We start from the raw sequence: 57,675 nt of genomic DNA on the forward strand, positions 1-57,675 counted from the left end.
CTAAAAGGGTTGGAATTAAATCCATTTGTGGTGGAGGACGACCACAAGCTGCTCAAAGCCACTATGGCTAAGGGCAAGGGAATTTTATTGCAAATTGTCACCCAAAAAGAGAAGGGGTAGAGTCTGAAAGATGTGGATGATGATGTTGCAAAACTGTTGGGTGAATTTGAAGAAGTGTCTAATGAGCCTAAGGGGTTACCCCCACCCGTGCACATGACCACAAAATTTTATTCAAGAAGGGCACTCTACCAATTGCAAATAAGCCATACCAATACCCCTATAACCAAAAAATAGAGATAGAGAAAATTGTGGTAAAGTTACTTAGATCAAGGGTAGTAAGGCCAAGTACTAGTGCTTTTTCCTCACCTGTTTTTCTGTTCATAAGGCTAATGGAAGTTGGAGGCTTTGGGTCAATAACCGAGCACTAAATAAAGAAACAGTTAAGGCAAAATTTCCTATTCCAGTAACCAATGAATTGTTTGGTTTGGTTATTTTCTCTAAGCTTGACCTAAGGTCAGGATATCACCAAGTCAGGGTAGTAGCTGATGACATACCCAAAACGGCTTTCTAAACACATGAAGGGCATTACAAGTTCTTGGTAATGTCCTTTGTCCTAACTAATGCCCCGACCATTTTCCAAGGGTTGATGAATGATGTATGCAAACCATATCAATGGAAATTTGTGCTCATATTTTTTGATGGCATATTAGTGTATAGTAAGTCTCGGGGTGAACATTTGGAGCACCTGAATAGGTTTTAACTATGCTGCAACAGTACTATTTGTTTGCCAAAAGGTCAAAATGCCGGTTTGCAGTTGAAGAAATTGACTATTTAGGCCATATCATTAATGTTGAAGGTGTAATGGCTGATACTCTAAGATTAAGACGATGTTGGAGTTGCTTGAGCCTAAGAATATGAAGTCTTTAAGGGGATTTCTAGGGCTAACTGGGTACTACTGGAAGTTTATAAAGGGCTATGGAATTATGGCAGCCCCGTTAACAGGCTTGTTGAAAAAGAATTTTTTTTTTTTTTTTTGTGTGGAGTTTGGACACAAAGAAGGCATTTGGGGCACTTAAACAAGCTGTATTACAGCCCCCGATGTTAAGACTCCTAGATTTCAACAGCCCTTTCACCATTGAGCTAGCCACTCTTGTTATCTACTTATGAGAATGAGCTTTAAACTCCTGTGACAGCTGTACAAAAGTGGAGAACATATTTACTTGGCCTATCCTTTGTAGCGAAGATAGACCAAAACACACTTACGCTCCTTCTAGAGCAACAGGTAGGCACCGAGGCTCAACAAAAATGGGTGGTCAAGTTAATGGGCTATGATTTTTCTATCAAATACAAAAGGGGGAAGGAGAAGTGGATGATGCACTCTCCCGAAAAGATGAAAGGTTACAAGGGGCTGCATATTCTGCTATGATCTCATTTCCTACTCCTTTATGGGTTGAGGAGTTGAAACAGAGTTATCAAAATTCGAGTAAGCTAACTGAGCCGTTAGACCAACTCCAGCCCAACCAAGACAGTTCAAGGGGTTTCTCACTGAAACAAAGGTTGATTTAAAAACAAATGGCAGATTGTGTTGGCTGAAGATTTTGACTTTAAGGGAAAAGTGTTGTTGTATGTTCATAATAACCCTCAAGCTGGTCATTCTGGTTGCTTGAAGACATATTAGAGAGGTAAACATGATTTTTAATGGAGGGGAATGAAGAGGGACATCAAACAACTGGTGAAGGAACGTGATACGCGTCAGGCCATGAAATATGAAACTACACATCCACCAGGGCTGCTTCAGCCCTTACCTATTCCCAATCAACCCTGGACTAACATATTACTTGACTTTGTGGAATGGTTACCAGTTTCAAAGGGATTTAGAGTAATTTTTGTGGTAATCAATCTTCTTACCAAGTATGGTTATTTCATAAGCTTGGCCCATCCTTATACTGCCTAGGTTATAGCTGAGGAGTTCATGAAAAATGTGCTTAAGCTATACGGGTTTCCTAGGTTTGTGTTGTCAGATAGGGACCCAATTTTCTGAGTACATTTTGGAAGGCCATATTCCACTCTCAAGGATCCTCCCTTGACTTTAGTTAAGCTTATCATCCCCAATCGAATGGCAAAACTGAAGCCCTAAGTAAGTGTGTGGAAGGTTATTTAAGATGCTACATAGGGTCTAAGCCCAAGGTCTAGACTCAATGGCTCCCTATGGCTGAGTGGTGGTATAAAACTACCTATCACACGACCACTAAGATGACCCCCTTTGAAGCTATCTATGGCTACCCACCACCCACCCTCCTATCATATATTCTTGGTACAGTTTCTAATGAGGCAGTAGACCAAGTTCTATGCAACAGGGATCAAATAATTTACTTACTGAACATAATTTGATAAGGGGTCAACATAGAATGAAACATTATGCAGATAGTAGAGAACAGAGAGAGTTTGAGAAAGGAGACTAGGTTTACTTGAAGCTCTAGTCTTATAGACAAAAATCCCTAGCTCTGAATGCAATATGAAGCTATCCCCAGGTACCACAGACCTTTCCAAGTTGAAGAGAGAATTAGATCAGTTGCTTATCGCTGGAAATTACTCAAAGGCTCCAAGATACACCTGATGTTTCACGTTTTATGCCTTAAGAGGAAATTGGGTTGACAGATTTGTTCTTCCTGATCTTCCTCCCACAAACCCCATGGGAGAGATCCAACTTGAGCTTGAACAAATTTTGGAACGATGAATGAAGAAGTAAGGAGATAGGGCACTAACTAATGTGCTCGTGAAATGGTGTGGATTTCCTAAGGAAGAGAGTAGCTGGGAGATACTATGGAGGCTTCAAGCCCTTTACCCTCATTTTGTGGGCAATATGCTCTGAAGAGAGGGTGTTTGTTAGGGATTTAGCAGAGGAAGTAAAACCTAAGGGGGAGATGAAGAACAGAGGCAAACTGAATTGGAGATAGGGATAGTGCAAAGTGAAGTGAAGTAAAGAACGGTTGAAGAGGAAACGACGTCATATGATTCAATGAAGGGCAACTGAGGAAGTGTGAATAAAACGTACCGTTTAGGCATCTAGTGGAGTCTTTCGTTTAGTACTAAGTGGTGCTACGCAGCGTTTTATTAAGCTGTCATATGTTGTTTTGGGTAAGTGTTGTAATACGCAACGTTTGATATTGAATATACCAAACGATGCGTTCTGGGTCAGTCATTTACTTTCAGTGTTCTGTAGGTCAGTTTATCGTTTCTACGTTGTCTGTTATAGAGGGTGTGCGTCAACCTTAAGGGGAGGAAAATGTATAAAGGAGAATCTCTGGAATTTTTCAAGGTTTCGAATCTGTAAGGCAGTTGGGAATCTCTCCTTTCTCTTCTTCTCCTCCTCCTCTAAGCCAACTTGTGAGTTCTCTTTATTGTCGTGGGTCACCATTCATGGCCAAGGCATGGTCTATGATGGTAAGATTTGGGCATGGGTGTCTTCGACCCAAGACCACGGTTGTTGCCATGGATCTGTAAGTTAGAGACTGTGCACATGGGCCATAAAGATCTACCCACAGATGTTTGAAGATCTGTGCACACTCTTTATAACCCATGACCGCGTCCGTGGCCCATGAGTCTATGCATAGATTGGTCTGCGAAGATCTTCACAAATCTACGCAATTGTTATTTGGTTTTGTTTATATGTTTGGTTTGATCTGTAATTTTGTAAGTTCGTCTTGTTTTTTGTTGGATTTGTGACATTTTCCTGATTTGTTTTTTGTTTGGATTTGTAAGATCTAACTTTGCTTTGTATGATTTTGTTAGACCTTATTTTTAAATGTAGTGTTCGACAGGACCGTTGGATGGTGGTAGCGCCAATCCACTTCCCAACATATGGAATTAGGGGTGGCATTGGGGCCCAAGGGCCCATCTCACCAACTCCGGCCCTCCCCGGTACATGTGGGGATGGTAGTCAGGGCTGAATTTCACCTATTTGGGTGGTGCGAGTAGCACCGTAATGGAGAGTGGATGCTTTTGTAAAATGATAGTAAAAGCCTCCATGCCTATTTCTCTCTCTAATTTTTATGCAAGAAAATAAAAACAAACATAATTGTATTGTTGTTAGGATGCAAATGATTCTTAAGTTACATTTATAAGGGAATAATTAACACTGCAATGTCTAAGTGTTCTCCTATTAATAAAAGGATAAAAAAACTTAATGAAATTGATGAAACTAATGAGGAAGGCCTCCATGATAATCATATGAGAAGATGATGATATTATAAAAAGACAATCCGATGATAATGATTATGGTTGATAATGTAATGAAATGGATAGTGATAATTATGAAGATGATGTGATGAGATCATGCTTATATGAAGAGATGATAAGATGATGGTGATATGAAAAGATGAGCTAAGCTGGGCAAAGTGATATAGGTGACCCGATACCATGGCCTACTATGCGGTCAAGAGTAGGGTTGTTAGGGGGCCTGCATTTGACCCGCCCGACCCTAAATATCTTTGTATATATATAAATAAATATAGTATCATATACATATATAATATATATATATATGTAAATATATAAAAATATATATAATATATAATATAAATCATAGTATCATATATATTAATAAAGCAAATATGTTTAGCTCATTATGAAAGTTGGGCCCAAAATTTAAATACATATATGTTTAAATATATAATAATATAAATCATAATATCATCATATATACTAAAAACAATATCACAACTATAAAAACCATTTTCTCTCTCTCTTCTCATTTCTATCATTCCCAGCTGCCATCCTCCCTTCATTTTCTTCTATTCTCTCCATCTTCAGTCTGCCCAACCTTCCAAGCTTTCCACACCTCAGTTGCCACCATCCTCTCTTCTCTCTCATTTCTCATCTCCTATTCTCCTCCTCCTCTAAGTCGACTTCTTAGTTCTCTCCGTTGTCGAAAGTCTCTACGACCCAAGACCTTTGCTGTTGCTTTGGATTTGTGAGTTAAAGACCAACAACTACGATCATGGGTGACAGGTCTACAAGTTTAATGTCCAATTGATGCAACCAAGGGCCATAAAGATCTACTATTGATCTCTTTATGACCCAAGTCAGTGTCCGTGGTCTATGGGTCTGTGCGGAGATGGTATGAGCTATTCACAGGTCAGTGAAATTATTATTTGATTTTGTTTGTTTGTTTAGTTTGATATGTTACTTTGTTTTAGGCTTTGTTTTCATTTATAAAATCTATAACTTTTCTTTGTACAATTTGTTAGACTTTTTTTTTTTATGTAAAAAACATTGGGTTGGACAGGGTGGTGGGATGGTGGTGGCGCCAATATGCCACCCGGTAAACCACCGGTATAAGGTTTTCATAATTTGTTAAGAATGTAAGTGCTTACAATGCAAAAAGTGAGAATGCAAGTATTTAGCCTCTCATATGCACAAGAATGTAAAAGGCAACATTGCCCATATATACTTGTGGCTTGCTAACCACTAATAATTATAATAATAAAGAAAGTGAATAACAATACAAATATTTTACAATACTTATTTTAATTTTTTAAAAATAGATCTATTAGATTGAAGCAATAAATAGTAAATCGAACCTGTAATTTTATAACTTCGAGATAACTTCATCTCACAACCTGTTAGGCTGTCATCACAAAATCTTTTGCAAACACACATTAAGAATAAATTAACAAAATAATAATATACAACACCAACAACAAAAAAGATCATTTGTGCATTAATCCAGCTTCCTTCTAAATACTCAAGTTTTTTTTATAGGCGCATTATAATGATAATGATGAAACTAAAGAGGATGGTCTCGATAATAATGATATGAGATGATAATGATTATGGATAATGACGGAATGAGATTGATCATGATGGTTATGAAGATGGGGATGTGATCAGATCATGATAATATGAAAAGATGATGAGATGAGAAATGATGAGTAAAGTTCAGCAAACTGGTAGGGATGACACGACACCTTGACCAAGTAGGGCCTTGAGTCGACTCAGATGAAAGTTGGGCCCTAAATATAAATAAATATATATATGTAAATTTATAATAATAATAATAATAATAATATAAATCATAGTATCATCATATATACTAAAAAACGATATCCTAACTATAGAAACCATTTTCCCTCTCTCTTCTCATTTCTATCCTTTCGAGGTGCCATCCTACCTTCATTTTCTCCTTTTCTCCCCCATCTTCACTTTCCCCTACCTTCCAAGCTTTCCACACCTTAGTTGCCACCATCCTTTTTTCTCTCTCCTTTCCCATCTCCTATTATCCTCCTCCTCTAAGTCGACTTCTTACTTCTCTCTGTTATCGTGGGTCTTTACGACCCAAGACATTTGCTGTTGTTTTGCATTTGTAAGTTAGAGACCAGAAACCGCAATATGGGTGACGGGTCTACAAGTTTAATGTCCAATAGATGTGACCATGGGCCATAAAGATCTACCGCATATCTCTTTATGAACCAAGTCGGCGTCCATGGCCTGCAGGTCTGTGCTATTCACATATCATTGTGATTATTACTTGATTTTGTTTGTTTATTTAGTTTGATCAGTAATTTTGTATGTTTGTTTTGGCTTTTCTTGGATTTGCGATATTTTTAAGATCTGTAAGTTTGTTTAGCTTGATCTGTTACATTGTTTTAGCTTTTGTTTGCATTTTATAAAATCTATAACTTTACATTGTGTGATTTGTTAGATTTTTCTTTCTTATTCTCCTTCTTCTTCTTCTTCTTCTTCTTCTTTTCTTTTCCATTTTTTTTTTTTTTTTTTGTAAAAAATGTTGTGTTGGGAAGGGTGGTCAGACGGTGATATATACTTGTGGTTAGTAGGGTAAACCACAATAATTATAATAATAGAGAATGGGAGAATAACAATACAAATATTTTACAACACTTATTTTATTTTTTAAAAAATAGATCTAGTAGATCGAACTGGTAATTTTATAACAACTTCGACATAACTTCATCTTACAACCTGTCATTACAAAATCTATTGCAACCACACATTAAGAATAAATTAACAAATACAATAATATAAAACACCAACAACAAAAAATTTCACTGACTATATCGAGATAGATTATGATGGTTATGAAGATGGGAGTGGGATGAGATCATAATGATATAAAAGGATGATGAGATGATAAATGATGAGCTAATCCGAGCAAACCAATAGGTATGACAAGACACCTTGACCGATGGAGAGTAGTGCCATGGGTCGGCTTGGGTGAAAGTCGGGACCTAAATATAAATAAATAAATATATGTAAATATATAATAAAAATAACAGTAATATAAATCATAGTATCATCATATATACCAAAAAATGATATGCTAACTATAAAAACCATTTTCACTCCCTCGTCAACACAAAATCTTTTGCGACCACACAATAAAAATAAATTATTAAAAACAATAAAATAAAACACCAACAACAAAAAATTTCACTGACAATATCGAGATAGATCATGATGGTTATGAAGATGAGGATGTGACAAGATCACGATGATATGAAAAGATGATGAGATGATAAATTATGAGATAACCCGAGCAAACCAGTAGGTATGACACGACACCTTGATCAATGGAGAGTAGGGCCATGGGTCGGCTCGGGTGAAAGTCGGGACCTGAATATAAATAAATATATATATATATATATATATATATATATACGTAAATATATAATAATAATAACAACAATATAAATCACAGTATCATCATATGTACTAAAAAACGATATCCTAACTATAAAAACCATTTTCACTCCCTCGTCACATTTATATCATTACGAGCCGCCATCCTCCCTTCATTTTCTCCTTTTCTCCCGTGTCTTTAGTTTCCCCGACCTTCCAAGCTTTCCATGCCTCAGTTGCCATGGTCCTCTCTTCTCTCTCCTTTCTCATCTCCTATTCTCCTCCTCCTCTAAGTCGGCTTCTCAATTCTCTCCATTGTCATGGGTCTCTACGACCTAAGACCTTTGTTGTTGCTTTGGATCTGTAAGTTAGAGACCAACAACGGCGATCATGGGTGACAGGACTACAAGTTTAATGTCCAATTGATGCAACCAAGGGCCATAAATTTGTTACTTTGTTTTAGCTTTCTACTGCATTTCTAAAATCTATAACTTTACTTTGTGTGATTTGTTGGACATTTGTTTTTTGTAAAAAATGTTGGGATGGAAAAGGTGGTTGGACGGTGGTGGCGCCAATCCGCCGTCGGTAAACCACCAGTATCAAGTTTTCATACTTTGTTATGAAAGTGAGTGCTTCAATTGCAAAAAGTTAGATATTTAGCCTCTCAACAGTACAAGAATGTGAAAGGCAACATTGCCCATATACTTGTGGATAGCAGGATAAACCACTAATAAATATAATAACAGAGAAAGTGAATAACAATACAAATATTTTACAATACTTATTTTAATTTTTTTAAAATAGATCTATAAGATTGAAGCACTAAATAGTCGATCGAACCTGTAATTTTATACCCACTTTGAGATAACTTCATCTCACAACCTGTCATCACAAAATCTTTTGTAGCCACACAATAAGAATAGATTAACAAAAACAATAATATAAAACAAAAAGAACAAAAAATTTCACTGACAATATCGAGATAAATCATGATGGTTATGAAGATGGGGATGTGATGAGATCATGATGATATGAAAAGATGATGAGATGCAAAATGATGAGCTAACCTAAGCAAACCAATAGGTATGACATGACACCTTGACCGATGGAGAGTAGGGCCATGTGTTGGCTCAGGTGAAAGTCGGGACCTAAATATAAATAAATATATGTAAATATATAATAAAAATATAAATATAAATCATAGTATCATTATAAATACTAAAAAACAATATCCTAACTATAAAAACCATTTTCACTCCCTCAACTCATTTCTATCCTTCCGAGCCGCCATCCTCCCTTCATTTTCTCCCCTATCTTCACTTTCCCCCTCCTTCCAAGCTTTACACACCTCAATTGACACCGTCCTCGCTTCTCTCTACTTTCTCATCTCCTATTCTCCTCCTCCATTAAGTCGGCTTCATTGTTCTCGCCAATGTCGTCGGTCTCTACGACCCAAACCTTTGATGTTGCTTTGAATGTGTAAGTTAGAGACCAACAACTACGATCATGGGTGACGGGTCTACAAGTTTAATATCCAATAGACGAGACCATGGGCCATAAAGATCTACCGCTCATCTCTTTTTGACCTAGGTCCGCATCCGTGGCCCGTTGGTCTATGCAGAGATGGTCTGTGCTATTCACAGATCGGTGTGATTATTACTTGATTTTATTTGTTGTCTAGTTTGATCAGTAATTTTGTATATTTATTTTGGCTTTTGTTGGATTTGTGACATTTTTTTTATCTGTAAGTTTGTTTAGTTTGATCTGTTACTTTGTTTTAGCTTTTTCTTGCATATATAAAATCAATAACTTTACTTTGTGTGATTTGTTGAAAATTTATTTATTTTTTTGTAAAAAATGTTGGGTTGGACAAGATGGTCAGACTATGGAGGCGCCAATCTGCCGTCTGTAAACCACCAGTACAAGGTTTTCATACTTTGTTAAGAAAATGAGTGCTTCCATTGCAAAAAGCTAGATATTTAGCCTCTCATCTACACAAGAATGTAAAAGGCAAGATTGCCCATATATACTTGTGGATAGCCAGATAAGCAACTAATAATTAAAATAATAGAGAAAGTGAATAACAATATAAATCTTTTCCAATACATATTTTAATTTTTTAAAAATAGATCTATAAGATTGAAGCACTAAATAGTAGATCGAACATGTAATTTTATAACGACTTCGACATAACTTCCTCTCACAACCTGTCATCACAAAATCTTTTGCAACCACACAATAAAAATAAATTAACAAAAACAATAATAAAAAACAACACCACTAACAAAAAATTTCACTAGCAATAACGAGATAGATCATGATGGTTATGAAGATGGGGATGTGAAGAGATCATGATGATATGAAAAGATGATGAGATGATAAATGATGAGCTAACCCGAGCAAACTAGTAGGTATGACACGACACGTTGACTGATGGAGACTAAGGCCACGGGTCAGCTTGGGTGAATGTTGGGACCCAAATAAATATACATGTAAATATATAATAATAATAATAACAACAATATAAATCATAGTATCATCATATATACTAAAAAACGATATCCTAACTATAAAAACCATTTTCACTTCCTCATTTCATTTCTATCCTTCCTTGCTGCCATGATCCCCTCATTTTCTCCTTTTCTCCCCAATCTTCACTTTCCCCTACCTTCCAAGCTTTCCACTCCTCAGTTGCCACCATCCTCTATTCTCTCTCCTTTCTCCTTTCTCATCTCCTATTCTCCTGCTCCTCTAAGTCGGCTTCCTAGTTCTTTCCATTGTCGTGGGTCTCTAAGACCCAAGACCTTTGTTGTCGCTTTGGATCTGTAAGTTAGAGACCAACAACTACGATCATGGGTCACGGGTCTACAAGTTTAATGTCCAATAGATTCGACCATGGGCCATAAAGATCTGCCACTCATCTCTTTTTGATCCAGGCTCGCATCCGTAGCCCGTGGGTCTATGCAGAGATGGTCTGTGTTATTCACAGATTGGTGCGATTATTACTTTATTTTGTTTGTTGTCGAATTTGATCAGTAATTTTGTATGTTTGTTTTGGCATTTATTGGATTTGTGACATTCTTTTTTATCTCTAAGTTTGTTTAGTTAGATCTGTTACTTTGCTTTAGCTTTTTACTGCATTTCTAAAATCTATAACTTTACTTTGTGTGATTTGTTGGACATTTTTTTTTCTGTAAAAAAGGTTGGGTTGGACAAGGTGGTCGGACGGTGGGGGCGCCAATCCACAGTCGGTAAACCGCCAGTATAAGCTTTTCATAGTATCATCATATAGACTCTCATTTGCACAAGAATGTAAAATGCAACATTGCTCGTATATACTTGTGGATAGCAGAATAAACAACTAATAATTATAATAACAGAGCAAGTGAATAACAATACAAATATTTTACAATACTTGTTTTTGTTTTTTTAAAATAGATCTATAAGATTGAAGCACTAAATAGTAGATCGAACCTGTAACTTTATAACGACTTCGAGATAACTTCATCTCACAACCTATCATCACAAAATCTTTTGCAACCACACATTAAGAATAAATTAGCAAAACAAATAATATAAAACACCAACAACAAAAAATTTCACTAATAATATTGAGATAGATCATGTGTAACGCCCCCTTCCCGTAGGCTAGGTGTGTCACGTATTTTTCATGAAAATAAACCCAGCAAGAGATTCTCTAATTTCATAATTGAAAAATAAACTAAAGTAATTTATTATGAAATAAAAGGTCTAATAAAATTGTCTTCCAAAAATATTAAATGAATAAACTGAATAAATTCATGTCATAAAAGACATGTTTTATTTTAGAAAGTCTGAACTCAAAATAAAATGCTCCTTCTACTCCTGGCCTGCCTGCTCGTAATCATCATATTCACCTGGGTGGTTAAAAACATGAAAATAAAGTAAAATGAGTCGATGACTCAGTAAGAAATCTATCACAACGAAAACGTAATAAACATAAGATTTTCATAAAAACTTTCAAGCTGAGCTTAAAATTCATGACTATTCATGCTGATGCTTATGCTATGTATGACCGGTTTATCTGAACTAACTGACTGATTTATCTAACTGGCCAACACACTTAACCCTGTGTTCAAGGTTGTGCACCGGCCCCACATCCCGCTGCAGCAAGGGGAACCGCTGATAGTATTCTAGCATACTATGGTGGACCACGGCTGAGTTCGTAGCTTGCACACTACCCTGAACTGAACTGCATTGGTACCATGCATCTGAATGTTCATCTTATTAACTGATCTGAACTTATCTTACACTTGAAATTAAGATGGCTTACGTGTCTTATACACATGAGATGCATGACATATTACAAACATAAATCATAATTTTTGAATTTTAAACATGATGCGGAATGACATGATCGTATGCTATGCTGGATGACATGCTTGCACATGAACGGTTCATAAATAATGGTTGTTAATGAACTGGCTTGAATAATACATACATATAAGCTAACTGTGATGACCTAATTTATGATCAAATTTACTTACCTCGATGCGATTCTTCTTGAATAATACTTCGTAACTTGAGACCTATATACAATAAATAACTATCACTAAATTGTTTGGAAATACATAAATAAATACTAATATCCTACTTAACTAAATTTGGAATTCTAAAAGATAGTCAAACAAATATTTTGTTTAACACTAAAATCAATAAATCCTACTATTTAGATTACTTAAAATACTAATTTATAATTTAGTAGAAATACTCGAGCTATTTTAAATAATTCACAAAACTTAAATTCTTAAACTAAGTTTCATTTCTCAACATAATTATTAAATCTTATAAGAAACTTAATAAATTCCATTAAATTCTTAACATAGAATTATTAAAATCTTACAAAATTGACAAAGGAAATATTAACTAAAATATTAGACTTAAAATTATACTTTAAAACATATTTCCAATTCTTTAAACACTTACTTATAAAATAAGTCTATGACTAATATGTTTATTTAAGTAAAATTCATCTTTAAAAATTATCGAGTCCAACATCAGAGTGCAGCTCATAAAACTACTAAACTTTAGGATAAAATTATCACAAAGGTAAAGCCCATGTAATAACACAACTCAAGCCCATTTCACAAAACTTTTTGTCAACTAAAAACATGTGTTTAAAACTTTAAGGGCTGAAATGGGAATTTCACCTAATCAAGGCTTCTAGAGATTTCATTGAAGGGCAGTTTTGTAAGTTCAATGAAAACAAACGTGCAAAGCTTTAATGAAAAGCAAATATCTGATAACCCAGAAATGAGAATTTTCATTGTAGAAGAGAAGTATTACGCGACAGGGAGAAACCAACTCACCGTGAGAGGAAAATTGATGCAACAGATCTGTGAATATCAACGACGGTGAAGCTGAAAAATGGACTCTGAATAATGTGGAGTTCAGAAAGAGAGAGGAATTATTCTTCGTAATACTAACTGAAAATCAAAAGAATATAGAGAGAGAGAGGGGTTTCTGCAATAAGAGGAACTCACCAAGAGAGGGTTGAGGGCGATAGCAGCGCTGGGTGATTGGGATGGAAGCTACGGTGATTGTTGGACAGAGAAGAAACTTAAGCATAAGTGAGTTTCTTCGTATTTTCATGTGTTTAAAACATATATTCTTTGTGGGATTTTAAAGACGATGGGTAGGATTTTTCTGATGAGAGTTGGTCTCCTATTAGGACTCGGATTTACCAAAAATAGGGATGAGGATGAGGTTAGGATTTCAAATTTGAAACAATAAGGATGAAGTTTACGGGTTTGGAGATTTAAAGTGAGTAACAGATGCTAATATCGAGATGAGGTTCGGTGGGCTAGAGGGAAAAATAAAACTTTAAATTTCAAACAAAACTCTAGTAAATGTAATCTGATATGCTTTAGAAATCCTTATTAAAACGAAATTCTAACAAATCTTAAATAACAACTATAATAGAAAATATAAAGATAAAGTAAATATAAATACTAATAAAACTATAATCATAATAATATAAATTCTAAAATAAAAAATTACTAGGAAAAATTACTTATATACCCTAAAACCAAAACTGGTATGTTACATCATGATGGTTACGAAGATGCGGATGTGATCAGATCATGAAGATATGAAAAGATGATGAGATGAAATACGATAACCTAACCCGAGTAAACCAATAGGTATGGCACGACAAGTTGACCGATGGAGAGTAAGGCCATGGGTCGGCACGGGTGAACGTCGGGACCTAAATATAAATATATATATATATATATAAATATATAATAACAATAATAACAATATAATACATAGTATCATCATATATACTAAAACACGATACCCTAACTATAAAAACCATTTTCACTCCCTCGTCTCATCTCAATCCTTCTGAGCCGCCATCCTCCCATCATTTTCTCCTTTCTACCCTATCTTCATTATCCCCTACCATACGAGCTTTTTGCACTTCAGTTGTTACCGTCCACTGTTCTCTCTCCTCTCAATTCTCCTATTTTCCTCCTCCATTAAGTCGGCTTCTTCGTTCTTTCCGTTGTCCTGGGTCTCCACAACCCAAGACCTTTTGCTGCGGCTTTGGATCTGTAAGTTAGAGACCAACTATAGCGATCATGGGTGACGACTCTGCAAGTTTAATGTCCAATAGATGCGACAATGGGCCATAAAGATCTACCGCTCATCTCTTTTTGAACCAAGTTCGCATCTGTGGCCTATGGGTCTAGGCAGAGACGGTCTGTCCCATTCACAGATCGGTGCAATTATTATTTGATTTTGTTTGTTGTCTAGTTTGCTCAGTAATTTTGTATGTTTGATTTGGCTTTTATAGGATTTGTGACATTTTTTTCGATAAGTAAGTTTGTTTAGTTTGATCTGTTACTTTGCTTTAGCTTTTGTTTGCATTTCTTAAATCTATAAGTTTATTTTGTGTGATTTGTTGGACATTTTTTTTTTTTTGTAATAATTGTAGGGTTGGACAAGGTGGTCGGACGGTGGTGGCGCCAATCCACCGTCGGTAAACCACCAGTATAAGGTTTTCATACTTTGTTACGAAAGTGACTGCTTCCATTGCAAAACGTGAGATATTTAGCTCTCATCTGCACAAGAATGTAAAACGCAACATTGCCCATATATACTTGTGGATAGCAGGAGAAACCATTAATAATTATAATAATAGAGAAAGTGAATAACAATACAAATATTTTACAATACTTATTTTAATTTTTTAAAAATAGATCTATAAGATTAAACCAGTAAATAGTAGATGGAACCTGTAACTTTATAACGACTTCGAGAAAACATCATCTCACAACTTGTCATCACAAAATCTTTTGCAACCATACAATATGAATAAATTAACAAAAACAATAATATAAAACACCAATGACAAAAAATTTCACTAATAATACTGAGATAGATCATGATGGTTACGAAGATGGGGGTGTGATCAGATCATGATGAGATGAAAAGATGATGAGATGAATAATGATGAGCTAACCTGAGCATACAAGTAGGTATGACACGACACCTTGACCGAAGGAGAGTAGGCCCATGTGTTGGCTACCTTGAAAGTCGGGACCAAAATATAAATATATATATATATATGTAAAATTATAATAATAATAAAACAATATAAATCATAGTATCATCATATACACAAAAAAACGATATCCTAACTAAAGAAACCACTTTCACTCCCTCGTCTCATTTCTATCCTTCCGAACCGCCGTCCTCCCTTCATTTTCTCATGTTCTCCGCATTCTTCATTATCCCCAACCTTCCGAGCTTTCCACACATCAGTTGCTACCGTCCGCTCTTCTCTCTCCTTTCTCATCTCCTATTTTCCTCCTCCTCTAAGTTAGCTTCTTCGTTCTTTCCGTTGTCGTGGGTCTCTACGACCCAAGACCTTTTGCTACTGCTTTGGATCTGTAAGTTAGAGACCTACAATTGCGATTATGGGTAACACCTCTGCAAGTTTAATGTCCAATAGATGCGACAATGGGCCCAAAAGATCTACCACTCATCTCTTTTTGACCCAGGTCCTCATCTGTGGCTCTTGGGTCTAGGTAGAGATGGTCTGTGCAATTCACAGATAGTTCGATTAATACTTTTTTTTGTTTGTTGTCTAGTTTGCTCAGTAATTTTGTATGTTTGTTTTGGTTTTTATTGGATTTGTGACATTTTTTTCGATATGTAAGTTTGTTTAGTTTGATCTGTTACTGTGCTTTAGCTTTTGCTTGCAATTCTTAAATCTATAACTTTACCTTGTGTGATTTGTTGGACATTTTTTTTTTTGTTAAAATTGTTGGGTTGGACTACGTGGTAGGATGGTGGTGGCGCCAATACACCGTTGGTAAACCACTAGTCCACCGTCGATAAACCACCAGTATAAGGTTTTTATACTTTGCTATGAAAGTGAGTGCTTCCATTGCAAAAAGTGAGATATTTAGCTCTCATCTACACAAGAATGTAAAACATAGCAGGATAAACCATTAATAATAATAATAATAGAGAAAGTGAATAACAATACAAATATTTTACAATACATATTTTAATTTTTTAAAAATAGATCAATAAGATTGAAGCACTAAATTGTAGATCGAACCTGTAGCTTTATAACGACTTTGAGAAATCTTCACCTCACAACCTGTCATCATAAAATCCTTTGCAAGCACACAATATGAATAAATCAACAAAAACAATAATATAAAAAACCAACAGCAAAAAATTTCACTTATAATACCGAGGTAGATCATGATGGTTACGAAGATGGGGATGTGATCAGATCATGATGATATGCAAAGATGATGAGATGAAAAATGATGATCTAACCCGAGCATACCAGTAGGTATGACACGACGCCTTGACCGATGGAGCGTATGCCCATGTGTTGGCTTGCGTCAAAGTCAGGACCTAAATATAAATAAATATATATATGTAAATTTATAATAACAATAAAAACAATATAAATCATAATATCATCATATATACTAAAAAACGATCTCCTAACTATAAAAACCAATTTCACGCCCTCGTCTCATTTCTATCCTTCCGAGCCGCCGTCCTCCCTTCATTTTGCTCCTGTTCTCGCCAATCTTCACTATCCCCTACCTTCCGAGCTTTCCACACTTTAGTCGCTATCGTCCTCTCCTCTCTCTTCTCTCTCCTTTCTCATCTCCTATTTTCCACCTCCTCTAAGTTGGCTTCCTCGTTCTTTCCGTTGTCATGGGTCTCTACGACTCAAGACCTTTAGCTGCTGCTTTGGATCTGTAAGTTAAAGACCAACAATTGCGATCATGGGTGACAGATCAGCAAGTTTAATGTCCAATAGATGCGACCATGGGCCTTAAAGATCTACCGCTCATCTCTTCTTGACCCAGGTTCACATCTCTGCCCGTGGGTCTAGACAAAGATGGTCCGTGCAATTCACAAATGGTGCGATTATTACTTGATTTTGTTTGTTGTCTAGTTTGCTCAGTAATTTTGTATGTTTGTTTTGACTTTTATTGGATTTGTGACTTTTTTTTCAATATGTAAGTTTGTTTACTTTGATCTGTTTGTTTGTTGACTTTTTGTTTGATGAGCTAACCCGAGCAGACCAGTAGGTTTGACACAATGCCTTGACCGATGGAGAGTAGGCCCATGTGTTGGTTTGCGTCAAAGTCGGGACCTAAATATAAATATATATATATATATATGTAAATTTATAATAATAATAAAAACAATATAAATCATAGTATCATCATATATACTAAAAAACGATATCCCAACTATAAAAACCAATTTCACTCCCTCGTCATATTTCGATCCTTCCGAGCCGCCGCCCTCCATTCATTTTCTCCTATTCTCCCCAATCTTCACTATCCCCTACCTTCCGAGCTTTCCACACATCAGTTGCTATCGTCCTCTCCTCTCTTTTCTCTCTCCTCTCTCATCCCCTAATATCGACCTCCACTAAGTTAGCTTCTTCGTTCTTTCCGTTGTCATGGGTCTCTACGACCCAAGACCTTTAGCTACTGCTTTGCATCTATAAGTTAGCGACCAACAATTGCGATCATGGGTGACGGCATCGAAAGTTTAATGTTCAATAGATGCGACCATGGGCCTTAAACATCTACCGCTCATCTCTTCTTGACCCAAGTACGCATCTCTGGCCCGTGGGTCTAGACAAAGATGGTCCGTGCAATTTACAGATGGTGTGATTATTACTTGATTTTGTTTGTTGTCTAGTTTGGTCAATAATTTTGTATGTATGTTTTGGCTTTTATTGGATTTGTGACATTTTTTTCGATATGTAAGTTTGTTTAGTTTGATCTGTTACTCTGCTTTAGCTTTTGTTTGCATTTCTTAAATCTATAAATTTACCTTGTGTGAATTGTTGCATATTTTTTTTTTTTTGGCAAAAATTGTTGGGTTGGACAAGGTGGTCGGATGGTGGTGGCAACAATCCACCGTCGGTAAACCACTAGTCCACTGTCGATAAACCACCAGTATAAGGTTTTCATACTTTGTTACGAAAGTGAGTGCTTCCATTGCAAAAAGTGAGATATTTAGCTCTCATCTACACAAGAATGTAAAACATAGCAGGATAAACCATTAATAATTATAATAATAGAGAAAGTGAATAACAATACAAATATTTTACAATATATATTTTAATTTTTTAAAAACAGATCTATAAGATTGAAGCACTAAATTGTAGATTGAACCTGTAACCTTATAATGACTTCGAGAAATCTTCATCTCACAACCTGTCATCTCAAAATCTTTTGCAACCACACAATATGAATAAATTAACAAAAACAAGAATATAAAACGACAACAAAAAATTTCACTAATCATACCGAGATAGATCATGACGGTTACGAAGATGGGGATGTGATCAGATCATGATGATATGAAAAGATGTTTAGATGAAAAATGAGGAGCTAACCTGAGCATATCAGTAGGTATGACATGACACCTTGACCGATGGAGAGTAGGCCCATGTGTTGGCTCGATTGAAAGTCGGGACCTAAATGTAAATAAATATATATGTAAAATTATAATAATAATATAAATAATATAAATCGTAGTATAATCATATATACTAAAAAACGATATCCAAACTATAAAAACCATTTTCACTCTCTCGTCTCATTTCTATCCTTCCGAGCCGCCGTCCTCCCTTCATTTTCTCCTGTTCTCCCCGATCCTTACTATCCCCAACCTTCCGAGCTTTCCACACTTCAGTTGCTACTGTCATCTCTTCTCTCTCCTTTCTCATCTCCTATTTTCCATCTCCTCAAAGTTAGCTTCTTCGTTCTTTCCGTTGTCGTGGGTCTCTAAAACCCAAGACCTTTTGCTGCTACTTTGGATCTGTAAGTTAGAGACCAATGATTGCGATCATGGGTGACGGCTCTGCAAGTTTAATGTCCAATAGATGCGACGATGCGCCATAAAGATCTACCGCTCATCACTTTTTGACCCAGGTCCATCTATGCCCATGGGTCTAGGCAGAGATGGTCTGTGCAATTAACAGTTGGTGCGATTATTACTTGATTTTGTTTGTTGTCTAGTTTGCTCAGTAGTTTTATATGTTTGTTTTGGCATTTATTTGATTTGTGACATTTTTTTCAATTTGTAAGTTTGTTTTTTTTTATCTGTTACTTTGGTTTAGCTTTTGTTTGCATTTCTTAAATCTATAACTTTACCTTGTGTGATTTGCTAGATACTTTTTTTTTTTTTGTAAAAATTGTTGGGTTGGACAAAGTGGTCGGACGGTGGTGGCGCCAATCCACCGTCAATAAATCACTAGTCCACCGTCGATAAACCACCAGTATAAGGTTTTCATACGATGTTACAAAAGTGAGTGCTTCCATTGCAAAAAGTGAGATATTTAGCTCTCATCTACACAAGAATGTAAAACATAGCAGGATAAACTATTAATAATTATAATAATAGAGAAAGTGAATAACAATACAAATATTTTACAATACATATTTTAATTTTTTTAAAATAGATCTATAAGATTGAAGCACTAAATTGTAGATCGAACCTGTAACTTTATAACAACTTCGAGAAATCTTCATCTCACAACCTGTCATCTCAAAATCTTTTGCAACCACACAATATGAATAAATCAACAAAAAGAATAATATAAAACACCAACAAAAAAAATTTCACTAATAATACCGAGATAGAACAAGACGGTTACGAAGATGGGGAAGTGATCAGATCATGATAATATGAAAACATGACTAGATAAAAAATGAGGAGCTAACCTGAGCATACCAGTAGGTATGACACGACACCTTAATCGATGGAGAGTAGGCCCATGTGTTGGCTCGATTGAAAGTCGGGACCTAAATATAAATAAATATATATATGTAAATTTATAATAATAATAAAAACAATATAAATCGTAGTATCACCATATATACTAAAAAACGATATCCTAACTATAAAAACCATTTTCACTCCGAGCTTTCCACACTTCAGTTGCTACAGTCATCTCTTCTCTCTCCTTTCTCATCTCCTATTTTCCATCTCCTTAAAGTTAGCTTCTTCGTTCTTTCCATTGTCGTCGGGCTCTAAAACCAAAGACCTTTTGCTGCTACTTTGGATCTGTAAGTTAGAGACCAACGATTGCGATCCTGATTGACGGCTCTGCAAGTTTAATGTCCAATAGATGCGACGATGGGCCATAAAGATCTACCGCTCATCACTTTTTGACCCAGGTCCCCATCTGTGGCCCGTGGGTCTAGGCAGAGATGGTCTGTGCAATTAACAGTTGGTGCGACTATTACTTGATTTTGTTTGTTATCTAGTTTGCTCAGTAATTTTGCATGTTTGTTTTGGCTTTTATTGGATTTGGGACATTTTTTTCGATTTGTAAGTTTCTTTTGTTTGATCCATTACTTTGGTTTAGCTTTTGTTTGCATTTCTTAAATCTATAACTTTAACTTGTGTGATTTGCTGGATCTTTTTTTTTTTTTGTAAAAATTGTTGGGCTGGACAAGGTGGTCGGACGGTGGTGGCGCCTATCCACTGTCAGTAAACCACTAGTCCACCGTCGATAAACCACCAATATAAGGTTTTCATACTGAGTTACGAAAGTGAGTGCTTACATTGCAAAAAGTGAGATATTTAGCTCCCATCTACACAAAAATGTAAAACATAGCAGGATAAACCATTAATAATTATAGTAATAAAGAAAGTGAATAACAATACAAATATTTTAAAATATATATTTTAATTTTTTAAAAATAGATCTATAAGATAGAAGCACTAAATTGTAGATCGAACCTGTAACTTTATAACGACTTCGAGAAATCTTCATCTCACAACCTGTCATCTCAAAATCTTTTTAGATCACACAATATGAAGAAATTAACAAAAACAATAATATAAAACTCCAACAACAAAAAGTTTCACTAATAATACCGAGATAGATCATGAGGGTTACGAAGATGGGGATGTGATCAGATCATGATAATATGAAAAGATGATTAGATGAAAAATGAGGAGCTAACCTGAGCATACCAGTAGGTATGACACGACACCTTGACCGATGGAGAGTAGGCCCGTGTGTTGGCTCGCGTGAAAGTCGAGACCTAATTATCAATAAATTCATATATGTAATTTTATAATAATAATAAAAACAATATAAATCCTAATATTATCATATATACTAAAAAACGATATCCTAACTATAAATACCATTTTCACTCCTTCGTCTCATTTCTATCCTTCCGAGCCGCCGTCCTCCCTTCATTTTCTCCTGATCTCCCCGATCTTTACTATCCCCGACCTTCCGAGCTTTCCACACTTCAGTTGCTACTGTCATCTCTTCTCTCTCCTTTCTCATCTCCGATTTTCCATCTCCTCAAAGTTAGCTTCTTCGTTCTTTCCGTTGTCGTGGGTCTCTAAAACCCAAGACCTTTTGCTACTACTTTGGATCTGTAAGTTAGAGACCAACGATTGCGATCGTGATTGACGGCTCTGCAAGTTTAATGTCCAATAGATGCGACGAAGGGCCATAAAGATCTACCGCTCATCACTTTTAGACCCAGGTCCCCATCTGTGGCCCGTGGGTCTAGGCAGAGATGGTCTGTGCAATTAATAGTTGGTGCGACTATTACTTGATTTTGTTTGTTATCTAGTTTGCTCAGTAATTTTGCATGTTTGTTTTGGCTTTTATTGGATTTGTGACATTTTTTTCGATTTGTGAGTCTCTTTTTGTTTGATCTCTTACTTTGGTTTAGCTTTTGTTTGCATTTCTTAAATCTATAACTTTAACTTGTGTGATTTGCTGGATCTATTTTTTTTTTTTGTAAAAATTGTTGGGCTGGACAAGGTGGTCGGACGGTGGTGGCGCCTATCCACCGTCAGTAAACCACTAGTCCACCGTCGATAAACCACCAGTATAAGGTTTTCATACTGAGTTACGAAAGTGAGTGCTTCCATTGCAAAAAGTGAGATATTTAGCTCTCATCTACACAAGAATGTAAAACATAGCAGGATAAACCATTAATAATTATAATAATAGAGAAATTGAATAACAATACAAATATTTTACAATACTTATTTTAATTTTTTAAAAAAAGTTATATAATATTAAAGCACTAAATTGTAGATCGAACCTGTAACTTTATAAGGACTTCGAGAAAACTTCATCTCACAACCTGTCATCAAAAAATCTTTTGCAACCACACAATATGAAGAAATTAACAAAATCAATAATATAAAACACCAATAATAAAAAATTTAATACCGATATAGATCATGAGGGTTACGATGATGGGGATGTGATCAGATCATGATGATAAGAAAAGATGATTAGAAGAAATTTGATGAGCTAACCTGAGCATACCAGTAGGTATGACACGACACCTTGACCGATGGAGAGTTGGCCCAAGTGTTGGCTCGCGTGCAAGTCGGGACCTAATTATCAATAAATTCATATATGTAATTTTATAATAATAATAAAAACAATATAAATCCTAATATTATCATATATACTAAAAAACGATGTCCTAACTATAAAAACCATTTTCACTCCCTCGTCTCATTTCTATCCTTCCGAGCCGCCGTCCTCCCTTCATTTTCTACTGTTCTCCCCAATCTTTACTATCCCCGACCTTCCGAGCTTTCCACACTTCAGTTGCTACTGTCATCTCTTCTCTCTCCTTTCTCATCTCCTATTTTCCATCTCCACAAAGTTAGCTTCTCCGTTCTTTCCGTTTTCGTGGGTCTCTAAAACCAAAGACCTTTTTCTGCTACTTTGGATCCGTAAGTTAGAGACCAACGATTGCGATCCTGGGTGACGGATCTGCAAGTTTAATGTCCAATAGATGCGACGATGGGCCATAAAGATCTACCGCTCATCACTTTTTGACCCAGGTCCCCATCTATGGCCCGTGGGTCTAGGCAGAGATGGTCTGTGCAATTAACAGTTGGTGCGACTATTACTTGATTTTGTTTGTTATCTAGTTTGCTCAGTAATTTTGCATGTTTGTTTTGGCTTTTATTGGATTTGTGACATTTTTTTTGATTTGTAAGTTTCTTTTTGTTTGATCTCTTGCTTTGGTTTAGCTTTTGTTTGCATTTCATAAATCTATAACTTTAACTTGTGCGATTTGCTGGATCTATTTTTTTTTTTTTGTAAAAATTGTTGGGCTGGACAAGGTGGTCGGACGGTGGTGGCGCCTATCCACCGTCAGTAAACCACTAGTCCACCGTCGATAAACCACCAGTATAAGGTTTTCATACTGAGTTACGAAAGTGAGTGCTTCCATTGCAAAAAGTGAGATATTTAGCTCTCATCTACACAAGAATGTAAAACATAGCAGGATAAACCATTAATAATTATAATAATAGAGAAAGTGAATAACAATACAAATATTTTACAATACTTATTTTAATTTTTTAAAAATAGTTCTATAATATTAAAGCACTAAATTGTAGATCGAACCTGTAACTTTATAAGGACTTCGAGAAAACTTCATCTCACAACCTGTCATCAAAAAATCTTTTGCAACCACACAATATGAATAAATTAACAAAATCAATAATATAAAACACCAATAATAAATAATTTAATACCGAGATAGATCATGAGGGTTACGAAGATGGGGGATGTGATCAGATCATGATGATAAGAAAAGATGATTAGAAGAAATTTGATGAGCTAACCTGAGCATACCAGTAGGTATGACACGACACCTTGACCGATGGAGAGTAGGCCAATGTGTTGGCTCGCGTGCAAGTCGGGACCTAATTATCAATAAATTCATATATGTAATTTTATAATAATAATAAAAACAATATAAATCCTAATATTATCATATATACTAAAAAACGATATCCTAACTATAAAAACCATTTTCACTCCCTCGTCTCATTTCTATCCTTCCGAGCCGCCGTCCTCCCTTCATTTTCTCCTATTCTCCCCGATCTTTACTATCCCCGACCTTCCGAGCTTTCCACACTTCAGTTGCTACTGTCATCTCTTCTCTCTCCTTTCTCATCTCCTATTTTCCATCTCCTCAAAGTTAGCTTCTCCGTTCTTTCAGTTGTCGTGGGTCTCTAAAACCCAAGACCTTTTTCTTCTACTTTGGATCCGTAAGTTAGAGACCAACGATTGCGATCCTGGGTGACGGATCTCCAATAGATGCGACGATGGGCCATAAAGATCTACCGCTCATCACTTTTTGACCCAGGTCCCCATCTGTGGCCCGTGGGTCTAGGCAGAGATGGTCTGTGCAATTAACAGTTGGTGCGACTATTACTTGATTTTGTTTGTTATCTAGTTTGCTCAGTAATTTTGCATGTTTGTTTTGGCTTTTATTGGATTTGTGACATTTTTTTCGATTTGTATGTTTCTTTTGTTTGATCTGTTACTTTGGTTTAGCTTTTGTTTGCATTTCTTAAATCTCTATAACTTTACCTTGTGTGATTTGCTGGATCTTTTTTTCTTTTTGGTAAAAATTGTTGGGCTGGAGAAGGTGGTCGGACGGTGGTGGCGCCTATCCACCAACAGTAAACCACTAGTCCACCGTCGATAAACCACCAGTATAAGGTTTTCATACTGTGTTACGAAAGTGAGTGCTTCCATTGCAAAAAGTGAGATATTTAGCTCTCATCTACCCAAGAATGTAAAACATAGCAGGATAAGCCATTAATAATTATAGTAATAAAGAAAGTGACTAACAATACAAATATTTTAAAATATATATTTTAATTTTTTAAAAATAGATCTATAAGATAGAAGCACTAAATTGTAGATCGAACCTGTAACTTTATAACGACTTCGAGAAATCTTCATCTCACAACCTGTCATCTCAAAATCTTTTTCAACCACATAATATGAAGAAATTAACAAAAACAATAATATAAAACTCCAACAACAAAAAGTTTCACTAATAAAACCGAGATAGATCATGAGGGTTACGAAGATGGGGATGTGATCAGATCATGATAATATGAAACGATGATTAGATGAAAAATGAGGAGCTAAACTGAGCATACCAGTAGGTATGACACGACACCTTGACCGATGGAGAGTAGGCCCATGTGTTGGCTCGCGTGAAAGTCGGGACCTAATTATCAATAAATTCTTATATGTAATTTTATAATAATAATAAAAACAATATAAATCCTAATATCATGATATATACTAAAAAACGATATCCTAACTATAAAAATCATTTTCACTCCCTCGTCTCATTTCTATCCTTCCGAGCCGCTATCCTCCCTTCATTTTCTCCTGTTCACCCCGATCTTTACTATCCCCGACCTTCCGAGCTTTCCACACTTCAGTTGCTACTGTCATCTCTTCTCTCTCCTTTCTCATCTCCTATGTTCCATCTCCTCAAAGTTAGCTTCTCCGTTCTTTCCGTTGTCGTGGGTCTCTAAAACCCAAGACCTTTTGCTGCTACTTTGGATCAGTAAGTTAGAGACCAACGATTGCGATCATGGGTGACGGATCTGCAAGTTTAATGTCCAATAGATGCGACGATGGGCCATAAAGATCTACCGCTCATCACTTTTTGGCCCAAGTCCCCATCTGTGGCCCGTGGGTCTCAGCAGAGATGGTCTGTGCAATTAACAGTTGGTGCAACTATTACTTGATTTTGTTTGTTATCTAGTTTGCTCAGTAATTTTGCATGTTTGTTTTGGCTTTTATTGGATTTGTGTCATTTTTTTCGATTTGTATGTTTCTTTTGTTTGATCTGTTACTTTGGTTTAGCTTTTGTTTGCATTTCTTAAATCTATAACTTTAACTTGAGTGATTTGCTGGATCTTTTTTTTTGTAAAAATTGCTGGGCTGGACAAGGTGGTCGGACGGTGGTGGCGCCTATCCACCGTCAGTAAACCACTAGTCCACCGTCGATAAACCACCAGTATAAGGTTTTCATACTGTGTTACGAAAGTGAGTGCTTCCATTGCAAAAAGTGAGATATTTAGCTCTCATCTACCCAAGAATGTAAAACATAGCAGGATAAACCATTAGTAATTATAGTAATAAAGAAACTGAATAACAATACAAATATTTTAAAATATATATTTTAATTTTTTAAAAATAGATCTATAAGATTGAAGCACTAAATTGAAGATCGAACCTGTAACTTTATAACGACTTCGAGAAATCTTCATCTCACAACCTGTCATCTCAAAATCTTTTTCGACCACACAATATGAAGAAATTAACAAAAACAATAATATAAAACTCCAACAACAAAAAGTTTCGCTAATAATACCGAGATAGATCATGAGAGTTACGAAGATGGGGATGTGATCAGATCAAGATAATACGAAAAGATGATTAGATGAAAAATGAGGAGCTAACCTGAGCATACCAGTAGGTATGACACGACACCTTGACCAATGGAGAGTAGGCCCATGTGTTGGCTCGCGAGAAAGTCGGGACCTAATTATCAATAAATTCATATATGTAATTTTATAATAATAATAAAAACAATATAAATCCTAATATCATCATATATACTAAAAAACGATATCCTAACTATAAAAACCATTTTCACTCCCTCGTCTCATTTCTATCCTTCCGAGCCGCCGTCCTCCCTTCATTTTCTCTTGTTCTCCCCGATCTTTCCTATCCCCGACCTTCCGAGCTTTCCACACTTCAGTTGCTACTGTCATCTCTTCTCTCTCCTTTCTCATCTCCTATTTTCCATCTCCTCAAAGTTAGCTTCTTCGTTCTTTCCGTTGTCGTGGGTCTCTAAAACCCAAGACCTTTTGCTGCTACTTTGGATCTGTAAGTTAGAGACCAACGATTGCGATCGTGATTGACGGCTCTGCAAGTTTAATGTCCAATCGATGCGACGATGGGCCATAAAGATCTACCGCTCATCACTTTTTGGCCCAAGTCCCCCATCTGTGGCCCGTGGGTCTCGGCAGAGATGGTCTGTGCAATTAACAGTTGGTGCGATTATTACTTGATTTTGTTTGTTGTCTAGTTTGCTCAGTAATTTTGGATGTTTGTTTTGGCTTTTATTGGATTTGTGACATTTTTTTCGATTTGTATGTTTCTTTTGTTTGATCTGTTACTTTGGTTTAGCTTTTGTTTGCATTTCTTAAATCTCTATAACTTTACCTTGTGTGATTTGCTGGATCTTTTTTTCTTTTTGGTAAAAATTGTTGGGCTGGAGAAGGTGGTCGGACGGTGGTGGCGCCTATCCACCAACAGTAAACCACTAGTCCACCGTCGATAAACCACCAGTATAAGGTTTTCATACTGTGTTACGAAAGTGAGTGCTTCCATTGCAAAAAGTGAGATATTTAGCTCTCATCTATACAAGAATGTAAAACATAGCAGGATAAACCATTAATAATTATAATAATAGAGAAAGTGAATAACAATACAAATATTTTACAATACTTATTTTAATTTTTTAAAAATAGTTCTATAATATTAAAGCACTAAATTGTAGATCGAACCTGTAACTTTATAAGGACATAGAGAAAACTTCATCTCACAACCTGTCATCAAAAAATCTTTTGCAACCACACAATATGAATAAATTAACAAAATCAAAAATATAAGACACCAATAATAAAAAACTTAATACCGAGATAGATCATGAGGGTTACGAAGATGGGGGATGTGATCAGATCATGATGATAAGAAAAGATGATTAGAAGAAAATTGATGAGCTAACCTGAGCATACCAGTAGGTATGACACGACACCTTGACGGATGGAGAGTAGGCCCATGTGTTGGCTCGCGTACAAGTCGGGACCTAATTATCAATAAATTCATATATGTAATTTTATAATAATAATAAAAACAATATAAATCCTAATATCATCATATATACTAAAAAACGATATCCTAACTATAAAAACCATTTTCACTCCCTCATCTCATTTCTATCCTTCCGAGCCGCCGTCCTCCCTTCATTTTCTCTTGTTCTCCCCGATCTTTACTATCCCCGACCTTCCGAGCTTTCCACACTTCAGTTGCTACTGTCATCTCTTCTCTCTCCTTTCTCATCTCCTATTTTCCATCTCCTCAAAGTTAGCTTCTTCGTTCTTTCCGTTGTCGTGGGTCTCTAAAATCCAAGACCTTTTGCTGCTACTTTGGATCTGTAAGTTAGAGACCAACGATTGCGATCGTGATTGACGGCTCTGCAAGTTTAATGTCCAATCAATGCGACGATGGGCCATAAAGATCTACCGCTCATCACTTTTTGACCCAGGTCCCCATCTGTGGCCCGTGGGTCTAGGCAGAGATGGTCTGTGCAATTAACAGTTGGTGCGACTATTACTTGATTTTGTTTGTTATCTAGTTTGCTCAGTAATTTTGCATGTTTGTTTTGGCTTTTATTGGATTTGTGACATTTTTTTCGATTTGTATGTTTCTTTTGTTTGCATTTCTTAAATCTCTATAACTTTACCTTGTGTGATTTGCTGGATTTTTTTTTCTTTTTGGTAAAAATTGTTGGGCTGGACAAGGTGGTCGGACGGTGGTGGCGCCTATCCACCGTCAGTAAACCACTAGTCCACCGTCGATAAACCACCAGTATAAGGTTTTCATACTGTGTTACGAAAGTGAGTGCTTCCATTGCAAAAAGTGAGATATTTAGCTCTCATCTACACAAGAATGTAAAACATAGCAGGATAAACCATTAATAATTATAATAATAGAGAAAGTGAATAACAATACAAATATTTTACAATACTTATTTTAATTTTTTAAAAATAGTTCTATAATATTAAAGCACTAAATTGTAGATCGAACCTGTAACTTTATAAGGACTTCGAGAAAACTTCATCTCACAAGCTGTCATCAAAAAATCTTTTGCAACCACACAATATGAATAAATTAACAAAATCAAAAATATAAGACACCAATAATAAAAAATTTAATACCGAGATAGATCATGAGGGTTACGAAGATGGGGATGTGATCAGATCATGATGATAAGAAAAGATGATTAGAAGAAATTTGATGAGCTAACCTGAGCATACCAGTAGGTATGACACGACACCTTGACGGATGGAGAGTAGGCCCATGTGTTGGCTCGCGTGCAAGTCGGGACCTAATTATCAATAAATTCATATATGTAATTTTATAATAATAATAAAAACAATATAAATCCTAATATCATCATATATACTAAAAAACGATATCCTAACTATAAAAACCATTTTCACTCCCTCGTCTCATTTCTATCCTTCCGAGCCGCCGTCCTCCCTTCATTTTCTCCTGTTCTCCCCGATCTTTACTATCCCCGACCTTCCGAGCTTTCCACACTTCAGTTGCTACTGTCATCTCTTCTCTCTCCTTTCTCATCTCTTATTTTCCATCTCCTCAAAGTTAGCTTCTTCGTTCTTTCCGTTGTCGTGGGTCTCTAAAACCCAAGACCTTTTGCTGCTGCTTTGGATCTGTAAGTTAGAGACCAACGATTGCGATCGTGATTGATGGCTCTGCAAGTTTAATGTCCAATCAATGCGACGATGGGCCATAAAGATCTACCGCTCATCACTTTTTGACCCAGGTCCCCATCTGTGGCCCGTGGGTCTAGGCAGAGATGGTCTGTGCAATTAACAGTTGGTGCGACTATTACTTGATTTTGTTTGTTATCTAGTTTGCTCAGTAATTTTGCATGTTTGTTTTGGCTTTTATTGGATTTGTGACATTTTTTTCGATTTGTATGTTTCTTTTGTTTGCATTTCTTAAATCTCTATAACTTTACCTTGTGTGATTTGCTGGATCTTTTTTTCTTTTTGGTAAAAATTGTTGGGCTGGACAAGGTGGTCGGACGGTGGTGGCGCCTACCCATAGCATTGTATGGGCGCCCCCGCCCCATAGCGCCCCCGCCCCATACAATGCAGTTCCCGCCCTGTACCATACGGGTAGCACCCCTACCTTAGTTTACTCACAAGAGGATAGAAGAAGGCCCCTATGCCCTTTTCATCTCACTACTTTTTGTGCAAGGAATAAAAGGCAAACAAATTTGTACCATGCTTATGATGTATATAAAGGGGAAGGTACTCACACCTTGTCACATTCTTCCATTCCGGAAAGGAAGAGAGAACACAATCAATGTATACTCGTGGTTAGTAGAGTAAACCACCAACAATGACTATAATAAAGAGAAAGCTAATAATATATAAGTAATATACAATGAAGCAACTTTAATCCTAAAGGTTAACCAAATTCTGATGAAGTAATAAAAGCCATTTTTCAAGACAACTCAAATGTAATAGAAGAAACATGAACAAAGTAATTTTGCAATATCTCTCACATTGAGAAAGAATATAATGTGCATTCAAGTCTCCCACTAACTTCACATGCAATTAGAAGACATATATCACATAAGAAACAGAGAGAAAATGAATAGGAGCATTCAATTAGTACAGACCTAATCTAAAGATAAGCGTACTTTTATTTTGGTATGCTAAGAAAGGCATCATTATAAATTTGGCTCCAGGAAGATTTTATTGGAATTTTCGTTGTTTCAGTATCATTTTGGCAGAGAGAGTGTGAGAGTTTTTATGTCCAGTGAACTCGCTAAGATTATATTTAAGAAAAGAAATTATAAAGCTTAGCAGCAATAACATATAAGTGGATTTTAATAAACATAATCTTGTTAAAGCATATATAATTGAGTTTTTACCACAAAAAGATTAGTCATATAAAGCACATAGGGAACCATCAAATAACAGAGCAAAAACAAATTAATTAAAATGCTATTACCCCCATATTTAGCTAACGCTCTGCCAAAAGCACTGTTTCTTCTTCATCTTGCTTTCCAAAATCAAGTGTAGCGGCAAATAGGTTCTGGAAGAAGGATGTAGAAATCCCTGATATTGCATGAAAAAAATATATGTAAATAGAGTTAATCTCATATATCATTGTAAAACAGAACACCAACACCCACAAAGGCACACATGCACAGGGTTTTAAAACCCACCTTCTATCTCCTAAAGAAATAATTAATATACTTATATACCCACACTCTCCACTCTCAATGATGACAAAAAGTTCTCTTTGATCTTTATTTGCCTTACAATGATGGCAACGGACATAGTCCAAAACACAACACCTAGTTGCATCTTAATGTGGCTGCAAGCAATCTAAAGTTCCTTAAGAAATGGATTAACATAGTCGGATCCAAGAGACATTAGTGATAGTTATCAAGGAAGACGTTAGGCAATTATGATGATAAAATGCGGCCAACTAAAGTGTGCTTTGGACTAATTCAAACGATCTTCCCCTAAAGAATATTAGCTTGGCAATACAATATAATTTGTACTTCTAAATCATATGATAGTTACAACTTTATGTGTTGAATTGAATACAAGAAAATAAAGTCAAGGACAATTGAACTTTAGGAAACATTACTGAAAGAAGATGAACTAAAATAATGTGAACAGATGAACAATATTACTAGTAACTCTATAAAGCATTAGGAACGATGATTGAAAAAATCACATACACACACGCATCATAACAAAGCCTTTATTCTCAGTAATCTAACATAAGTCTTGGTTTAATTTGAAGTTTTCCAAGCTTTGGTTCATGCAAATTCCAAGTAACATGAGTTGGAATAATATTCAAACCCATAGTCATTGCTCCAGTAATCTAACTCCCTAGTACTGCAGGGACAGGCCTCTAACAATGTATATGTCAGATAGAAACAAATATAAAGTTCATTGGCAGAGTTCATCATAAATCCACGTGTAAAAAAATTGGAAAACAGATTAAATACAACAGTTAAACAAAGCATTCAGCTTTTGATAGTGATAAAGTTCGTTTCTCCAGCATACCAAACCATTCACAGTGATTTAGTACAGCTATAATTAACTTTTGACTCAATTAACTTTGTTGTCCATTCAAACATTCATCCAAATTCAGCATTTAACCGATACCCATAAATTCATAGCAAACATGGATCTTAGAATTGAACGGGTTCATCCAAGTTACATCATAGACTAGAAATACGAAGCAGACAAAAAAAATAAAGATATATACTTCAATTTTCCTTTCTTCACACCCTAAAAGATTATATAACTCAAGGTAGAAAGATAAACTGATGAATAATGTAACTAGTAGCTCTACATATCATTAGGAAGGTTCATTGCCAAAGTCACAACGCACTCACACATCATAACAAAGCCTTTGCTCTCAGTAATCTGACATAATTTTTGGTTACATTTATAGATTTCCAAGTTTTGGTAAACAAAGTCTGAGGAATATAAGTTTGAATAGTATTCAAACTCAAAGCCTTTGCTCTCAGTAATTTAATTCCCAAGTACTGCAGGTATAATGGCAAACTATTCATCTTAACAAAAAAGACTTATATTGAATAGATAAGAACATATTGTGTTCAATGAGACAAAAATAACAACAAAGCTTAATCATTCAGGAGAAAATTAAGTTCCAGCTATGTGAAAACTAGGGTCCAGCTATTTAATCTTCTACAAATATATAGTCTTGTTTTTTAACAAATACCTTAATATTGGAAGACTGGATTTCCTTTCTTGGTTTAGAAGTCCTAGACTTACGACCTAACTCATCTCTGTTCAGTATCTAGTAGGGCTTCGTCAATTAAGGATCTTAGCCTTTGCAACATGTACAGAAAACTTAAAAATAAAAGAGTCAGATGAAAAGGGAAAAAAAAAAAGTAGCTGAATCAAAATGAATATAAACAAAAAAAATCATAGAAGCATTGATTATACAATTCTTTGTTTATATCTAGGTACCACTCAAGACTGCAATTTGCAGTTTTTGAAGGTGATTCTCTAAAGAACAAAAGAAAATTTTAATTTTTAACTAATAAAAAAATAAAGAGAGAGAGAGAGACCCAAACAAGAAATTGGTTGAAAAAATCCTTAATAGCGTCCTCTCCATGTAAATGAAACATGAAAACTTTCTTGTTTAAACAAGAAAAGCAATAAAGAAACAACCCTTGTACCTCAACAACAAACAAAAAGGAACTAGCTAGAGATATTCCATAAATAGAGAATCACCAAACATGAAACAAATTCTGATAATTGGTTCTTAAGATTTTTTTAAAACCCCTATAAAAAGTCATAGCAGTACAATCAGGAATGACATCATCTACAACATTCTAGTGCATAAAGGCCCAATACGTAAAATGATAATCCCATCAATACGAGGCAAACAGGTGGCACAACATAGCTTAAGGATTGCTGAACTCTGCAGGCAATATATTGGTTTAACTACCACATTTTCAACATCAACTTTTCTATTAATCCAGAACAAAGCAAATATTCTGATAAAATAGCTTGAGTTGAACGAATAAGAAAGTCTTACGTAATTGAAATATGCAGTCCCCATAAAAACACTACTACCATATGGAAAATAACTTACCAAATGAGAGGCAAAAATGACTTTGTTGCAAAGAAGCTTACCAAACTGATCGGGGGAAAAGAAAAAATTAAAACAATGGTTGCTTTCATTTCACATAAGAACACAAAGGTTGCGGGGGTGGCTGAGGAAAGGAACTATGGCAAATCACTGATGCCAAAATAACCCTCCTATTACTTTCACTCACAACGTTGTACGCAATTTCAGTAACAAGCATGATGGAAGCCACTGAAGCATGGTTGTTTCACACTCTTAACCGGATAACCAACAGTGGCCAAATCACGCACATGATGTTCAATAATCTTGATGTGCGTACCACTGCATGATAGCTGAGGACCTGGTAGGATCACAAAGAAACATTCAAAATCGTATGGACTTAACGGAATACGTGCACATTGAAGGGCGCGGTTGGGCTGAACATTCCTAGCCAAGAGGATGAGCCAAACCAGAAAAGAATTAGAAGTGGATTTGCATTAGAACCTAAAATCAAAATTACCCCGTGGAGAATTACAAACATATATGAATCGATTTTCACTAGAAAGATCGGGGGAAAAGAAAAAGTAAAACAATGCAGTCATTGTTTCAGATACGAATTTATTTGAAGATATAGAGAAAAAAACTAAACTAAAGAAACATTGCAAATCGTTAATGGTAAAAATTCCCACCTATCGCCTTCACTTACATATAACCCGCAGAGGCCTTGGAGACCAACGATCGCGGTGGGTCTGCCTTGTCGTGAGAAATCTTTGAGGTGCTCCTCTGTGCCTGATGGCTGAGGACCTGGTGAGATCACAAAGAAACATTAAAATCGGGTAGACTCAACGGAATACGTTCATAAACAAGAGTGTGGGCTGAAATACTCTTACTAAGAGGAAAAACCAGACAAGAAAAACCTAACTAGCAATAGAACAAGAAGCATATGCCCAATCCAAAAGAGAGAAGATAAAGGGGCGAGCATATTGCAAATCTTTAACGTCCCCGAGCAGACAAAACGGAGGAGAGAAAAAGGCGTGCATACCTTCAATCTTTAATTCGAGCAGAAAAATGACTTCGAACTGGAGTTCGTCTAATTTCAAAGATTCTCACGACCTCAGCTCAGACTAGAACTCACCGCTACCATTGAAAACTATCGAGAGGCAATGTTTAGCACCAGAAGTACACCGATTGAACAAAATCGAGGGCAAAGACATAGGTGGAGGAATAAAGAGGAATTTCAAAATCTTTTAAAATCTCCAAATAAAATCTCTAACGTTCAAATTTGAAAATGGGCAGAAAAGAACGGCTACATATTTTTGCCTTTCCACCGTCTTATATAAATGGTGTTTTACCATTGCCAGAATGCTCCGTGTTTTATTTTTAAAAATATTTTAAAATAGAAACTGAACAACGGAAAGAATGGCTACATTTCTCTCCTTTTTTTTTTCTTTTTTTTTTTTTTGTCTTCTAAATTGATGGAAAATACCTACATTTGGAAAATTAAAATAAAAAGATAAAAGTGTTTGGTTTAATTTTTTTTTTTATTTTATGTTTAAGGAAAATTAAGAAATGTAAAATTGTGGCTTTGTGGATTCAATATCAATCTCTCCTTATTTTGATGGTAATAATTAGTAGATCGTACGAGAGTTTTTATATTTAGATTGTCATGCTTTCTTTAACTTTTAACTAATTCTATAGGCATATGATCTCAGGATTTTTTTTTTTTTTTTTGTTAACAAGCTGATCTCAGGATTACTCTTTTTTTTTTTTTCTTTTTTTTTTTTTTTGATGGAGATCTCAGGATTACTTGAATGAGCATAAGGAACACAATTCTACATTTTATGGCCATTTCACAAGAAAGTTTTATTTGAATCTTTAATCGTGAGAGCTCCAAAGAATTTTACAAAAAATGATTAAAAATTCTAAGTTTAATTAAAAGTAGATAAATTTCATGCTTAATTAAATGAAGTTTTAATGATGCTGAAAATTAAGCTTTTTCTACTTTTGGACTCATTCTCATTTCATTGGTTTTATAGTCTATAATTATTTTTTGAAACTTTCTTTTGTATTTGCGGCGATATGTTGTGGCCGCAAAAAGGCATATTTGTCGCATGTACATTCCAGTTCACATAACACAGTGAATAAAAAACTAACACAACCCAAGGAATCTTAAAGCTCATATATTCCAGTTCTATTAAACTCTTTTACTGTTTATGTCATTAGGGTCTTCAGCTCTTTTCTTCTTTGAATGTAATCTTTTTACAACCTTTTAACCGTAGAAACTCTCCACCATGTTGGCGGCCTCTCATTACCTCTTACAACATTTAGATTAAAGACAATTTTATCATTGTCTGCAGTCCCATTAGTCATAACTATTGGTTTCGAATGCCTTGGTACGCACATGAAGTCACGACAAATATCTTTGGTCTCAAGTAAATGCTCCACCTTGTTCATGTAATGCCCTTCTCGATGTAAGTGGTGCTACATCACAAAACAATCTCATAAGATGATCATGCCTCCATGTATTAGGATCGTCATGGAGATCGTCATAACTATTCGTAGGTTATGTTTAGATGTTAAACTGAGTTGAGTTGAATTGAGTTGAGCTGAGTTGATAAAATATTATTAGAATATTATTTTTTAATATTATTATTATTTTGAGATTTGAGAAGGTTGAATTGTTTATTATATTTTATGTTAAAATTTAAAAAAATCATAATGATGAGTTGAGATGAATTTAAGAAACAAACAAAATCTTAATATCAATGTATTTACGCTTTTAAGTATTTTTTCATTGATCCAAAATATACTTAAATAGTAGTGACGTGACACTCATATGAAGTTTAAACATGAAAAAGGCATGCTTACATAACAGTTCAGGCGTGATGGAGTTCCACGTCAGCATTAATTATTGAATAAAAAAACAGAACGTGAAAACATGATGCTTTGGATGATAAAGGGTGGAGCTATGAACTTGACGAAGGTGGTGGTATAATTACATGTAGATTTATTGAGTTCTTTTAGTTGTCTATGCATAATGCAATTTGAATTACCCTTTTTCTATATTGCATAATCTGAGGATGTGACTTTTTTTTCTTTGTTCAATCTTTGAAGATCCCGAAATGAAAATCTTTGAAAAACAACAAGTATTGTAAATGTGCAAAAGGTCAGGAAGTCAAGAAGAAGAAGCAGAAGGAGTAGAAGAACAAGATTGTATATGTCTGTAAAATTGTCTATTTTTTAAGTTTTTAATCTTTACAATCCTACTTTTTTAGAATTTCTTTTTAGATTAAAATAGAGAATGAATGTATATGTCCGTAAAATTATTTGTTTTTTAGGTTTTTAATCTAGAAAAAGAAGAAGAAAAGAATAGAGAATGGTTGTATATGTCTGTAAAATTGTTTGTTTTTTAGGTTTTTAATCTTTACGCTTTTACTTTTTAGATTTTTTTTTTAGATTTTAGATATCTATTTTTTTTAGTTTTTCTTAGATTTTTAGTTTTTTTTTTAAGAATTTTTGGGTATCTATTTTTTTATTTTTTAGATTTTTAGGTTTTTTTTAAAGAATTTTTAGGTATATGTTTTTTTATTCTATTTTTAGATTTTTTAGGTATTTGTTCACACAGTCATACTTATTTTAGCACTTTCAATTCCAGACTTTCAGTGTGCCATTTTTTTTTTCATTGAATTTTGCTGCATGTGAAATATTGCAGAAAAAAAAAAAAAGGTTAAGATTCGATTAACCCAATTACAATCCGGGTATCCGGTTATTGCTTAAAATCTAAAACTAGATATCCGATTGGGTTGTAACCGATTTTACCTAGGTGGATATCCGTCTATTTTTAAAATTCCAGATACAAATTTGGATATTCCCGAATATCCAGATTTGGATCCGAATGCACAACCCTAATTATAATGGAATTATTATTGGTTTGCGCTCCTCATTCTCAACGCTACTAAATGAAAATGGATATTTTGCAATTTTGCCTTAAAAAAAGGGTAGGTATTGAAAATGTCAGGTAGAGAAATGGAGGAAAGCACACCCCCTTGATCAGCCAAAATTATTTTTCCAAATATGGGCGGATTGAAGGAGGGATATTTGATGAACTCTTAAACATAATTAAATCTGTTTAGTAAAAAAAAGTTAAATTTGAATTTTAAACTCAGTTTTAGCCATTTAAAACTGGATTTAGCGATTTTTTATCAGTGAGTATGCTAAAATAATAATAAAAGAAAAATGATAAACACATAACATTTTATACAACACGTTATACAACAATATTTTAAAAAGAGGGATATTTTTGTAAAATACCTTATAAAACTAACATTATTTTACAAAATTAACCTTATTTTATAACATGTGTTGTAAAAAATGTTTTGTAAAGTGTTGTGTTTATCACTATTCATAATAAAAAAAACATTTAAACTGAATATAATGAGAGAACATTTTCCCCTCCTCTTTTCATTCTTCCTATACCAAGAATAGTACGAAGTTATTCGTCAAACAAGCTGTAGGTTTATCTACATTTGTGTACATGTAAATTAACACACATTCTTTTTACAGATGATGACCCTTCATAATTTAGATTATGTTCGATGAGAACATTTGTATTACAGATAATGGCTCAAAATAATATCAGATCATCACAACTCATTGTCGTCAGTTACTTGCACGTTTTAGGCCAAAATATTTGTATATATCTTTCCATTTATAGATTAACGTAAACTGTAATAACTTGTATTTATATTCTTTCCTTTTTTATTTACATTTGTAATACTCTGTATATATACAGCAGTTACACATGAATACAATCAAAATCAATTTTCATCAATTGTTTATCTTCTTTATGGTATCAGATAGCTCTCTTCTCTAACGAGACTAAAATTTTTTTCTTGATCCTATGGCTTCCAATAGCTCAAATACTCCAGTATCCAACACTCCATTAAACTCTTCGACAGAACAACAGCCCCTGGTATCTGTCAATGCCAGCACCCAACTTCCTTTGAAGCTTACCCCTACCAATTATCCTTCATGGCGAGCTCAGTTTGTCACTCTTCTCATTGGATACGATCTTATGGGATTCATTGACGGCACATCTCGTTGCCCGTCTCGCAGTGACCTCAATTCGCCACCATCAACTGCATACAAGTTATGGTATATGTAGGATCAACTCCTACTTCACGCCATATTTGCCTCAGTCTATGAGACTGTGATGCCCTTAATTGCATCTGTGGTAACATCCCATGCAGCATGGGAGAGACTTCGATGATTGTATGCCAACAAGTCTCGTACTCGAGTTATGCAGCTTAAGGAGGATCTCAAGCTAATACAGCGTGGCAATCAATCTATTAGTGATTTTCTTCAATATGTGAAAATGCTTGCAGATGAACTTGCAATAATTGATGCACCTCTCTCGGCAGATGACATCACACTGTATGTTCTCAATGGATTAGGGACAGAATTCAAGGATATTGTGGTGCCCATTAGAGCTCGAGAAAACCCTCTAAATTTTAAAGAACTTGATGATTTATTGGTTGGTCATGAAACCTAACTCGAAAGAATGGACTCTGCTACTGCTAATCTAGTTGCAACAGCCAACTCCACTCAACACCGCAGCAATCAAAGTAAATTCCACAACAAAAAACAAAAAGGGAGAAATTTCAATGGCGACAGACATTATTCCAAGCGAGACAAAGGAGGAAAGCCACCTATAACCTGTCAACTATGTGTTGAACAAGGTCACATAGCCAAGCAATGTCCTGCATTCACCAAAGGCTCACCATCTGCAAACTGTGCAACCAATGGAGGTGCCTCGGACAAAAAGTGGTTGGTGGACTCGGTAGCAATATCAGTTGCTACAAGTTCATCTCGACCACTTGCTCTAGTAGGTGAACGTGTCTCACTCAACAATTGGCATCGGAGGCTAGGCCAACCAACTTCTCCTATTGTCAATCAAAATTCTTTACCTATTTTAGCTAAGGATTCTTCCTTGAAAAATCTTTGTATCTCATGCAAATGCAATAATCCTTTACAATACATATATATATATATATATATGCTGGTGTTTGGGGTCCATCCTTTACTTATGTGGATGGTTACAAATATTATGTAATATTCATTCACCATTTCACGAAGTACACGTGGTTCTTCCCTCTTTGCAAAAAATCATATGTGAGTTCTATTTTCCCTCACTTAAAAACAATGCTTGAAAACCAGTTTCAGCACAAAATCAAAAATTTTTATTCAAACAATAGGGGTGAATTCCAAGCATTGCGCTCCTTTCTTGCACACAATAGAATAAGTTTTTATACCTCAGCAGCTCACACTCCTCAACAAAATGGGACAAGTAAGCGTCTTCATCGCCATATTGTGGAGACTGGTCTTACTCTACTCCATCAAGCTTCTCTCCCTTTGTCTTATTGGTCACATGCTTTTCAGACTACTCTATACTTAGTAAACCGAATGCCAACCAAAATTATTAAAAATCGAAGTCCATTTGAAGCATTATTTGGTAGACAGCCAAATTATCTCAAATTAAGAACATTTGGTTGTCAATGTTTCCCTTGGTTAAGACCATACAGTCCAACCAAACTTCATCCCAGGTCTCTGGCATGTCTATTCATTGGATACAGCACCTCACAAAGTGTTTATCAGTGTCTTGATCTTGAATCCTAAAAAATATATCTCTCTAGACATGTTGAGTTTGATGAAAATGTCTTCCCATTTTATGGCTCTATTTCTAATCAGTCATTGCCAATTGTTCCACCTCCTAGTGCAAGCACTCGGGCTAAACTATTGCATCTGGTGCATGGAAAACCATCTACACCAGCTTCACATCTTCCACTGCAGGATGTTGTTCCCATTGCCTCGACACCTACACAATTGAACTCCTCAACTGAGTCATCACCTCCGATTAATTCAAGCTTCTTGCCTCCATCTGCTTCTGTATAGCGCTCAATGAATCATTCAATGACAACAAGGTCAATGAATCACATTTACAAGCCCAATTAGCTTTATATGGCGTCCAAACATCCTCTACCACAGCCTATTGAACCCACATGTGTCACGCAGGCCATGAAAGATCCTCAATGGCGTCAAGCAATGTCAAAATAATTCACTGCACTTGTGAAACATGGAACTTGGGACCTTGTTCCAAAAATAGAAGCACAAAATTTGGTAGGATGCTAATGGGTATTTCGAATAAAAAGAAATCTTGATGGCAGTATTCAGCGCTATAAAAGTGTGATTGGTGGCTAAGGGCTTTCATCAGAGACCAGGCTTGGATTATACAGAGACTTTTAGTCCTATAATCAAGCCGGTAACAGTTCGATCCATTCTCACCATTGCTATGAGTCGCAGTTGGTCCTTACGACAATTAGACATTAATAATGCTTTCCTCCAAGGAACTTTGCATGAAGATGTCTATATGATCCAGCCATCAGGATTTGTTAATGCTAATTCTCCAATGCATGTATGCCGACTAAAGAAGTCTATCTTTGGACTATAATAGGCTCCACGAGCCTGGTACAAAGAGCTTCAGCTTTAGCTTCTAGAACTGGGTTTCACAAACTCACGAGCAGATCCTTCTTTATTCATATTTCAGTAAAACACATTAATCATCTATTTACTTGTTATGTTGATGATTTAATTATTATAGAAAGTGATAAAGCTACTGTCAACAAAGTAATCAGTCAACTTGGAGCAAGATTTTCACTTAAGGATCTCGGGCTTCTCCACTATTTTGTTGGTGTGGAAGTAATTCCGTGCAAACATGGATTATTTCTAACATAGCAGAAATATATTCGTGACATCCTTGTCCGAACAAACATGGATGGTACTAAAGAAGTCCACACTCCACTCGCTTCCAAAGATAAATTGCAACTCAATGATGGATCCTCACCTGTTGATGCCACTGAATATCGAAGGGTAATTGGAGCTAGGGGTGTAACCGGTTCGGTCCGGTCCGGTTTTGGATAAAATTTAAGACCGAACCGGTATGTACCGGTTTTGTATTTTCCAAAACCGATTACGCACCGGTTACCCTTTTAAACCGGTACTTCCGGTTTTACCGGTTTTCGATCCGGTCCAATCCGGTTTTCCGATTTTTTTAAGACTATTGGTATAGTTATAAGTTATATATTAGTATTAGTTATAAATTATATATTTAATATTAGTATTAGTTATAAACTTTTAGTAAAAACTTTTAGTATTAATTATAAGTATAACTATAGTCTATGACTCTATAGTCTATATTAGACTATTAGTATTATTTATAAACTTATATATCGTATTAACATTTAATGTAATAATTTATAAATTATAATATGAAATTATTTCATATATGAATATATATATATATGAAATTATAAATTAACATTTAATGTATAAATTTATAATTATACATTACATATAAAACTTATATATATATAGATTAATATTTAATATATATATATAATATTTTGTATAAAACTTATATATAAAAATATTTTTTTTTATATTTTTTTTATCAACCGGTCTAGTTCGGTCCGGTCCGGTCCGGTCCAAAAAATCCCTAAACCGGAATCGGACCGGAATTGGCTGGCTTTCACATTCTAAGAACTGGTCCCGGACCGGACCGGTTCAAAACCGGTAAAACCGGTCCGGTCCGGACCAGTTTTTCGGTTTGAATTTACACCCCTCATTGGAGCTTTGCAATACCTTGCACTTATAAGGCCAGATATAGCCTTTACTGTCAATAAGCTTGCTCAGTTTATGCATCAACCAAGTACAATTCATTAGCAAGCTACAAAACGACTACTCAGATTTCTTAAGCTTACTGTCTATCATGGAATTGTCATTAGACATATAGACAAGTTACATCTGCATGGCTATTCGGATGCAGATTGGGGTGGCAATAAAATTAATCGCACATCGACCTTTGCATATGTTATTTTTCTTGGATCAACACCTATATTGTGGTCCACTCGCAAACAATGTGCAGTTGCAAGGTCCTCCACAGAAGCGGAATATAGAACCTTAGCCACTACAGCATCGAAACTGGCCTGGATTACATCTCTGTTTAGTGAACTAAAGATCCCAATTCTAAAATCTCCAACAATTTTTTGTGACAACATTGGTGCAACACAACTAAGTCTCAATCCTGTTTTTCACTCATGTATGAAGCATATTGCAATTGATTTGCATTTTGTTCGAGATTTAGTTGCCAAAGGTGTATTGAATGTCTCACATGTTAGCACCGAAGATCAACTTCCTGACTTCCTCACCAAGAGCTTATCACGCCAGCGTTTCCAGAAACTTTCATCCAAGATTGGTGTTGCAAATGGAACACACATCTTGAGGGGGCATATTACAGATAATGGCTCAAAATAATATCAGATCATCACAGCTCATTGTCGTCAGTTACTTGCATGATTTTAGGCCAAAATACTTGTATATATCTTTCCATTTATAGAGTAACGTAAACTGTAATAACTTGTATTTATATTCTTTCCTTTTTGATTTACATTTGTAATACTCTGTATATATACATCAATTACACATGAATATAATCAAAATCAATTTTCATCAATTGTTTATCTTCTTTAATTTAGAGTTGTGGCCCCAATATATAGGAAAATGCATGGGCCACTTAGAATGGTGTCCTCAAAAGTGACCAACATACTGTTATTTATTTTTATACAATTTTTAAGAAAGTGTTTAAAGAAGTTCAAAAAATGTTTGAAAAGAAAGAAAAGTACAATTTGTACATTCGATAAAATGTAGGGAGCACCATTCATGGTGGCCTAGCATTGTTTAAATATATATGCACATTCCTGTTTCTTTGTTTTGTATTTGAAAATATTTGGAATTAAATCTGCTGCTCACATTTTAAAAAAATTATTGGATATATTCAGAAAAACTTGTTTGATAGGAAATAAATAAACTAAGGGGGTTGAGACTGCACACCGGGAAGGCTATCTGAGTAGGGTTATAAAAGAAATAAAAAAATGGGTTGAACTCTACTATGAGTGTAACTGGTCCGGTCCGGTCCGATTTTGGATAAAATCTAAGACCGAACCGGTATGTACTGGTTTTATATTTTTCAAAACCGATTACGCACTGGTTACCCTTCTAAACCGGTACTTCCGGTTGTACCGGTCCGGTCCGGTTTTCTGATTTTTTTAAAATGTAACTTTCATAATTTGTCATTAAAAATTTGTTTATTAAAAAAAATTTTTTTGATTTAAAAAAATTGTTTTATACTTTTATTAATATATTAGACTATATAATAATATTAATATTAGATTATTGGTATAGTTATAAGTTATATATTAGTATTAGCTATAAACTTTTAGTGATTTAGTATTAACATTTTATATAATAATTTATAAATTATAATAAAAAATTATTTCATATATGAATATATATATGATATATAAAATTTCACATTAAAATTTATAATTATGCATTATATATAAAACTTATATATATTAATATTTAATATATATAAAATATTTTGTATAAAACTTATATATAAAAATATTATTTTTTATTTTTTTTAATCAATCGGTCCGGTCACGTTTGGTCTGGCCCAAAAAATCTCGAACCGGCAGGTTTTTACATTTTAAAAATCGGTTCCGGACTGGATCGGTTCAAAATCGATAAAACCGGTCCGGTTCGGTCCGGTCCGGACCGGTTTTCCGGTTTGAGTTTATACCCCTAAACTCTACCGGGCAAGCTCGAACCAATGGGTTTGGCACCAATTTAGTCCAGTTTGTAAGTGGTCCAGTGTAGTATCAGTTCTTAAGAACCAAAACCGGTATATATATATTTATAATTTTTTTATCTTATATATAATTTCTTAATATTGTATTATATATTATATATTAAATTACTAATTAATATAACATGAAATTCTAATTTTATTATTCAAATCTATTAATGTTATAACATGAAATCAATATAAGATGTGATATAACATAAAATTTTAATTTTAAACATAAACATTAATATTAAATTATTAATATAAACTTACTTTTGTGATATATATATATATATATATATATAAATATATCAAGGATAAATATATTTTTGACATAATAAATTATAATATATATTATTTTTGTAAATATATTTTTACACATTTGATCATATATACTCATATAAAAAGTCTAGAACTTATATAGATTATAGTTAAATTCAATATTATGCTAGTATGTATTAATTATAATAAAATAATGTACTTATATTATAATATAAATAAAATAATAGTTTATTATATGTAAACATCATATTATTATTATTATAGATAATCCGTAAAATCAGAAAAATCGGACCATACCGAATCGAAATTGAAAAAACCAGAAGTTTTAATTTCGATAGTGAATCGATCCGGTATCAGTTTTTAAATTTTCAAAACTGATATATATCGATTTGTGCTAAAAGATGTATAGAATCGGACCCGTTATACCCGTATATCTGAACACTAATACGAATCAAAATCTAATTGTCATTTCATATATGTACAACTTCATTGCTCACTCTATATCGTACTCTTAACTCAACTTTATTAAGTAAAATTCAATTATCCACTAAAAGGTACTGAATTAGTGAATGATTTTGAAAAGAAAAGAGTTTTGTTTCATATATTCATTTTTGCATATTTTTTACATATTTTACTGATATAATTGGATAAAATAATTATTTTATATTATAAAAAGTGTCATAACTAATCACATTAATGAAGTGTGCAAGTAATACGTAAAAATGACTATACATAAAATTTTTGTTTTGAAAAAGCACAACATTGGCTCAACCCCATTAATCTTCCGAGTAATTTGCATATAGAATTCTAGAAACATTTTATTTGCAAGAAGGTGATTGGCAGGATTAATTTTATATATAACTTACTAGCGGTTGAATGAAAAACAAGTTATTTTATAAAATATAAACATGTTTTGTGTTAAAAAAAAAAAAAACGTAATCATAAGCAAAATAAGTGATATATAGAGAATCTTTTATAACTCAATTTCTGCACCTAACAAGTGAAAAGAGATGCGGAGAATCTATGTGATAATGACAGTACTTCACTGCATAAATCGAAGCAATCCAACAGAAGAAAAAAAATGAGAAGTGGTAAAATGAAATTTAAAATTAGCAAAACCAAAGCATGGTCTTGGTCACAGAATATAAAATTCTGAATCAATTTTATTGGAGTGCAAAAGAATATATATCAATAGAGAAAAACACATTATAGTTAGGAAACGAAAAAGAACCCAATCGTAAAATTCTGAGTCAATTCCTCCAAAGTAGCAGTCTATATGTAAAGCCACAAAAACTCCTACGAAAATTGTAAAAATAAATGTTATAGTAATATGAAAATTAAAAGATTTTAGATATTCTAGTAATAATTTTCTTAGCAAAATATATAAATTGTAGAATTCAAACATATTACTCAATGATCTAGGGAGCACTAAAAAAATACAGTCTTTTATTTCTATATTGTTCTCACATTTTTTCATCATTAAAGTAAGTCTCTTCTATTTTTAAAACTCCAAAAATATTATATCAAACCCAAATCTTCATGTGTGTTAATAATAAGGTCGATGGTGACGTTATTATTAGTTTAAATAATATTTTACCTTAATTTTTTTCAGCATTTTTAATTAAGTTAATGTTTACGTATTTTTAAATTAATATTTTAATCTTATACCGTTATATCGTTTTGAAGACTTCAAGATGAAGGGACTGGGTTAAATACCCAGACACTCTTCCTTCTCTCCTCTCTCTCTCGTCCCTCAGCTCACGCGTACGCGGTACGCTGCCCCTCTTCAAGCCGATTCTTCCTCTGCCCAGCCCAGCGTCACCATGCGCCGGTGAGCCTCACCACCCCTTCCACCGGCACCACCTCACTCTGGCGATTCTTCCTCTTCCTCTCTCTCAGCTGTGCACAGCCCGAATGAGCTTGATGTTGATGAGCTTTATAAATTAAATTTGATAATTTATTTATGATATGATATTTATATGTTAATTATATATTTTAAATTAATTTAAACAGTATTTAAATTTTCATTATTGAATCAAATTTAGAAACTTATGATGAAAGATTAGATTTAAATCTTAAAATTTTTAATATTTTATAAATTAAATTTGATAATTTATTTATGATATGATATTTATATATTAATTAATTATTTTAAATTAATTTAAATCAATATTTAAATTTTTATTATTAGATCAAATTTAGAGATTTATAATGAAGGGTTGGATTTAAATCTAAAAAATTTTAATATTTTATAAATTAAATTTGATAATTTATTTATGATATTATATTTATATATTAATTAATTATTTCAAATTAATTTAATCAGTATTTAAATTTTCACCATTGGATCAAATTTAGAGATTATGATGAACAACTGAATTTAAATAAAAAAAACCTTCATTTTCTCCTCACTTTCTATTTCTCCCTCTCTCTCCTTCCGCTTAGCCGCGTCCTCTCGTCCTCCCTCTCTCTCTTTCTCATGTGATCTGCTCCCTCAAGCAGCCTGCGCCACCGTGCGGTGTCACCGACCACATCACCGGCTTCCCCTCACGTCGGCGACCAAAACCCGCCGTCGAAGTCCCTTGGAAGCTCCTCCCTTCCTCGTGCGTCTTCCCTCTCTCTTCCCTCAAGTAGCCCAACGCCCGTGCACCACCCTACGGTGTAACCGACCACCTCACCGGCTTCCCCTCACGCCGGTGAGAAAACCCTACCATCGAAGCCCTTTGGCAGCTCCTCTCTCAGCCGCACACGACCAACCCGAAATGGGTCTCGACGCATGGGTTCTCCCCGTAGCGCTGCTGTTGGCCACCCCTACGCCACCGCATCACCACCAGCAACCTCGTAATTCGCCGACGACCCCTCTTCTTCCTCCTTTCCTCCAGCCGAAGCCCCAGCTCCTGCCTTATCTCTTCACGGATCTGTTAGTTTGTGATTTGTGTGTTGATTTTGTGATTTGAGTGGAAATTTGTTCTGTAATTTTGTGATTTGAGTGGAAATTTGTTCTGTAATTTTGTGATTTTGTGGTGAATTGTGATTTGTGTGGTTGTTTTATGGTGAATTTGCAGAGAGGAGCAAAAGGGAAATGGTGATTTTGCTGTGAGGTAGAAAGGGCCGTGAGGAAAGGAAGAAAATGTAAAATAAGTTACTGCTTATTACTGTTTATCTCAATGTTCACGAGACGATAGACATTTTTAAGTATAAGAAGATATATACAATTCGATTTATAAAATAAATTTAAAATTTTGAATTTTATAAAAGAAATCTTGTATATCAACTGTGTCGAGACATGTCATTTGGATTAACTTGTAAACAAAATGACTTCTATTATTTAAAAATAATATTACGTATAATCGTAAAATGTGTGACAATTTTTTTGAGAAAAGATATAACCACAGGATTACTTCTACGCAAATCTACAACATAATTATTATTAAAAAATATATTCTTCACTTTAATCCATTCACATCATCATACAATTAACAATATGAAATAATAATTGCCTAAAAATTGTAATTCTATCGTTTCACTTCAAAAAAAAAAAAAAAAAGCAGAGACTCGAGGAAGCACCATTTTATCCATCTTGGATAAAGTCCTCATTTTCCATTCCTCTACTTCGCGACAGAAAATCAATGGCGGTAATTGAAGCTGCACTTCCTATCTTCTCAGTCTGCTCTTCTTCGTTTAAACTCCCTTTTTCCTCTAACAAAGTACTCTGCAAAAAACTCCGTAATTTTACTCCTATCCCCATTATTTTTCCCAATTATCCTCTTTCTTCTCTCCCACTCGTCGTCAACAAACCCTCAAGAAACAACCTCTGCTTTGAACTATGTTCTGCGCTGCAGGAGGTCGTGTTAGAAGAGGAAGCAGAGCAAGCCCAGGGATCCAACCCGAAGAGCAAGCTTTACCTGGTCAATCTTCCCTGGTCTCTCTCTGCTACGGACATCAAGAACCTCCTGGGCCAGTGCGGAACTGTAAAGGACATTGAGGTTCTTAAATCTTCTTTCATTTTAGTGCTACTTCGAATATCAAATGGGTTTGAATATTTTCTAGTTCGAACTTTTGGATTTTGATACAATGTAAATTTGATTAATGGTTTTTCATTCCACGTATTGGAAAGTGTAGATAATAAAGCAGAAAAATGGGAAGAGCAGAGGCTTTGCCTTCGTGACAATGGCGTCTGCTGAAGAAGCACAGGCTGTGATTGATAAGTTTAACTCTTATGTAAGTTGTTTTGGTATATATTCCATCTACCAATATATATGCATACACACATATATTTGTTCTGTTTGGTCTTTATTTTATAGTTGATATGTGTACTCTGTCATATATTTTGACATAAATTTAGTTACGCAAAAGCCTGTTCTTCTCCTCCTCCTCCTTCTTCTTCTTAAATAAGTAGTTGAACCTCATTAATAATCAAAAATATACTTTTTCAAGTGCACGAGGAGTATGCACAGTATACTCGTGATTAGAAAAGGAGAGTAGTAAAAGTTCGGATAACTAGAAATAGAAAATCCTGAATTGGATCCCAAATTGACGAGGAAAAACAAAATTCGGCATTCATACCATTTTTAAAAGTTTATAAAGAAAACATCCTTGACTTCTACAACCGTCTTCTCACAATCCACGAAAGTCCTGTCATTCCCCTTCCCTTCATATGCACCATATGACACTAAACGGGATCAGCTTCCATAAGAGAGAGCTATCAAACCTGCCTCTCCAACATGCCTAGAGGTCTACCACTCTACACCCTCTCCCAATTGAGCTTGAATAACTCAAAAATAGTGTTCTGCAAAGCACCGGGCACCTCTTAGGTGGTTGATTATCTTCCTGCTCCTCTTAGTCACACGACACCAATTTACTACTCTAATTTGTCTCTGTTTGGACAGTCATGTGCCTCCCAGATAAACTCAACATCACACTGGTAAAAGCCATTCGAAAAAGTTAAATGATCTGCCCCTGAAGCTTTCTTTTCTTCCTTTTTTGATAGGTAAAGATTTTTTAGAATGCACAAAAGCACAACCCAAGTACATGGGGTAAAAAATTGAAACACTAGGGGAAGAAAAAGATACAAGAAAGTCATGTAGATTCTGCCCATTAGGCACAGTCCACATGAGAAGAGTATTAATAAAAAAATGTTTAGGCTCCTCCAATATTCATCTGTGATCTTCAAACATTATGTTATTCATTTCCTTCCAAACGCACCAACTGAGGCACGTAGGAACCCATCTTCCATACTCTTTTGATGCCTCTAAAGCTTTCTAAGCCAAAGAATACAAAAAAATCCAGATAAACTACCGTTAAATCCATATCATCACACCACACATCAGGCTATAACCAACCCCATTCACACCCATAAATTGCATCCACGGCAACCTCCAATAGCTCTCACTTTCTGAAGCATAACACCCTGACCACTTCCCTAACAAAACTTGATTAAAAAAGCTATGGTTCCTAACCCCCAAACTACCCTGGGAAACTGGAGAGCACACAATAACCCCCAAATCTGATATTTTAAATGTTGTGTATGTGCCCTTAAATATGTGTTGATTGCTTTATTTTAATGTGGGTCCAATTCATCTGTTCAAATAAGTTTATGTTTAGTAGTAACTCTGGGAGTGTGATTTATATATTAAAAGGTTGTTCTTTTGGAACTATATTATCTAGTTTTTTCAGTTCAATTTTCTTGCATAACTAGCAATGAAGGGAAAATTAATTTCTAGAGAATGCTTACCTTGACAACTGAGAGAGAGAAGGGAGAGAGTCACATATCCCAAGTGCCACCACATTGGTGTAGCCACATGAATGCTACTTGGCTGCTACTTTTACTCTAGACAACATATTTTTCAGACCATTATCGTTTTGTTGTTTACTTATCTTTAATATTCCTCCATCTTTGTTGGTCGCTCATATTTTCCTTTTAGTGCCTTTACTTGAATCAGATTGCACCCTTCACTGTAGTCTATCATCTTTGTTTCTCATGGCCTTAAAATGTACATTTTATGTAGTCTGGAGGCTTAGTTTGAAATCGAGTGAGATAGTTCAAATATTTTGTTACAGATGTGGCACATGTACAGATCAATTTGAACTCATCCAAACTGGTTGTTTCTTTGTAATTGGGGGAAATGAACTAAAATGAGTCACTCGATGGTTTAATCAAAATATTTTCTTTAGATTATATATGCCAGTATCCAATATATGTGGAGATATATGATCGCAAAGACTAAAAATGAGCTAATGACCATGTTTCCTTCTGATTTTACTTGCATATGGGAAAATCTCTGTTAACTCAAACTTTTATGGTGCAGGAAATATCGGGTCGGAAAATAAGGATAGAGTTGTCAAAGAGATTCAAGAAGCCTTCTCCTCCACGTCCTGAAGCTCCCGCTGCTGGAGAGACACGCCATAAAATTTATGTGTCAAATCTTGCATGGAAAGCAAGATCTACTCATCTTAGAGATTTGTTCTCTGAAAACTTCAAACCAGTTTCAGCCAGGGTTGTCTTTGATGCCCCTTTAGGGAGATCTGCCGGTTATGGATTTGTCTCTTTCGCTACACAGGAGGAAGCAGAGGCTGCAATTTCCAATTTGGATGGGAAGGTGAGAAAGAAAATGATTCGTGTTGTTGACTTTTTACTTCGTTCTATAATCTTTCTCCACTTAAGTTTGGATGACATGCCCCTTTAGATTAACAGGTTGGATGGTTTGTGGTTGTTTCGGTTAATTGGGTAATATTAAATTATATCTACACAAAATAATTTCCAGTGTAACTTTATTTTAGTACTTTGTGTGTGTAGAAGTTCTCCATAGATTTATTCTTATATTCATTGGGCTTGGGATTTCTTTAGGTTAAGCCTCGCCATATATGAGGTTAAAAGCTCTTAGGTTGGTTGCTTTAACATAATATCAGAGCCCATTTTGGTTCTTTTTTTAACTTTATGGGCCAGAATGGTTCTTTTTTGTTTTATTTTTGTTATGCTATCAGGCTGTTGGTCCATGTTTGTCTTTAAATTGGGAAGATGTGAGAGGAGTCATTAAGGAATTCTCCATTTTATTTCTTGCTAGCTATGGGTTTATGTTGAGTCTTTCCACCTCCAGGAAAGACTCAACATAAATGAATGATGTAAAAGTATAAATTAATTATTTGCGTGTAATTCATGGAGGGAAAGAATGTATACATTCAAGTATTGTAGACAACGATCTAAGCCTTTGTGATCTGCATTCCGTTTTTAATCAATAATTTCCTTTTTTGGCATTTTCTCTTTGTGGTTTTGACTTTTGTGTATGTGTATTTGGGATTTTTTTCTCTGGGGTGCCCCAGAGTTATGATTAGAACATGTACTTGTACATCGGCAATAAGGGTTTATCAAAAGGAGTTTTGAGTTGATATCTGAAGGAACTTAGGGTTTACAAATTTAATGGCTGGTTTGTTCCAATTACTAATCTATGATCAGTTTTAACCATCATCGTTCTTGATTTGTGTGCTCATGGGAACTTGAATCGATCACTTCTTTCTGTTGGTGCCATAGGATTAATTTCTTCCTTTCTAGTCTTCTTGCTTCCATGTACCTGTTCTTCCTTTGCTTGGGAAAACGACACATTGAAAATTACATCCATATCTCTGTATTTCCCTTATTTTTACAGGTACTGGGGGATGAGGGTCCACAATATTATTACTGATAACCTAGTAAATTACATACCTACCCTTGGCCTTGCTGGTTGCCATCTGCTTCTACAGAAAGAGTTACTGCTTACAGAGGGATATGGTAGATATTGTGCTTCTTAGTGATGTAGTTTAGCAAAAGGAGTTGCATTTATACATAAAGCAATTGAGAAAATTGATAATTCGTGTTTGGGTCTACAGACTAATGGCTGGTTTGTAGAGGGTTTGAATTAACAGTACATGCTTAGTTTTAACCATAATGGTGCTCGATTTGTGTGATTGTAGGAACTTGACTTAGTAGGGGCAATGGGTTTAGTATTATAGCTTTCCTGTTGGGTTTAGAAAACACCTAAGCCTGTTGACTGTGTCTAGTGGGAGGGTCAACAATTGTGTCGTCCACATATCCATCCGTAGTGAATTAGAAAGACATGCTTACTTTGAGCTTTGCTAGTTCCTTTCTGCATCTATGAATCTTGTTCTTCTGAAGAACATCATTCCATCAGCGATGGAGTGAGGGAGGGACGGAGATTTTATATGTCATCTGACCATATGTTTATTTCCCCTCCGAATTATCATCCAAAGTTATCTTTGCAAATGAATCTGGAATCATGCTAATACGTGAGTCCTTCATTACTCCTCTTGCAGGAACTGATGGGCAGACCACTTCGTCTGAAATTCAGTGAAAAGAATGTTAATGAAGCTGGAATTGAAAAGGAAGAAGACTTATCCGAGGGTCAACAGGAAGAGCTGTAGATCCATAGACATCCTTTTGTCATCTTGATGCTTGGGTTGCTTGTTTAGAGTAACCTGGCTGAGCTCCAATATTTGGCTGTACTGCCCGTGAAAGTGATGGAAGGTCTTATCTTTGGTCTGTATATTTTCCGTCTTAATGATTCTTTTCTATTATAATTTTGAGTACTGTATAGTAACAGTTACCTTTTTCATCATTTTTTCCCACCCGTATCTTCTTGATTGTGTCAGTGTTCTAACATACATTTAACTGCCTTATTCCAGATTTGTAGGTAGAAATTAATTTTGTCTACTATTATTGCTCAAAGAAAGCTCTTTTCTGGTGTTACATGTTGATATTATTCTCTGAGTACGCTTTTAGCAATGTTTGGAGTTATGAAGATTGTGAGATCGCTGTTAGACTTAAGTCATTATGTTTAATTCTCTTCATGTATGGATGGCAGCGTACCATCTTTTTTGGTCCGACAGCTTTCTAGGTTTCATTTAATTGTGTTCTTTTTCCTCGTCCCGTCTCTATAGTTGGATGTTTTCTATTATATACATCCTGGGAGCTCTTTATTTCAATAGGATAATAATTATACGTATTACTAAATAAAATTTGCGGCATGCATTATTACAGGTTCTTCACTATACCAGAATAATAAGACGTTTGAGATTAAACCAATTCCAATGTTTTGATCCATTTTTTGTTTATTATATTAATTACTTTTTTAATGGTTTTTTACTAGTACTTATAAGTTACTTTAGGTATGCTTTATCACACAGTGGTTTTCCTCATATGCATATACCTGGTTTTTGGCTGTCTTGTTAGATTGATTTCTTGTATGTCATGAGATTGTTCATTTGTTGCTTTACTCTATTTTTTTGTTACCTAAAAATAAGATTGACTATTTCTTGGTATTTCTTTCTTCAATCTGATTACATTTAGTAGCACGAGTGTTTTTTCTTTTTTCTTTTTATAACTTACCAGGGGAAATGTATTCTTGTTCAGTCTGTTAATATGTTCTAGGATGTTAGGTGTTCTCTGTGAGTGAATCGGTAAACCAAAACTCCATTTATAAGTTGTCTTTAACGTATATAATCATTGAATGGTGTCATTTAGGTATTGAAGATCTTCCTATGTTCATGTAAAGCTTATGTACGATGATTAATTGATTTCACTTAATTAAGTCTGGACAGTTAGTAGACTTAAGTGAATTAGGAAACTTGAATCTTAGAATGTTAGTAGGATCGGCTTTTGGACAAAAATATTTTCAACTGCAAGTTAAATCAGTTCTTGCTTTTTCTCCCTTCGTGGTTACTCTGCTGTGGCCTCAGGTTAAAATTTGTTTAGAATATCTTAGTTAACAATTATATTTGAGGAAGAAACTTGCAATCAGAGTGAAGATATCATGAACATCATCAGGTCACGACAATCATAAGTGTTCATCTTTCACCGTGTTGTGGATTGAAATTCTTGCCATATCTTCTTTAAATTAACATCATAAGAACAAGACAACATAAGATGGTTAGTTTCTCAACAGATCAGTTTTCTTCGTTTGATGATGGTGAGATTATTTTTTATTTTATTGATAGATTCCCTATAAATCTTATCCAACTCTAAGGTTTAAAGTGGGAGAGGGACATAAGAAACGAGTCTTATAATATTGATTATTATCCATACGAGACAAAATAAATTTTCAATTAATGTTGTGTAATATATTTTATGTATCTTTTTATATTGGCACAAGGTGTTTGAGAACAAAGTTCCGACTAATCTCGGAATTGCAAAGATTTTCGATAAGGAATTTCTTGCAAGTTCACGTTGGGTAATTCAAGGTTTATGCATCAATCACCATTGAGTAATCCTAGGGGTACATAGGCCTACATGTATTTCTCTCACCATAAGCCTCAAGTTTTTTCATCCATCCAACATTTTTTTTTTCATTGTTAAGAAAATTGTATATATTATATATGGTTTTTTTTAACGCCATTGTAACGGTCACATATGATCTTCAGATTTGCCTCTTAAATGTTTATCCACCTCATCTGTTAGTATTAATAACCTTTCAAGTGGTTGGTTGGTGAATGATAGTTCTTGGCCACAATATGGTGACAATGTACTTGGAGTGAGGAAATGTATTCTAATACCGTATCATATGCTTGTTTGGACACACATATAATTTTAATTTTTCTATAAAATTTTTATAATTTCACTTTGAAACATCACTCAAATACAAAATACTTTTTAATTTTTAATTTTTAACTTTTTTATCTAATCATTATTTAAACATAAAAATCAATACGATTTTTACAAAATTTCAAAATAAAAATAATATAAAAAATAATATTTAAATATTTTTTAATTTTATAATATTTTTATTTCTTATTTCTCAAACACCAATAAAATATATGCGCACAAAGCATTTCCTTACTATTCACAAAATTTCAAGATACTCAAGTGCCGAACTACGCCCTGTCATTTTATTTTATATACTGTTCCTGAAACTTTCTTGGCTATGTAAAGCACATGCGAAAGGAGAAGCATCTCTAACACCATCTACCAGTCCAACAAAAACTTTTGTAACTGGAAGGAATTGACTGCCACTGGCTTGTTTTCTCATCAATATAGTTTTAGAATGTACAAATTTCATATATTTCATTTAATAAATAGTGAAGTTTAATATTAAAAAGTGAGTTTTTTTGTGGATCTAAAATTTGGTCATTGTTTTTTTTTTAAAAAATATGAGAGTTGCACTTGCATGTACAAATTATTTTTCCATATCAAATTGGTAGGTTGGAGATGCAGTTGACATGAATAGGTAGTTGGGAGGGGTAATCTGAATCTGAGGGTTTCGTTTGTGGGCATTGAATGGAGCTGTCACAAATTCATGGTTGGGAGGTGTGACTGCATAAATTGATATGAGCTGCTGGTGGTGGCTTCTGTCATTATTGATTGGCATTACTTTAGAAGGGCTATTGACCTAGGTGTTTATGATATCTCTCTATCAGAAAATGTGGGGATATTATGTCTCCAGTGACATAAGTTCTTCTTGTTCAATTCGGACAAATAGGCATACTGACAAACTAGTCTATTTAGGACACGCTTTGTTTTTGAGTAGTGCTACATATACTTATAATTTTACTTAACGATTTTATTTACAAGACTCATTTTATTAATTTTCTTTTAAAATTCAAATTTTGAATTTCAAATTTCATAATTTTCAAGGTAACACTAACTGACATGTAGATAAGTAAGTTTTTTTTACAAGTTTTTCTTAAGTAAATTTAATATTTTCCTCTCTTTTTTTATCCCTGCGTAAGGAGATCGAATTACAGGAAATCTAGGAATTGGCCTAACTGGTGAGATTGTGTGCAGCAAAAATTGACATTTCTATAAACTTTATGCGCTGAGAAATCCAAGACACATAATCGACGAAGATGAGTACTGATGTATTATGGATAGCATAATACTAGTAAACATGTGTGGAAGGATGTCTGAGGCGTAAAGACAATGAATTTTCGCTAGTTACAAAAATCATTAGCTGGAAAATTTCGAAAGGTGGGGACAGACACCGATGCCTATTATAGGTATAATTCATTGGTTTGTAAAAGCGGATGCAATGATAATTAGCTGTCCCTCTCTGGTGGGTATTGCATGTGATCTGGTTTTGTCAAGATTTTGTTTTCATGCCATTTTTCCTTTAGCCAGTTCACTAAAATAGGTGTATTTTATCTTGGGATATTCTTAATAACGACTTCTTGTTTATGGAGTATCCAACTGCTCCCTAAATAATATAGCTGTGATTCACTTATATTATTTTGTTCTATTCTGTTTTGTTCTTTGCTGTTGTTTGTGGCCAAGAGCGACAGAACCTGAAGGTTTAAGCCTTCGAGTTTTTTGCTGTTGGATATTCCACATCACTCTGTTACAGCTGAGAAATAAACCTTCAAGCGGACAGCTCCGAAAGACCAAACCAACAAGCAAACAAACAAACAAACAAACATGTTTCATCTTAGCCATAGATTTACCATAAACATTCCTAATTGTTTTTAATTTTTTTTTTATGTTCAGGGAACCTCTCTAAGGCAAAGCTGTTCGGATCCCGGTTTTGTGCACCGCAGCTTCAAAAATTTTCCTGCATAAAACATGTTAAATCGATAACTTTTCACTAGAAGGTATGACCCTAAAGAATTGTTTACGCCTATAAGGTGTTGAAACTTGGACCTTGAACAGAGTGATACCCAAAACCAGGCCGGCCAACCCCTTGGGATTATAAACCTTCCTAATTGTAACACTAGTCAATTTGGTGATTTCTTTTTCTTTTTCTGCAGAACATACATGTGAGAGATATGGTGAATATATCTAAGATTTCTGTTTTTTTTTTTTTTTTAAAGAGATGGCATACCTGTGAACGTTAGAATCCACAACATCATCCTTCCCTTAGATACCAGTCAACTGATTGGTGTTTCCTTTTGATTGCAAATCCATATTTTCGGAAAAGAAAAAATATATTATAGTCATATTCTTCATCAACAAAGTAATATGCCATAAAGCCTTTGAAATACGTTTTTTTATTTGATGCTTTATATATATATATTGTATATTGTATATTTTATAAATCAGATTCATTCTTTGAGTTGATTGGAATCTTATTCTTCTTTCAAAAGATGGTGTTGAGAGAGGTCTGATCTGATATGACTCCAACAACTAGATATTCTTTGGTGTAGGGGAAATGTTAGCCAAGTAGTCATTAGCAAAAGCATATTAAAGGAAGAGAAAGAAAATGGG

At 34.8% G+C, this 57,675-nt stretch overlaps 2 protein-coding genes across 2 annotated transcripts; one reads left to right on the forward strand and one right to left on the reverse strand.

Annotated features, from left to right (window-relative positions):
* Positions 1–19,934: 19,934 nt before the first annotated feature.
* Positions 19,935–29,919, reverse strand: LOC118347725. The gene is made up of 10 exons (XM_035687853.1): positions 29,853–29,919; positions 29,115–29,195; positions 28,895–28,951; positions 23,824–23,904; positions 23,603–23,659; positions 22,492–22,572; positions 22,272–22,328; positions 21,162–21,242; positions 20,935–20,976; positions 19,935–19,991 (listed from the first exon to the last, which is right to left on the reverse strand). The coding sequence occupies exons 2-10, from the start codon at positions 29,167–29,169 to the stop codon at positions 19,942–19,944; spliced, it is 561 nt and encodes a 186-aa protein (XP_035543746.1). The 5' UTR covers positions 29,170–29,195; positions 29,853–29,919; the 3' UTR covers positions 19,935–19,941.
* A 17,335-nt stretch (positions 29,920–47,254) lies between these two features.
* On the forward strand, positions 47,255–53,242 carry LOC108984456 (30 kDa ribonucleoprotein, chloroplastic). Its single transcript, XM_018956427.2, has 6 exons — positions 47,255–47,412; positions 47,558–47,593; positions 48,037–48,478; positions 48,615–48,713; positions 50,801–51,091; positions 52,800–53,242. The coding sequence occupies exons 1-6, from the start codon at positions 47,255–47,257 to the stop codon at positions 52,905–52,907; spliced, it is 1,134 nt and encodes a 377-aa protein (XP_018811972.2). The 3' UTR covers positions 52,908–53,242.
* Positions 53,243–57,675: the final 4,433 nt, after the last annotated feature.

This window comes from Juglans regia, chromosome 2 (assembly GCF_001411555.2).
Source record: "Juglans regia cultivar Chandler chromosome 2, Walnut 2.0, whole genome shotgun sequence".
Lineage (NCBI taxonomy): Eukaryota > Viridiplantae > Streptophyta > Magnoliopsida > Fagales > Juglandaceae > Juglans > Juglans regia.

Coding starts and splice junctions, on each gene's coding strand:
- LOC108984456 (XM_018956427.2), top strand. CDS start 47,255: ATGGGTCTCGACGCATGGGTTCTCCCCGTAGCGCTGCTGTTGGCCACC. Junction 47,594..48,036: donor AATGGTGATTTTGCTGTGAG/GTAGAAAGGGCC, acceptor AAAAAAAAAAAA/AAAGCAGAGACTCGAGGAAG. Junction 48,714..50,800: donor TTGATAAGTTTAACTCTTAT/GTAAGTTGTTTT, acceptor TTTATGGTGCAG/GAAATATCGGGTCGGAAAAT.
- LOC118347725 (XM_035687853.1), bottom strand. CDS start 29,169: ATGGGCCTACTCTCCATCCGTCAAGGTGTCGTGTCATACCTACTGGTA. Junction 28,952..29,114: donor ATACCTACTGGTATGCTCAG/GTTAGCTCATCA, acceptor TGGTTGCAAAAG/ATTTTTTGATGACAGCTTGT. Junction 21,243..22,271: donor AAGTCCTTATAAAGTTACAG/GTTCGATCTACA, acceptor ATTGATAATTAG/GTCTCGACTTTCACGCGAGC.